The sequence below is a fragment of the Electrophorus electricus genome, chromosome 7 (genome assembly GCF_041902795.1).
Source record: "Electrophorus electricus isolate QZ-2024a chromosome 7, ASM4190279v1, whole genome shotgun sequence".
Lineage (NCBI taxonomy): Eukaryota > Metazoa > Chordata > Actinopteri > Gymnotiformes > Gymnotidae > Electrophorus > Electrophorus electricus.
In genome coordinates, this window is record NC_137503.1 from 11,173,876 (window position 1) to 11,234,823 (window position 60,948).

General features: G+C 40.2%; 5 protein-coding genes across 12 annotated transcripts; 4 read left to right on the forward strand and 1 right to left on the reverse strand.

Annotated features, from left to right (window-relative positions):
* The first annotated feature begins 1,529 nt into the window (after window positions 1–1,529).
* ppm1j (protein phosphatase, Mg2+/Mn2+ dependent, 1J) lies at window positions 1,530–15,188 on the forward strand. 2 transcript variants are annotated; one of them, XM_081718321.1, is made up of 11 exons: window positions 1,530–1,969; window positions 8,909–9,026; window positions 10,136–10,465; window positions 11,306–11,418; window positions 11,576–11,660; window positions 12,071–12,189; window positions 12,349–12,412; window positions 12,950–13,057; window positions 13,272–13,423; window positions 13,744–13,895; window positions 14,146–15,188. In XM_081718321.1, exons 1-10 carry the CDS (start codon window positions 1,710–1,712, stop codon window positions 13,889–13,891), a joined length of 1,497 nt encoding a protein of 498 aa, XP_081574447.1. In that variant the 5' UTR covers window positions 1,530–1,709; the 3' UTR covers window positions 13,892–13,895; window positions 14,146–15,188. The 2 variants fall into 2 exon arrangements, with proteins under 2 accessions (XP_081574447.1, XP_026874979.2); XM_027019178.3 differs by having other exon boundaries at window positions 1,532–1,969; window positions 13,744–15,188.
* A 670-nt stretch (window positions 15,189–15,858) lies between these two features.
* rhoca (ras homolog family member Ca) lies at window positions 15,859–27,186 on the forward strand. Of its 6 annotated transcripts, XM_081717824.1 has the most exons (7): window positions 15,907–16,003; window positions 17,693–17,751; window positions 17,847–20,366; window positions 20,942–21,099; window positions 22,785–22,905; window positions 23,815–23,945; window positions 24,871–27,186. In XM_081717824.1, the coding sequence occupies exons 4-7, from the start codon at window positions 20,944–20,946 to the stop codon at window positions 25,042–25,044; spliced, it is 582 nt and encodes a 193-aa protein (XP_081573950.1). In that variant the 5' UTR covers window positions 15,907–16,003; window positions 17,693–17,751; window positions 17,847–20,366; window positions 20,942–20,943; the 3' UTR covers window positions 25,045–27,186. The 6 variants fall into 6 exon arrangements, with proteins under 6 accessions (XP_081573953.1, XP_081573949.1, XP_026874985.1 ...); XM_081717827.1 differs by lacking the exon at window positions 17,693–17,751 and having other exon boundaries at window positions 15,859–16,003; XM_081717823.1 differs by lacking the exon at window positions 17,847–20,366 and having other exon boundaries at window positions 15,864–16,003.
* A 138-nt stretch (window positions 27,187–27,324) lies between these two features.
* mov10a (Mov10 RNA helicase a) lies at window positions 27,325–40,889 on the reverse strand. The gene is given in 28 exon segments (XM_081717828.1): window positions 27,325–27,770; window positions 28,091–28,209; window positions 30,024–30,112; window positions 30,910–30,996; window positions 31,490–31,615; window positions 31,724–31,780; window positions 31,912–32,062; window positions 32,064–32,098; window positions 32,261–32,378; window positions 35,099–35,207; window positions 35,374–35,472; window positions 35,546–35,631; window positions 35,735–35,830; window positions 35,961–36,148; window positions 36,268–36,415; window positions 36,565–36,735; window positions 36,831–36,982; window positions 37,110–37,272; window positions 37,486–37,626; window positions 38,496–38,683; window positions 38,685–38,752; window positions 39,060–39,144; window positions 39,146–39,210; window positions 39,213–39,295; window positions 39,449–39,642; window positions 39,810–39,915; window positions 40,218–40,291; window positions 40,293–40,889. Coding segments are annotated over 28 exon segments (3,201 nt in total). The 5' UTR covers window positions 40,338–40,889; the 3' UTR covers window positions 27,325–27,612.
* Window positions 40,890–41,195: 306 nt separating this feature from the next.
* capza1a (capping actin protein of muscle Z-line subunit alpha 1a) lies at window positions 41,196–49,358 on the forward strand. Its single transcript, XM_027019189.3, has 9 exons — window positions 41,196–41,255; window positions 44,392–44,455; window positions 44,755–44,806; window positions 45,336–45,393; window positions 45,567–45,773; window positions 46,059–46,138; window positions 46,257–46,407; window positions 47,263–47,325; window positions 47,443–49,358. Exons 1-9 carry the CDS (start codon window positions 41,217–41,219, stop codon window positions 47,581–47,583), a joined length of 855 nt encoding a protein of 284 aa, XP_026874990.2. The 5' UTR covers window positions 41,196–41,216; the 3' UTR covers window positions 47,584–49,358.
* A 153-nt stretch (window positions 49,359–49,511) lies between these two features.
* On the forward strand, window positions 49,512–59,722 carry st7l (suppression of tumorigenicity 7 like). 2 transcript variants are annotated; one of them, XR_014124570.1, is made up of 16 exons: window positions 49,512–49,944; window positions 50,460–50,542; window positions 50,749–50,908; window positions 51,211–51,265; window positions 51,415–51,530; window positions 51,628–51,706; window positions 53,012–53,100; window positions 53,183–53,283; window positions 53,549–53,663; window positions 53,927–53,999; window positions 54,125–54,227; window positions 56,937–57,087; window positions 57,184–57,276; window positions 57,423–57,562; window positions 58,323–58,573; window positions 59,433–59,722. XR_014124570.1 is itself a non-coding variant. In XM_027019187.3 (15 exons), the coding sequence occupies exons 1-15, from the start codon at window positions 49,776–49,778 to the stop codon at window positions 59,526–59,528; spliced, it is 1,623 nt and encodes a 540-aa protein (XP_026874988.1). In that variant the 5' UTR covers window positions 49,512–49,775; the 3' UTR covers window positions 59,529–59,722. The 2 variants fall into 2 exon arrangements, 1 of the variants encoding a protein (XP_026874988.1); XM_027019187.3 differs by lacking the exon at window positions 58,323–58,573.
* Window positions 59,723–60,948: the final 1,226 nt, after the last annotated feature.

Here is a 60,948-nt window from a genome sequence, read left to right on the forward strand (position 1 = left end):
TGGTTTGCATCTTGATGTAAACTTTGGCATACTCTCCTCATTGTTAGATTATTGGTTAGATCACCTCATTGTGGAACTAATGACATAACAGCACACACAGCTGATCTGCCTATTGTGTGATGCTTTTGGTCCCCTAAATTGATAGACTTAATAAGTTTTGTAATTCTTACACAGTTCCCCAGTATTTGAGTCAAAGAGACACTGCACACATTAATTTCATAGCTGTTACCTCATTTTAAATAACATATACTAAAGTACAGACAAAACAATAAAAATTGTTCTTGATGTTTAAAAGTGTCTTGTAAGTATGCTCCCTTTTCCACCATTTGCCCTGCTGTATGAGAGCTTTGGATTCAAAAACCTGAATACATGAGCCCTTATAGCAGAGATACCCAGGTCCAGTGCAAGTACTCTTCTAGTGCGGAAGAGTCAAAACATTGCTTTAGCTATTATTCATGCATAACATCAGATTAAAGCCCTTCATGAGCTATGTTAGAGAGAATATTCTGAATTTAACTACACTCTGAATTCTGCAGAGATGTGCTCATGTCTACCAGCATTGTCTTTCTGGCTTAGATTTTAAATTCTCATTTTTTTGGCATTTTGGACTCTCTTCCAACCTAGAGATGGCAGTATCGTCACTCCAAATGCCGTCTGCCTTATTGCATTAATAATATGTTGCAACAATAGGCTGCAGCCTTTTAAGAATGAGACTATAGAATGTGCTGGAATGGAAAGTTCCTATAGGAACAATGAGTAGTCAATGAAATTGTCATCAGCAGCCAGTATTCATTCATAAAAGTGTCAAATTTTATTATTTGTCAATTCAGGATTTTTACATCATTGTGATCACAGGAATGGATCATTACCTGGCTCTGTGGATATGTTCTCCTTCGTTTGAGCCAGTAGAGATAAAACCAACTTTACAAGACTCACCTTGTGGAGTTCAAATAGAAGTGCCAGTTTAAGACCTTTGGGGAGTGAAGAGGGGAAATGAGTCTTAAAAACATTATTCAGAGAAGCATCTCCTGGGGATTCACTTATGTCACTGTCAGCTTTGCAGCACCAGTGGAAGCTTGAATCAAAACATTCAAATCACATCCCCTGACTGCCTGTGTCCAAAACTGTAAATCCTCACAAATGTCCTCGTCGTGTCCATCATATTGTTTTATTTTTATTTAACCCTAAAGCAAGAATTATATCTAGGGCATTTAAAATGTATTCTCCAATAAACGTAGGACAATTTATTTATTTATTTATTACAAATATATCACATAAGGTTTCAGGTTGACTGATACCGTCATTATTATTGTTATTATTATTATTATTGTTCATCTTAATATTTTCAGCGGCACGTTTATTGTGGAATGCAGTTTATACCCTATCCAATACGCCCTCCCCTGATTTTGTAACCCCATAGGCTTCGAAGTCGACGTTGTACTGGATGTACCGACGTAGTCTACAGATTTCCCACGCCTACCTGTCACGATGAACTCCCGTGCCACTCTAAAGCCTCGCGGATGATATATCGGTCGAGAGAGCATTTTTTTTCGCAATGAGGAAAACATTGTCTATCAAAACGTCACATGGGGTCAGAAGCGATCGCTTCCTGCATCGCGTCTCACCTCCGCTGGTTTATTTTTGCTTTTGCTGCTTATGATTTCATGAATTAGTTCTACGCACCATTCATGCTATAACATTTTACCGCAATGATTAGCAAAGTTAAGAATGCCATGTCTTCGCTGGTGGGTGGAATTATTCCTCACGGTCACCATCATCACCACCAGCACGGATCGGCGAACGCACAGAACTGTGGAACAGATGCATTGCCTCCGCGTTTCCCGTATAGCCGCCCCGAGTTTTTAGAACTGACACCGGAGTCGCTGCAGTCCTCGACCGAACATGCCACCAGACCGGTGATCGTATTGAGGCGGGATATCAGGCTTCCGTGGAGAACGGGATACGCAGAGTGAGTCACAGTTTCTTAAAATACCATCCTAAAAGGAGTCAGCGAGTTTCATTCTGGTGTGGGAACATCTTTCATTATTATTAATTGTTTATGTTTACTTAGTCTGATATTTTATGTGAGATGGAAGCATTCTCCTCAGCGATGCTGTACGACATATTTAGCCAAGGGCAACCATCCCCTCAGTTGAGTGCGTTGGGACGTCATACTTTAAGCCTTGTGCACCATCTCTCAGTGTGCAATAGTGACGTAGGCTACGTCGACAGCAGGCTGGCATAAATGATTCATTGCGAAGTTCATTTAAACTGCGGCATAGGTAGATTTTCAAAGGGGTGAACAATGAACGTTCCACAGTGTCTGTAAACCTCGTCCTTTGTTCTCCTCTGATTGCACTGCTCTCACAATACTCATCTCACAAGACACATCCTCTCTCTGCCTTTCCACATACGAAATGAAAGCGCAATACAGGATTAAGTCACATGATTTCCAGTGTGTAAGGGTGTGAAACTGTATTTACTCATGGTACGTCAGCAAGATCAAAGAAAGCTAGCTTTTCAGTCATTCATGGTGAAGAATGAATGAATCTGCCACCTGTTACAAAGTCATTACCTGAACTGTATTGCTCTCTGTACAGGGATACAATCATGTAAATTACCAATGGGTACACATTACATAAGGATATACATTTGCATTTACATTCTTCAGATGGTAAATAAATGGTGGTATTTGCTTGCTGTAGTTTATTCTAGTTTGTTCGGTTGTATGCCAATGCCGCCATCTTGGAAGTGCACATTTTTATGTAATATTTATTTATTTTTTATTAATATTCTACCTTTATGCTGATGTTGTTTACTGCTCCAGTCTGTTATTTTCTCAAACCAGTGGCATCTGGTGGTCTTTGAAATAAGGGGTGCAGTTTAGGTTTAGAATTAGTCAATTATTACATTTGTTGTTAATTATATGTGAATTGTGCACTCCTTTCTTTTTCTAGGAAATGGTCTATTACCCTGTCATACCAACAGGCACTTGACCAGTTTCGTCTCAACGGCCAAGGTTGCTGAAAAGGTTTTGGCCCATTGTGTTGTGGCTGTATGACTTTATCCTCCTTCATGTCTGTAAAGGTCACTAAAAAGTCACCCAGGTTCCTACTCTTGACCTGAAGGAGCTCAGATGGAACTTAGAGCTCAGAACATGGAGCTCAGATTTTAGTCTTCCAGGATTAAAAAATTGGTCTTAATTTTTAACAATTTTTTAATAGCAAATTTTGGAATGCCTCCCCAGGAAAGACCGTCTCATTTAATCAATTGATTGAATAGTTCAAGGAAGCATATAATTTCAAAATTAGAAAAGCACTGAGAAATCTGCTTGCTAAGATTGTCTAACATGGCCATGTACAGATTTCCTATGTGTCCTGCAGCAAGCTGTGACACTGATGCTTTCACCTTGGTTCATTTTGATGTGAGGTTTGCTGCTTGTGCATACTCAGCTTTGAAAGCCTCCTCTGACCTCTTTTCTTTTGCAAAAGCAAGAAGCCTTGAATCTGTGTTTTTGAAAATACCTATTCATATGTATTCAACATAAAAAAAACTCAATAATCATCCAATGGCCTGATGAAATCCAGAGTGTTGCAAAAAACAAGCATCAGGCAAGCATTTTGCCCCCTGGGATAATGCCAAGGTAAATTCATGTGCATAGCAGTGCACACACATTGCATTTGGGGCAATATCTTTTCCTTTTGGCTAAGGTCCATTCAGAGAGGAAGGCATGACAACAGCCACATCATGCATTTGAAACCACACATTTGTCTTTGTAATTTTAGCCCTGTTCATTAAAAACATCAGACTGGGCATCTCGCCCTCCTGAAATATAAAGAAATCCAACAAATCACTCCTGAATTTTGGCCTGCAGTATCTACATTCTGAACAGACAGTTGTGCTTGACATGAAATTTGTCTCATCTTGCCAAGCAAAGAAGGGAGCAGTTTAAACTTTGTCTTTGATTTCATTTAGGACAGTGGCTTTAGTGTCAGGAATAGAATAATTCTGAATGGAATAGGGTATGCCAGAAAACACATAGCATGACTGGAAGAGAGTAGCTAAGACATCATCATGCGTGGCTAACATTCTCTTGTTAGCTGATTCCCTCCCCTCATCATGGCCTCTGAAAGCCAGATTTTGACAGCCAAGCAGTGAAGTGACATCAATCAGGCAGTTCATATAGGCCCTGGTTTTTTCACTGTTTCATTGTATATTTCCACCTGAATGCATAGGCCAGTGTGTGCTACTCTGGCAGTGTGTCCTATGGTGTGTCCTACTCTGACCCTGCCAAGTAAACGTAACCATGCACATGAACTTAATTGTTTCTTGCATTTCTCTTGTCTTTTGTATGCCCTGTCAAAGTTCACAAAATTCACTTTTGACCGAACAACACATCCCTGAGTTGATTTCATTGAGAAACATGGCAATCAGTTCATTCTCTTGGTCAAAGCAGTTCCTGTCAGCCAATTCACTTTGTTATACGAGGAGTGCTGAAATACTCGTTTGTTTCTTCCTGACTTTTAAAATAAATGAATATTGGCTGTTGTTTTGCTTGCTGTTTAATTTTGTGTATCTACTTATAAGGAAGACCAAAGGGCTTCTACAATGACTGGCTGGCTGGAACAGGTCCATGGAAGTTAACTCACTGAACTGCCTGGCGTTCTCTGAGGACTGGACTGAAAATTGACCATGGTTACGTGTCACAAGCAATGAAGCTTGTCTCTTAAATAACGCAGATTCCCTATTCACATGTAAAACCTTAGCACTTCCTTTGAGAATTTCAAAAATTGAATATATTTTGAATTAAATACAAGTGTCATGTCACTGAGGACAGAGTATGTCGAAGACTTACTACCCACTATGGAGTACACTAACCACCCTCTGATTTAGATCCATTTATTTATGAGAAACACTTTATAGCTGTTCATTTAGAGACTCAAGCCGTGTTCAGTTGTTCATCTGTTTCTATGCACAGATTGTTAGCAAGCCTATATCTTTTCATCAGTTCAGTATTTTCTTACCACAGAACTATTGTTGGCTGGATATTTTCGGTTGTTGGACCACTCTCAGCTTAGCAGCGATACTGACGTGTAACAACTCAAACAACACTGTTATGCCTGATACACTGATACGGTGCAACAACTACTTCCATGCTGCAACTTTGCCAGTGTCACCACTGTGGTTCAGCAACTCAGTATCATGTTACGAAGTGGTCGTCACCAGCCCTATGTGCAGAGGGCGCTGTAGAAACACCCTGTAACTGTACATGTGAAGTGAACCTATTCAAGTGATGACTTTATTTATGAGTATTATGATGTTTCTAATAGATAAGATGCTGAGTGTACTGTCTTGATGCAATAGAGACTATGGCAAGGGTAACAATACGTCAGCCTATGGGTAATGCAGAGAGAGAGAGAGAGAGAGAGAGAGAGAGAGAGAGAAGGAGAGCAAGCAGTAACCTCTGGAGAGATCAGGACTCAAAATCGAGTTGCTCTCCCATGTTAAGCAAACAAATAATGCCAGCAAGACACTGGCAGGCTACGTGACAAATAACTGTTAATATGTGTGAGCGTAGACATGCCCACACACACACACACATCATGAGGTTAATGAGGAATATCCAAGAAGAACGTGAGGTACAGGAAATGACACTAATTATATTCGTGAAGTACAGCTACAAGACCAACTCTTGTTGTCATAGCTGGGCTGCACAGCAGCATCAGTGCCTTGCCCTACTTAAAAAGTAACAGTGAAACTGCCATTCCACCTATCAGAAGTAATGAATTAAGCATGTTTTTCATGTTTCTTTGTTTTATAATGTTGACTCATCTCTTACAAAGCACATTAGGATAGATTACGCATGGGGGCTTAGCATGTGGTAGTGTATAAGCAAATGTCCACCATAAAAACCCATGTTTACCTTGTAGCTTTTCCACTACTTGTGTTTACTGATTACATGGGATCACCTGTCCAACATGAACTCAGAGTTTTCTCTAAGAGCTCAGAAACCTATCTGGCCTCTTTGGCCAAGTGCTTTTAACTATTTTTAAGTAACTGATGTTCCCAAGAACATAGGCGCCTTGGCATAGTACCTGGGTCACTGCTTGTGGATTCTGTGTGCATGCAAGCAGGATTACTGCACATAATGTAGAGCTGCAGCAGTTACAGTACTAATACGAGTGGCGCTACAAACAAATTTATGGTTTAAAAAAATATTGCCTTATTCATGACATCACATATCAACACACTTCTTATAGCCTAGCTGGATCCTGCAGTCAGTTCTCATGACTATGGAATGTAAAAAAAACTGTTGCTACTGTAGAGTTCTTTTCAAATATACACACTTGTGACATATTTTCCTTAGCCTTTTTATGCTAACACTGGATTTTTCTTTTCTAAGTCATACCCATACAAGCCATATTATAAAGGTAGTTTATTTCTAAATGCTGCTGCGATGGTTTATATTAGTGCTTTATATCAGAGGGGCCAGTGCACAGGTCCTGAAGATATTCTGGCACTAACCTGCAGGGCAGTAGACCTCCGGGACCTGAACTTGGCATCGGATCGAAGCTGCATCACATGTTTCCAGGAATGTCCTGGGAACTAAAGAAATAGATATTGGTCTTGGTTTGTTTGTTTGGGTAACATAGCTGGGTGAATCAGTAATCAACACACACTAATGAATCAGCATACGTTTTTCTATCATCAACCTTGTTTAGTTCTTTTTGTTGTTGTTGTTGTTTGTATGTTTGGTGTTGTTTTTTAACTTCACTGTCACCAGAGGGATGTTTGAGCTAGAACACTGATGAAATACGTCTTGAAGCATAGCTGAGGTGCCATTTTAGGAATTCATTTGTATTCTGGAGCTTACTCATCAGGTTTTTCCAGTTCTGGTGTCTTCCTCTATTGTACTGATGCTCTGTACCCTGTGAAAGGTGATTTTAATAATGAATAATGATAATGAGGCTATAATGATCCTGCAGTGTTTATTAATGTTGCAGCAATCATTTGCCTCTTCTTTATGGTGTTCCTCATCTTTGTATTACAGAAAGCAGCTAATGTCTGTACAATCTAACCCAGAGGTCTAAAATCAGTCAGTGCAGGTTCTAGATTTCTAGAATTTGAGCTCAACTGTGTCTAGACCAAAGTGATTAGGTCTACATTTGCTAAAGGTTTCTGATTTCATTTGGGCAGCAGCTCAGTTTTGTCCAGAAAATTAGACAATAAAGCAAGTATGCAGATAATGCTATACTGCCAGACGATGTATTAAGTCTAGAAGCTGGGGGAAAGTGGGTGAGAGTAACACAGAGATGACTTCTAAAGATTGATCCAGCAAGCTTAAGGAGTTGTGCATCATGGTTAAAGAAAGCAGTACATGCTATCTGCTTTTGTAAGGTCTTTGGATGCTCTAGGAGACCACAGATGTTTTCAGATCAGAAGCACCCAGGAATCTAAAGGGGTGTAGAATAAAGGTACCTGATGGTACCCTGCAGCTGCACATAATGTGCAGACAGACCATTGATCTGAAACACGATACTTTCATTAGCAGACTACTGTCTGGTTCAGAGGGCCTGTCAGCTCCGGACACTTCCCACCGCTCTGGAAGCTCCTTAGATCCCTGGCACAGTTCTGTCCAGGGGGTGCCAGGATGACCCAGGGTGCTGCCACTTAGAATCCAACTGATTGGCCATCAGCACTTAGATCAAGTTAGTCAACTATGCAACTTATGATAAGGTTATTTTTTCAGTCCAGAGACCATCAAAGTTTGCAAACGATGAGGACATCAATGATGACATAACGTGTATGGCTTGAGTGCTGGCTTTGGTGATATCAGTTGCTAGGTGAAGCTGAAGAGTTGTTTTAAGTTCTAATTAATGTGTATTTTACAGTGGTTAGATTGCATTTGTTTATAATTCTAGGGTACTACTCCAATAAGTAGCACAGAATATCAATGATATGACTCATCTTGAATCAGCTGATTAATGTGGTCAGCCCTCCCTTCATGCAAAAATTTACCAAATTAACAGCATTTGGCTGATACTTTTATCCAAAGCGACTTAGAATTCTCACTGAACATAATTTGAGCAATTGAGGATAAGGGCCTTGCTTGGGAGCCCAACAGTGGTAGCTTGAACTGATAATCATCTGATTACTAGTCAAGTACCTTAACCACTGGGCTACCATAACCTCACAATAGAAATGCAAACCTTCAAATGCCTACCCAAATTGTTTGCCTTCAGGGTCTTTCACATGGTTGAGAAAACTAATGATGTTGAAAGGGAGACTTCAGGGGCTATGAGGTGTAAAACAGTGCACTTGTGACTTGAGAAGAGGAAGTCATGGACAAGGGTAGTGCTTCCTCTTTTGCTGTGACTTGCATATGGCTGCCTGTAAACCTCTAAGACTAGAGGTTTGTTTTCTTTATTCAAACCTAGTCTTAAATAAGAAAGATCTGAGTTCATATCTACTTAGTAAATGTTTGGTGATACATGTGTGATATATGAAATAAGTATCAGCTAACTTGGAAACCAAATACATAATATAAACTCTCAATGACTGACGCCTTGGCTAAATGACCAAAAAACAGCAAATGCCAGGGTTGCAGCAAAGAGACAGGCAGGTCATTTGTTTTATATTTGATGGTAGGTTTTGTTTTCAGGTGATGTTCCCACAACTTCCTAGAGTATTGCAGTCTTACTGAGTAGGCCTGTAGAGGTTTGGCAAAATATGTATTTCACATCTTAGTAAACTCAGATCTAAATCCAGGGGCAGACCTGGTACACTTTTGGAAACCCTCTGGTTGTGGCTTTAGAAAGATTGTGCACTCTCTCTCTCTCTCTCTCTCTCTCTCTCTCTCTCTCTCTCTCTCTCTCTCTCTCTCTCGCTCTGTGTCCCTCTTTTTCAGGGTGATAAATGCAGGAAAGAGCATGCTAAATGAGGACCAGGCCTCATGTGATGTACTGTATGTGAAGAAGCCCAGCGGCAAACAGCAACGTGCCTCTGTGCAGTTAGAGGACAGTGGGGTGAGTTGTATGTCAAGTCAAGTCAAATTTATTTATATGGAGGATTTTTTTGTCACAAAGCAACTTTACAGACATCCAGGTTGAAGCCCCCCAGTGAGCAAGTGAAAGGCAATAATGGCACGGAAAAACTCCCTAAGAGCATATGGAAGAAGCCTTGACAGGAACCAAGACTCAAAGGGGAACCCACCCTCCTCTGGTTATACCATCAGCAGACTCACACACAAATCCATAATTGCACGCAAATACACACACACGCACACGCATGTGCAAGCATATATACATGCATACATACACACGCATACACACTCTCATGAGTACACACATATACATGCACACACACATATGCATGAGCATGCATACGCGCGCGCACGCACGCACACACACACACATACAGTTCATCATACAGTTCCAGGTAAACTGTTAAACCAAAAAGGATTGTTCAGCAAATGTCTGACATATAAGTTTTGTCTTACAACTTCTATTGAATCACTGATCAGAGATGTTGTCAGTCCTGTATGTGCTATGTTTTTTACAAACCTAGTATTACTTGTGCTTTCATATTTGGAAACACACAATGACAAGTCTGACTTATTTGACCATACATGACAGCACTTAGCATTGCACATACTAAAAGTTGATACTCAGATGATATTTTTCAGTGCCTCTCTTATCTTTTAATAGCACACACAGAGATACACACATAGATGTAGACAAGCAAGGTAGCCTTGACTTGATTTCTTGGATGCATTAACTGACTGGTCAAACATCCAAACCATTATCCTCCACTCTCTTATTCTCCTAAACCCATAGTATCACGGATCTATTTTTATCAAAGAGGTTGCATAATTATGAGGGGGTATGAGAGACAGAATGTAATAGAGAGAGTGTGAAAGAGAAAGTGTGTGTGATAGAGGGGAATACAGGCCAGGTGTTTCATTCCTTTTCAATCTATCACCAGGTCATGTCAGGAAAACTGATCTGCGATAATGTAATTAAGATGCAGCAAGATGCCTATATATATATATATATATATATATATATATATATATATATATATATATATATATATAAAAAATATCCCCTTTCTCCTGTTCTCTCTTTTTCACCAGGACAATAAAGGTCTTCCCATGCTCTTCTGGGGTGTATTTGATGGTCATGCTGGCTCTGGAGCCGCCCTCATGGCTTCCAGGCTCCTCCCGCGGCTCATCCGAGACCGGCTGTGTGAAGTGGCCCATGTTCTGGAAAACCCAAGCAGTCCACCACCCATCTGTCTAGCCAAGAATGGGAGCCCTTACCAGCCTGAACAAAAGAAGGGAGCCTGTCTGGATGCAGAAGACCCAGAGGGCTCTGGAGATCCCATAGCTCGGTTCCACATGGAGAAGGTGGTCAGTCTAGAGGGCCTGGTGATGGGCATCATAGAGAATGCCTACAAACAGATGGTAAGACCATGGGGCTCTGGGACTTGATATCTTTGAGATTGAACCGGTATTTACAAAGAATAAATGTTATGTTGGTGGGCTTTATTAGTTAAGTCTGATGTCTGGTACATAATCTGGTCTGTCTATGCTTGTCTGGTCAGACTATGCAGACAAGCATTGATTTCAGACAAGCTTTTTTTGTTGTTGTTCTTATGGTTTATAAGTGGTTTGCGTATTGTGAACTATCTGAGGTATTATGCCTACATTCTGACAACTGTACTTGATTTGCTCAATAACTCAAAAGTGGTTTCCCCCATGACTTTAAGAATTCTTTGTTCATCCACTACCATAGTCCATGTGGTTATTTGCTATTGCTATGCTCACAAGAACAATTTTACTTATTAATAATTTAACAAAGAATAGATTTCGACCCATCTGATGTTTTGGCTATGTGTCTGATTTATTTATACAACACTTCCTTGGTCTTTATATTGAAACCAAACAACAAAAAGAGACTTTAAACATAAACACCATATCTAACATCAGCTAGAAACCCTTTGTTAGCTCCCTTCTACACAAACATATTTGGCCAAGAAAAAAATCCAACTATCCAACTGTCCAGTTACTCTTGGTCTCTCTAATTTAAGAAGACAAAGACCTGTAATTCGTATATGGCTTGAGTGATATGAACGTTCACAGCTTCAAATTAAATATGACATTATGCCCTTTCCTTAATAGCCGTGGTTTCAATTCAGTTGTGCTACACTTAAGAACCAAAAGTACATAAAAGTCCAAACACTTATGGATTCTGAAATTATCCAATGTTAAATAACATTGTTGGTGTGCCCCCCTCCCCCACAGGATGACCTCATTGAGAAAGAGAAAGCATCTTACAGCATTTCTGGGGGATGTTGTGCCTTGACTGCAGTGCATTTGATGGGGAAACTCTATGTAGCTAACGCTGGAGACAGCAGGTAACAGGACTATGATATTACCAACCTTTACTGCTCGAAAAATCTGCACGTAACTGAATTCAATTTTGATTTCCTAAATTATTAAACTTTTTTTCATATAATGTGTCCTAATTGTTGATTAAAAATATGTTTAAGCATACGTTTTTTTTCTTTTCAGAGCCATAATCGTCCGCAATAATGAAGTCATTCCCATGTCCAATGAGTTCACGCCGGAGAGTGAGCGCCAGAGGCTGCAGTACCTGGTGAGTCTCCACCTCCAGCACACATCCACTCAGCTCAGACTCATCTCAAAACCACACTAGAGCCTAAAGCCTAGACAAAAATGGAGGGAATTTGTTTTACTTCAGTTCATATATTTTTAGCCACACACAAAAAAGCAAGACCACTAGCTTGTTATTGTTTAAATAGGTAAATAATGCTAAATACTTAATTTACTCACCACTGTAACCACTATATTGTACAGTGTAACAACCCTTCCAGCATAGAGTGTGTTTAGGAGAGTTTACTAGATATAATATGATTTCTGCACAGTGACAACTTTGTGCCAGAGAGCAGAGCAGAGATTCCTCTTCTTGTTGACATTCGACTCTAAATCACTATCATATTACCTTTTCATGTGACTTTTAGTAACCAACTTTCATTTTGTGTAAAGGGCTTCCTTAAACCAGAACTGCTTGGTAATGAGTTCACACACATTGAGTTCCCCCGGCGCATCCAACACAAGGAGCTGGGCAAGAAGATGCTCTTTAGAGACCACACTATGACTGGGTGGTAAGTATGGATTGGGATTACGTTGGATGTATTACATTGGATGTTAGATTGGCTGTATTTCTTACTTAACTATTTTGTAACTTTGTGGCTAACTTCTCTGGATTTTGTACTTCTTTTGAGTGTATGTCACTAATAACATTTTAATTACTGGAATTGTAGGGCATATAAGACAATTGTGGAAGATGACCTCAAGTTCCCCCTCATTTATGGAGAAGGGAAAAAGGTACTTAAGATCAAAGTTTCATACCATAATTTATAATAAGTTGAATTAATCAGATGTATTTTCAATGCATCAGTATTTTCTGGATAAGAATTAGGGGGAATGAACATATCAGATTCTGAAAATGTCACTAAGTGGCCTCTGCTATATTCTCAGATCACTTGTAGTCACAGAGCTCTATTATTTTTGTGTCTTTCTTTGCTCTCAGCAGCAGAGTTGGATCTCAATATTTACCTTCATCTTATTCCCATTTCTTCTTACTTTTGTAATGACAGAGAATGACCCTCTGTTAAAAATTCTTAACCAGATTGTGTATAAACAATTTCTTGTTATGTATGTATTACAGTGTAATGTAATGACATTATATTGCATTAAGTTGCTAACACAGCACAAATAAGTTAATTTAAAACAAGTAAATGTCTACAAGCAAACTGAGCAAATTCATTTTTCCTCTAGTGATTATGAATGCCTGAGAAGCAGTAATCCTTTACAGTGGGATTGTAGTAGGATCTGGGAGTAACTGTGTGTGGTCATTTGCAGGCCCGAGTCATGGCCACTATTGGAGTGACACGTGGTTTAGGTGATCATGACCTGAAAGTGTACAACTCCAACATTCACATCAAACCTTTCCTATCCTGCTGCCCAGAGGTAGGTTTCTAAGTAGGCTTGGAGCCTTGTTTGTTTTAGTTTCACCTGCTTATTCAATGCCTTAGTTATACATCCATCCTCTGACTACATAAATTAAAACTTTTTTTGTCATTCTTTTGTATGCAATAGCTTGCATGCTTAGTCAGGGCAAAGTTTGCTTTATGATTCTAATTAATAGCAAATTCCCTGTTGTGCTCTCTTGCTCTGTGTTCAGGTGAAAGTATATGACATTTCAGAGCACAAGCATGGTCCTGATGATGTCCTTGTTATGGGCACTGATGGATTGTGGGATGTGACCTCTGACAAAGAAGTAGCTGATGTTGTGACTAATTCTCTGTCCACCCATGAGCCGAATGATCCAACAAGGTACACTGAACATTGAACTCTTTTTTATAACCTGCCTACTTAAATGTACTGGAAAATACACTAACATGCAAACAGCATCTAGCTGATCTTTTTTTTCCACAGAAGCCTTGTTCACAGGATGAGGTTAAAATATACTCTGGGTGTGTTACATCAGACACACCAGTAGATGTCACTGCACAAACATTTCTTGATTATTGGTTACTCCAGTGTTATTTAAACTGCACAAAGCACCAATATTTGTTTTTAGAAATAAATGCTTAGCTGTATAATATGAAATACTTATGAAGGCTTATGAAATACTTATTTCCTCTTTGTTAAAGGTATACTTTGGCTGCTCAGGATCTCCTCATGAGGTCACGCGGTGTTCTGAAAGAGCGAGGTTGGCGGCTGCCCAATGACAGACTTGGATCAGGTGATGACATCACAGTATTTGTCATCCCATTGGCTGGGGCAGAATTAGAGACATGACAAGGTGGGTTAGTTCTTCCCTGTGGAACAAATCAGGATATGCCCCTAATTATTGCCTGCTGAGGAAGGGGTGCAAAACCAAAAACCCATTTTCATTTGAGCTAAAGGAAGCGGCCGAGGAAGGTGTATGCATTGCTCTCCCGCTTCCTCATTTTTAGAGTTGTAATTCTTCATCTTGACTCTTACCTCCTTGTGTCAAGCGTGGGATGACATCATCATAAAGTGCCACTCCTCTCTCTCAAAATTTCTCATAGACTTTATGTGAAAGACTGCTTACTTTCCAGCTGTCCTATTTCTGACTCCAGATAAGTAGAACTTCAAAACAAAGCAGCGGTAATATACACTCTGGAAGTTCTTCTGAGAGCAGACTGATGGCAAGAAGAGAGGTTGTGCTAGATGAATGTTCTCCAACATGAGTGTGGTGTTAAAGACTTGATCTGAATGTGACAAAGAAATGAACCATTGCTGATATACAGTGAAAACTTTGATGAAGAAGATTGTAAATGTAAGCACTTTATCTCTAGCATCAATCCATTAATCTGTAATTAAAACTTTCCTAATTACATAATTTCCCTAATCTCTCTTCAATGTCTCCAAAATGTACCTGTTTAAACACATGTATTTGTATCACGTTTGCATCAGGTGTAAAAATATTCACCATGAAATAAAGTAAGCACAGTTCTCAAGTTAGTCCTGATATTAGGGTTTGAATTGTAAGAAGACTTCCTTTGGAAAGATAGCAATAGCATGGCTAACACTGTGATTAAGGAAATCTTGAAGAAATATGGAGACTGTCACCAATGCCTTGAAAGCTGCGGGGAACAAAATGCAGCCATGTACCCTCTTTTGCACATTTGATTGAAACTGCATTCCCTACCTCTTCACAAAGCCATGCTGAATGTCTACGCAACTAAAACGCTTCTAAGTAGATAACAGAGCCCAAATATATCGGTTGTGTACAATGCTTTTCACCTAAAATTATGGGCCAGTTTCAGTGAGACAGGGATAGAGGCCCAATCCTGATCTGAAGATTAGTTTTAATGAAGAATGTCTATCCAGCTGGATGGTGATGTTTTAAAGCAGACATGTTTCAACTCACAAACTACCACCATGAACATTACTTTATTTCAGTATCCCTGCTTAAAAGATCTTGAACTGGATGCACCATTGTGAAAATTGTCATCACATGGTTTTTGTCTGTATTGTGTTTCCATATAATTCTGCTAAAACAATTGCAAAGCTGTAACACCTAGGCAACTAAGATTAATTCACATTAAATCTCATTTTTGAAACACAAGATTTTCTGACTCTTTGTATTCTTATATTCTATTTGCAATGGGGAAAAAAACAAAGTTAATTGATACATCATTGTTACTTATTAAACATTTATGCTATTGCACAACGTGTAGTTGTTTAACGTCCTCTGGGTCAAGAAAGTACCATGAGCTAAGTTAATGAATCTTCACAATAATTTTCTAACTGAACATTTCCCTTAAACGCACTGCAATATATTGTTCATACAATATAAAACAACGGGGAAACTCTTGCTTAGTACAAGTACCAGTAGTGCAAGTACCAGTACCTTAGTGCAAGTACCAGGAGCAGGATTTGGTGTTTTCCATGCTTCCAAAACAGCTGACTCAACAGCTACAGTTAAAATGGGTGTATTAGCGAGGTAAACAAAGAATGTGCAGTACAGCTCGGTATTCCAGGACCAGCACTGAGAAACGCTGGTCCGGCGCAATTAATGATTGTTCAGACCCTTTTAACTAAAGAAATATCTCGTTATATGTAGATAACTTAATTTCTTTTCAATGTACAGAGCTACGCAACCACCCTCATCTCCTGCTTATCCACACTGCCCCTATTGTAGGAATGATGTCATTATTATCGGCGGTGGGGGGGACGTACCTAAATAATCTTAACGGCAGAACCGCCTCCTCAGCCAATGGAGGTTTAGACTCACTATCGCTAAGTGTTTTTCTCTAATGTGGGCGGATCCAATGTTTGTCAGCTACGTTTCTTCGCAATATATCCGGGGTTCATTGCGCCGAAACTTCACCACAACGTAGAGATTAAGCAGTGGACGAGAACGCCACGAAACGAAATAAGGTATTGTTCCCATGTTTTGTTTAAACGGCCAGTTATGATATGTCAAAATAGGACTGTTTGTTAGAAACAAGTTTTAAGGCGATGGTGTGTGAAAGTAGGTGGTGGCTCGTGACCTGAAAGTCTGGTCTGTCAATCAAAAAGACTAGAAAGTGTGTAGTGTAGGTAGCTTTACCTTTAACTCTCGTTTTACTATAGTGATTATTTGTTAATGACAAAAGTAAAAAATATTTGCGTTTTCTGCTTTTCGTGGTTATGTAGACCACCTGTTAATTCCTAGCTACAGTTCCTGCAATCTCTTCGCGTAATCCGCAGGGTGAGGCAACGCTAGAAAAATAACTTAACATGGGTAATTCTGGTAGTTTAGGGTTCATCGCTTCAAATGGGTGATGTCGGAATTTTCATTTTGATTATTCTTAACGCAACGGATTGACCTTTAGTAAGGTAGCTAGTTAGCAAGCAGGGCGTTACTGCGGGTGGTGGTTCGAGTAAAAAAAACAAAACTTTCGCATCGGGTAGCTGGCCCTCCATCACAAATTATAGGTAACAAATATTTGTTTATGACAAAACGTGGTCCACTTTTGTCGCAGTCTTGGGGCGTTGTTAGGTTCGCCTGAAATAACTAGTTAGCTAGGTTAGGTACAAGAACAACCACAGTTCCGTAGCGTTGGGTTACTCTAAAGACAGCCATACGTTTTATTTAACTACAAAGTAAAGATTTGTCAGCAGGGAGACATTAACATGTTTTTGGGTCATTATGAAGCGTCGGCAGAGACGAGAACTGAAAATGTTGTTTTTAATCCATGAAGAGACACGGATAAAGTAAACAAACCATAGTTTAATGAGTCAGGATAAGAGCCCTTTCAAGACAGTAAACTAGGTCAACTTTCAAAGTAATAAGTCTAAAACATTGCGGGAGCTGTTTAAAAGCTAGATTTGCAGATAATGTCACTTGTTTACTTTTAGCTCGTTTCAGGCACTTTTTAACTATGTTAACATGTTAATAAATGTAGATTTGTCAACACTGTACTCCGAGCCAAAAGTCCTAGAACTTACGTTGCTTCATTACAGGGCAGTGTCTTCCTATAAGCAGTTGTGAAAATGTCTTTCATGGGAAACAGTATTTCGGCTCAACAGGTCCTTAAAGATATAGAAATATAAAATCCTACACATGATTGGTCATTACGTTTTGGACTTTTGCCATTTTCAAAATATTTCTGAAAATACCCATGCCCCCCCCCCCACACACACACACACAAAATGCAGTTTGGCAGAGGTTTGCCTAAACATATCAGCCAAATTTCATTCTGCACTTAATACCTTCAGTGGTTTTCCAACAGAATCTTGAGCTGCTTTGTGACTTGCTCTGCTTTAATTAAAGTCACAGCTTTTGTCAGACTGTCAGCGCCACTGTTCATCCACTTTCCCATCCCCAAACATGCAGAGTAGTGAAAATATCAAGCTTCTTTAGCAATTGAGCCTTGTGAATTCCTCATAATCAAATAGACAGTTGTAATCACAGCATACAAGCATTCTCCCTCACAAGGTCTGGTATTCTTTCTTGACCAATAATGGTCTTGGTATGGCAGACTTCATGGTATCATTACAGGCAAGGTAATCAAATACACAGCACCTAATGTGGAAACATTGTGATCAAACAAATGTATATATTGTTCTTGCACCCTCACCCAGCTGTGGGGAATGGTGACGTCAGATGCTCAGTCTGAAGGAACATCGGAACAGTGACGAGGGTGCGATGTCCGTACTCTGCACATAATTGTTGTTCAATTGCTTGAGATCTGAGTAGCTCTCCCCTTTCACTGTCACTTTCTGTTTATTTCTTTAGAGAGTAGGACTTTGGGCTATCAGTTGGAAGGTGGTGGGTTCATATCCTGGAGCACATGAGCAAGGCTCTTTACCGACTCAGCTCCAGGGGCACTGTACAATGGCTGACCATGTGAATATGCGGAAAGAAGCATTTCATTGTACTGTATGCGTGTATATGTATATATGACAAATAAAGGAATTCTATCTGGCCTAGAGCTTCATGTTCCAGACTGCCACCCTCTTCCTGTCATATCTCACATCTGTGGCAGATGCAAGAAAGCATGGTGTCAACAAATGTCTTCATCTGTCTAAGAATCACCAACTTTTTAATGACTTAAGTGGAAATTGGCTGGAAACTGACCATAAGACTTTCTCTCTGATACTCTTGTTAAATCATGCAAGTTGTCAAATTGTTACACTATCTAATAATGATGATGATCCTTGTTTCATACATGTTTTAGTAAACAAATATCTGGTTGCTTAATTTTTATGCTGTATATCCTGGCAGCCCTTATGCTTTGGGAAACCTGGGTCAGTGATTTCAGCTAAAAGCAAACCACTGTAGAAAATCTCACATTGTTACCAGAACAGTCCTTTGAGTTAATGCTGAGTTGAGATTGAGATTAGCAATGTATGGGGACTATAAATGTTGGTACAGTTGTTGTCAGAAGTATATAGTTAGGGTTCAGAAAGTAAAAATTGGTAATGTTCAGAAAGTAAAAATTATGTTTGGGATAGGTTTTGTTTTTAAAGATTGGGAGTAAAAAACTATTAAACTGGGTGAAAAACTTTCTATACTATGTGCGGATTGCATTTTACAAATACAGAAGTAGTAATTTACTGGTTACCTACTTGCTGGTGCTTTGGAAAATTATTATATTTGCTTCCTAAACCAGAATAACTGGCTCAGTCTCACTCTCTTGTGGGCTTCTCTTGTCAGTTCCAAACAGAAGTGAAACATTTGGAATGACTCAAACAAAAAGTTTGACATGTGTGTTTGAACAGTGTCTAATGAATTTCCAGTTACTGTACCCATTTTTGGCATCAGGGAAATGACAGGACTCCAGCCTTTTGAGCTTTAGCTTTGTTATTTGCCAAGTTGCATTGTCTTGTTATGAGTATGAAAAAAGTGTTCTGCGTAGGCCCTCTGCCAGCCTTGGTTTTCCTACATGATGGATTTGTCTGGGCCCTTAACGCAGACCATAAGACAGATCATCATCTGATACTGCAAGCAAAGACACAAATTCAAGACAGATCATTCACAATCATTCACATTCTGCTTTTTTTATATATCAAGTAAGTAAAAAGGAGCAAAGTTTTTAATTTTTTTCCCCCCCTGTCTTCTGCTGTGCAGTCATACAGTCTTACTGCTGCTCAGCCACTGACTTGTAGTGGCTTGTGTTGTTGTTTTGTGCACATGAGTTGAATGAGTTTTTCCTCATTCAAGAGTTCTCCAAAGAACCCTCTAAAGAACTCTCAAACCACTGCTGTTGGCTTTTAGGTCTAGACCTCCTTGAGTTTAGTGGTGTTTTTAAATTTTTTTATCTAAACCATTGATGTCACACACATCTAGGCCATTAACTGAATTCCTGTGGATTTAAACTGTATCCAGTTAAGTTCTGTCAATTTAAAATCTATACAAAATTCTCTACTGACGGCCCGTAGTGAAGCCGTGGTTCCCTCTCTCCATTTATTGGCTGTGGAAGGTCTCTATTACTTTGTCACTTTCTGGAAGCAAAAGCAAAAGTGGAAGGAGCTTTGTGTGAGGTGGCATTCATGGCTCAGGAGAACAGAGGATCACACTGAACAGAAGTTATTTTTAATGTTCTCAGCACAGTGTGTGTGTGTGTGTGTGTGCGCGCCCGTGCATGCTTGATTTCTACAGGAGCTGATGTCTTGCAGACAGCTGTACTGATCCTCATTATCATTTATGCTGCAAATCCCTCTTTTACACTCTCATACGAAGATTGTGGCAGGCAGGCTGTGAAAATGGTCCCAGGTGAAGGCAAATGGAACCTTGGTGGTGTCATGCTTTTATGCATGAGAAATGCTGGTGTATATTCATCCACTGTGTATGCTATCACTGCAGAATATTGTGTAGCACACTTTTGTAGTCCCATAAGCAAAGGGCGTTAGTGAATTTTTATTTGTTTCAAGAGACACCATTTTATTGTAAAAGATCTTTTCAGTTTGTGATGGCTTCTTTGTTGCAATGAGTATAAAGGCTCTTTGTCAAAGGGTTACTGTTAAATAGTGTGTGAAACTTAACCCCTCACATCCTCTGTGGTGGCTTGTGTGTTATACTACATAGTATCTAACTAACATTTTGGGATTGTGTAAAGCTTAACTTTTATTGTCTTATGCACCTTATTGGTGATTGATTTTATTTATTTATTTCAAAAAATGGGGGACCAGGTTCCAAAAAACATCATATCACAATGATCAGTTGTATGGTAGCACCTTGAAAGCACTTCCCAACAGGCAAAATGAGACACATCTAACAGTATAAAGCTTTAAGAAAAGTGGGCCCATATTCCAGGTGAGTAGCCTATGACTAAATGTCGCTACTAGGGGATACCTAGTTTACGCTGTTGTTTTTGGTTCAAATAACATTTTCTTGCTTTATTTTATTAATTTTTGAGGTATTATGCTTTTAGCTTTAGCATTGCTTTAATGTTTTTCAACAAATTCTGATGATTTATCCAATTATCAAGTGGTTCTTGTGGGGTCTGACACAATACAACGGCCTGTAGCAGTTCTTTTCAGTTTGACAGTACATTCTCTTGCAGACTGTATTCCTTGTATTTGGTGATCTTGTGTGTCCCCTCGCTAAAAATCTGTAAAAACCTGAAGTGTGCTTCAGATAGGAGGTATTCCAGCTGCTAACGCCTGTTTTGTGAGAACCATTTTTCCTTAAGCAATATGGAATTATAGCCCCCCACACTAAAACTATGGATTTTTAAAAAATAGTTGTTCTATGTGATGGCCTTCATTTTGAAAATTAAAAGCTTGATCATTCCAGTTCCAATGACCTGCTGTTAATCAAGAGTGTAAATAATGTGTCAGTAGAGACAGCATAACAAACCTGTAACACATCCCACTTATCAACTCCAGGCATGGCAGCCATAAGGAAAAAGTTGGTGATAGTGGGAGATGGAGCATGCGGAAAGACGTGCCTTCTTATAGTGTTTAGTAAAGACCAATTTCCCGAAGTCTACGTTCCCACCGTGTTCGAGAACTACATCGCAGACATTGAGGTGGACGCCAAACAGGTTAGTATGGATTCCTATCTTTCACCTTGAAGGTGAAATGTTTTTTGAGCTTTTGTTTCACCGACTGAAGTTTCACATTTTCAGTGTTTGGTTGTTTAAATCAGGTTCACTGATTTAATGTGGATGGCACATCGTATGCTTTGACTTATGCCCCCCCCCCTTTTTTTTTTTTTTTTGTCTTATGTAACAAATTTAGTAGAGGTTATGATCTAAGTGACAATGTGTATATCACCAGACAGCTGAATTTCCCAGACAATATCTAAAATTCCCAGCAATGGTCACTGTTGTGGAATGAGTGACATCCGGTGGTTAGTCAGAAGTGTTCTACTGTTAATGGGCACTAGCTGATAATACCAGTCTGACAGTGACCACTACTAGGGCCAGACAGCAAAAGGTCATAACAGGAAATGGCTGTACTTGCTTGTTTCCTGGCTTTGACCTGGGAGCATGGATGTTTCCCCTCCCACTGGCCCTTATGGGCCAATACTCAGGTCACTTCACTTCCTGCGTGTGCATGTGTATATATGAGAACTGGGGGGTGGGTGGGGGTATGTGCTATGTGTTGTGTGCTGTTTCTTTTGTACAATAAATGTAGGAACTAGGTAAAGAGAATGACTGACTGACTGACTGACTGACTATCAGTGATTTCACCTCTTCTCCATGTAAGGTTATGCTTCACAAAAAAATAAAAATAAATAAATCTAACCTGCTTGGGGGCAAGCTTACATAAAATCTAGAAGCTTCCTAAACAGACCCTGAGCTCATCTTAAATCCCTCTGGCCCAAGGGAAACATTGTATACTCTTCCTCCATTCTGTGGGCACAGCTAAGATCTAAAAATAGCTCCTTTTTTGTTTTTCTGCCCTTTTTTCTTTCCTAAAGCCCAAGCATATATGAACCAGAGAAGCTGCCTGTGTGTGAGTGTGTCTGTACACATCCATGATTTAATAATCCACTCACCATCCTAATTTTCTCGGCTCAACAAGGCCACGTCTGCGGTTTGGCCTTTTTCCATTTTGTGATTTAAGATTAGGATCTGGATGCTAGATGCTGCCCCCAGGCCAGCCACACTGCCCCATCCCAAAGCATGACTCAACTTTGCAGGGTAAAATCCCTTAGTGCTCCTGCTAAGCTTTGACCCACAAGAGAGCAGAAGAGATTGGGTTTGATTCTTTCTAATTGCCCATTTATCCAATTCAGGTGCAGAACAAGAGAGGAAGTATAGTTTATGAAAGCACTCCTAAATCACATGTGCCAGTCTCACATAACCGGCTCAATGTATAAAAAGACCATTTTTAAGGCATTTTCTCAAATAGGATAGAAAGGTCTGTTTCTGCACCTTCTGTTTAGTAGTCATACATGGTCAGCTGAAGATTGTGTAGAGATGGGTTAGTCTCACTCTGGTTCAGCATTCTGTGTGTTGTGTCTGGGTGGGTGTATGTCTGTGTAAATTTTACTCTGTATAGTACATTATTAAACACCACTGTATGTGTGCGTGTGCATTTGTGGGCTTATGTATGTCTGTCTAAAATAATATACTATATAGGAAAAAATAACACTATTGCAATTCAAATTAGCCATTCTTAAGTTGAAAATGTTTTAATATGAATATGTAATACATTTTTCAAGCCTTTATTCTGCTGTTTGGTGGGACTTCACTTTGATGTCCTCACTTTTCACTGGCAGGTGGAGCTGGCACTGTGGGACACAGCAGGCCAGGAAGACTATGACCGTTTGAGACCACTCTCCTACCCAGACACAGACGTCATCCTCATGTGTTTCTCTGTCGACAGCCCTGACAGTTTAGGTATGCTTATTTCCACATTCCATCTCATAATCAACTAGCAAAGCCATCAGTCTCCATTCTGTTGTTGAGTGTGTGTGTGGGGTTTTTGTTTTTTGTTTTTTTTTTCTCCTGAGTCACTATGTAAGGTTTTGTTTTCTTTTTCTTGTTTTTGGTTTTGCTTGACGAAACAGAATTTCCTCAATGGTAGGAAATGCTGAGGTCCCTGAATCATATGTAGGCTATTTTTGTGTGCTGATTTTAAAAAAAGTTCATAACAGAAGCAACATGGAGCACCTAAATAAGGATTTTGTCACTCTTATCTGAGGAACATCCTTGTCTTTTTCTCCCTTGCTGTGTGAATAGCAGGAAGTTTCAACTTTGACTTGCTTTATTGAGTCATCATAGCCCTGATAACTGTTCCAGGAAACCAATATGTAAAATTACGCATATGTGAAATATATAAAAGGTAACTACAAATTCTCACAACCTTCAAGATGCTTGCCCTTTGTTGACAGTTTTGAGGCTGTTTAAATGTGAATAATAGAATTTGACAAGTTAGAATTAAACTCTAAAGTGACTGACTGCACAATAGAGCTATGCTTTAATTTGGCTCTGTAACCTGTAGAAATAAGGAAAACTTCTAGAATTATTTAGTCCTTTTTTAACAATAGATTCATGATGATGCCTGGCTTCATACCAAGTGCCTGTAGAAATGGTCATAGAAATGGTAAAGTTCTCTTTCACTTGTAGGAAACAACTCTTTACAGCAGTGGTGTGACAATGAACATTATGAACTTATTCATGCTATAATATTAATTTAATGATGTCTAGTAATGAGCTAGTAATGAGACACTGAATTAGGGTCTTAATGAACGTGAGCCTAATTCTCTTTTGCTTAGTATTTATTTGTGTGTGTCTCCTTTTCTGCAGAGAATATTCCAGAGAAGTGGACGCCAGAGGTTAAGCATTTCTGTCCCAATGTTCCCATCATCTTGGTGGGGAATAAGAAGGACCTGCGGAATGATGAGCACACGCGGAGAGAGTTGGCCAAGATGAAGCAGGTATCTCCCTCTCCAAAGCCTGCAGCACTGCTAAAGGAGGCCCATTAAAAAGCACTTAGAGGATTGCATTACTGTCGCTCTGTGAGGCATGAACATCATCATCATCATCAGTCAAGCACATATTGCACTCTAACTACTGGCTGCATGCCAGACAGAGCGAGTGGCTGGTGCTATCTGTATCTGCACTGCTGTGTGATGTGTGTAGTGTTTACTGTGGGCATCTGCTCAGGTTTGACCTCTGGTGCTGGACACAGACTATGCCTATTCCATGAATGGGAAAAAAACAGCAAAGAATTTATATACTTCAGTGAACACTGGACTGAATAATAAAAATCAAGGCCATGTACATGACATCAGTAATTATGACTCATGATCTATGTTCTGTGTGGTATATGGATTCTGGAATTGCTTCCTTATGGAGGTAGTTGCACCAAACATACGGATTAAAAAATAATTGTTATAAAATAATTTTTCAACTCATGTCTTTATAAAAAATTATTTCCCATAATTTGTAATTGGGCCTTTCACTACTTTGCACTAATAACTTACAGCTCCTACACAGCTTCTCACTGGGTTCACAAATCTGTGAACAATAGGGCAATTTGATCAATTTGATAAATCTACTTTTCTTGAGAAAAGTATACTCACAGTCTAGATGTTCTACTACTGAAAAAAACTCTAGTGAAAAAATGTATAGGGTGTACAGCAGCTACTTCCAAAACTTTGCTACATTAAAAGCTAGTTATTCACCACATTCTCAATTGGCATAAAATACTTGAAATACATTTTTATAATGAACCTAGTTTGTCTCTAAGAAACCAGCCCTTTGGTATGATAAAGAATTGGCACCATTCACTGCAAACCAAACCATACTGAATTCATAAATGTTTAGGTCTCACCAGTGCCTGGTGTTGTCTCATTGCAGGAGCCTGTTAAACCAGAGGAGGGCCGGGACATGGCTAACCGTATTGGCGCTTTTGGCTACCTGGAGTGCTCAGCCAAGACCAAGGAGGGTGTGAGGGAAGTGTTTGAATTGGCCACTAGAGCAGCGTTGCAAGTCCGGAAGAGGAAGAAGAGGAATGGATGCTCAGTCTTGTGAGACATTTCTGAAGTATTTCAGAAGTTTCCACAAATTTATATATAGCATTCAATTGACAAGGAAAGACCACCCAAATTCTAACCAACTGGTATCTATGTACTGTACTGTATATCACATTATGCATCAAAAGGACTAAGATGGGAATGTTATGCGGGTTAAAACAAAATATGCCTTGATTTTTCTTTGCCTGTAGCAGAGTAGGTCTTCTGTGTTTAAGTCAGATTTTCACCTGAGTATGAGCTAAATGATGATAAATGTGTTTTATGCATTCACATTAACTATATGTCTTTAGTCATTGCCCTGATGATAGTCATTATGTCTTAGATGTGGCATGACTTATTTTTCATTTGAATTTCACTGACATTATTCAAGGAATTAACAAAGCACTGTTAATTCCTGTTAATGGAATTGGTGCCTTTGTGATAGTTTTCTGCAGATTTGAATGGATTTTGCACAGCACAAGTTTGGAGCTCCTCTTGAATACTGACATCTCTTCATGCTAATTAGATTTTGTTATTTATATTTCTGTGTCAGTTGGCTCCTTTGTGGATCTTTCCTATTTAATTGGTGACAGATGATATACAGGCATGAATACATGCGTTCAGAGCAAAACGTACAGCAGTTATTGTATACGTAGAAACTATATGGGTTTTAAATAATATGAGCTGTAGGTATCATGTTGTACTATATTGTAATTCCACTCGTAGGCAAAAAAGTTGCAAATGATGCGACATAGTCAAACAAGCAGAAGAGCCCCGTGGTTGCCACATATAGACAGTTGGCTGTACATTTTTTATGCTAAGTATCAAAACGCATCCAAACACAAACGCACGACAGATGTTTGGACATTTTGGGGTTTTTCATTAGTGTGTAGTGTCCCCCTGCACACTGTCACTGTTGACTTGCGTGCCTTCACTTTAGAGTTGACCGTAGTTAAATTAGGTAAACTAATGAACGTAGTGTTGGAAATGATGTCCACTATTGTGTGTTCAGCATGATCAGTGCTTTGTGCTGCATGCCAATAGCCCTGTTGGTGTTTGTGTAAAAATCTGTTCATGCAACATAATGTTACTGATTTGTGCATTGACTCATGATTTGCCTATGCACCTTTTAAAGAGATCACACATTTACAGTTTACACTACTGCCCCCTGCTGGTGGGAAGTGGTAGTTAATGAAAGACTTAAACTTGTAGCTCCAGGGTTCAAAAATGAACTTTTTGCTGCTTCGTCTTTTTGTTACTGGTAGTAAAAGCTTTATTATTGTTATTTTTAATAATATCTCCACTTCAGAAGGTTAAGGGATACAAGTAGTGCAGTCTAACCACATAGACAGCAATAAGGAGCTAATGCTATGGGGTAATTTGATAGCATTAGTGGTGACGCTCACGCTTTGAATTAAAAATTGGCAAGGATGTAATGTCTAATGCCAAGTCAAGAATAGGACATTACACACGAGAATCTTTTGACACTTAAAAGACCCCATAATCACAAATAACATAAATCTGAAGAATGGTTTTCCTTTGTTTTTCTTCAACATCCGTCTTGTCCCCCCCGGGGTCCTTTTTGTTTGCAGCAGAGCCAGTGGTTGGTACAATCCATTAGCATGCCTGAATGAGCAAATTCCTGGTTACTACAGCAACAATTCTCTCTCTCTCTCTCTCTCGCTCTCTCTCTCTCTCTCAACAAGCGTATTTGAAAGTTTTTCTTGGTTTTTTTGGAAGTATTGAATTTGAAATGATCTACAAATCCAGATTTCTATGAGTGCTCATTGTAATAATTATTTGAAAGCAGAAGTAATATTCCAGTGAACATTTAAATGAAGTGAAGCTGACCCATGGTGTTGTTGTTGTTGGGTTTTTTTTGTTTGTTTGTTTTGTTTGTTTTTTTTTGGGGGGGGGGGGGGGGGGGTTTAGACCAAATTGACTTTGTAGCATGTTTTCATGTTTCCAGAAATTGTATTACATAAAGTTGAATGATAAACTCTAAAACATGGAGAATAATTTTTTTAAATAAAAGTTATTTTACTGCCTTTATTTGCTCAATACCAATAAAATATTAAATTAGATAAAAGTAATGAATACAGTGGTGTTGGTTGGGTAAGGAACATAACAGCAAAATAAAATTCAGTCTTCACTATTTTTACCTCAAGTTATAAATTGTCATTTCTTTGATGGGCCATTACAGAGGCTTTATAACATAGGGCCCCATAATCCTTTTGAACGAAATGTAAACATTGACCAGCTTTCTTTAGCTCCACTGTAATACGATGTAGTGTTAATCAACAGGAAGTTGAATAATACACTTCTCCCTTTAGCTGTTACAAAGCCAGTTATACTGAAAAAACATTTCCTGAAATCTTGAGGTAATGATCCATTCTGTAAGGACACTAAGGGAACTATGGGAAAATAAGTACCACTGTTTCAATATTTAAAGATTTTTAAACTAAAAGCATGGACATTTTCTAACATCAACACAATGTGAAATGTATAGCCTTGTTAGTCATTTTAGTATTAAGAGCATGATTAACACCAGCTTGTTTCTTTGTGCTGAGTTTACTATGAAAAAGTGCTACAGTGAACAAATGCTGTCCCCTGCACTGGATTTGTACTGTTCCCAGTGTCTCACTGCCCACATGATTGAGGGCGTAATTGTATGTTGGTCTACAGGAGGGTCAGTCTTCACTCCTCCACCCTCCACATGCTGCTGAAGGGCACTCTCTTCTATTTCTGCACATAATTACAAATACTTTACTGAGATGTTATTTACACATCTGTAAGCCTGTAGAGCTACTTCTTAACAATGTACACTAAACATATAAAAATGTACACTAGTTTAAACGTTATGGTTTTGCATTATGGTAACTCATCACTTCAATCATCTTCTAGTATCTTTGCCAAGAGACAAATGCCATACAAACATTCCCTTGTCAGAGGTGTTAATACTGTGTTCTTATTAATCATCACTGCAATCATCTATTATCTTTATACTGCATGGAACATTGAGCAAAAGAACAGTAGGTGAATAGTGTGTGAAATCCATGTCATACCATCAGCAGCAGTGTGGATTTTTAGGGATGCCAGCCGGGTCACCACATCCTCCTCCCTTTCAGCATCCTTGTAATCAAAGCCAGTGTAGCCCTGCTCTTGTTCACAGTAACCAATGAACCTGACACACACAGTTATGTTTGCAGATCTCTTCCAGCATCTCTACCATGCCAATATATAGTTATGTGCAAAATAATAGCAGGCTAACATCACTAATGTATTTAATTACTGATTTTGGCAGAATAGATAATACAACACGGGGAAAAAATTCATGACTAGGTGTAGCCGAGTAATGGGCAACCAACAGAATCAAGTCATGAAAGCATGCTGCTAATTGGGTGTAATGTTCAAATTAAAAGCAGTGTGGAGTTCAATTAGTGAGGTCACCCATTCTATGAAGAAACAGGTGTCAATTATGGCCCTTATTTAAAGAAGGAGGGCAGCAAATGTACTTGCTGTACCTGCTGATTTTAGCCCTTTCTCAGTGAGTAAAAAGGGTCGTTCCAGACATTTTACCGAAGGAGAAAGAACTTTGATCAAGAAGTTGATTGGAGAGGGGAAAACATAAAGAAGTGCATAAAATAATTGGCTGCTCAGCTAAAATTATTTCAAATGCTTTAAAATGGCAAACAAAACCTGAAACACGTGGTAGGATAGGAAATACCACCATCTGTGTAGATCATAGAATAACAAGAATGGCAAAGAAGCATCCAATGATCAGCTCCAGGGAAATCAAAGATGATCTTCAGTTACCTGTTAGTACTGCAACAATCAGAAGATGCCTACGTGAAGCCAAACTATTTGCAAGAAACCCTCGTAAAAAAAGACGTGTTGAAAATGTTACAGTTTGCCAAAGAACACACTGACTGGCCTAAAGAGAAGTGGCGCAACATTCTATGGACACATGAGAGCAAGGTTGTTCTTATTGGGTCTAAAGGCCACAGACAGTTTGTGAGATGACCCATAAACACTGAGTTCAAGCCACAGTACACTGTGAAGACTATAAAACATGGAGGTGCAAGCATAATGGTTTGGGGATGTTTCTCATACTTTGGAGTCAGATCAATTTATTGTATACCAGGCACCATGGACCAGTTTGAATATATCAAAATACTGAAAGAGGTCATGTTGTCTTATGCTGAAGAAGAAATGCCTTTGAAATGGGTGTTTTCAGCAGGAGCATGACCCCAAACACACCAGCAAGCAGGCAACATCCTGGTTCTAGACCAACAAGATTGATGTTATGAAATGGCCAGCCCAAACCCCAGACCTCAATATGATTGAGAATTTATTGAGTGACATCAAAAATGCTGTTTTTGATGCAAAACCCAAGAATGCAGAAGAACTGTGGAATGTAGTCCAGTCATCTTGGGCTAGAATATCTGTTTGCAGGAGTCAGATGTTAGTTGACTCCATGCCACACAGATGTAAAGCAGTTATCAGAAATAAAGGTTATACAACTAAATATTAGTTCAGTGATTAACATAAAAAGTAAATCTGTAAACAACTTTGTTTATACTGTAAATATCTGAGTTTGTAAATGAAAATGAAGACACTGCTATTTTTTTTTCAACAGCCCTTTTTTTTCATTTTCAGTTTAAAAATTTATATTTCGTTCATGTTTTCATTTGGAATTGAATGTGCAGTGCTCCCAGTGCCTTTGTGTATATGGAAATAAATGCTATTATGAGGATTAAGCTTTTTCTTAGTTTGCTTATTTTGCACATAACTGTACCAGACAAATCATACAATTGGGTTATTTTTGTATTATATTATGGAATGTTTTTTGCACAAAAGCAATCCTATATTTAAATCATTTCATGATACACTGGTTTTCTTACATATATAAAGTTATATGAATCTTTTTTTTTTTTTTTTTTTTTTTTAATATGCGCTGCCAACATTTATTCTCAGAGTTTAACTGACATATCCTACCTAGGCCATGTGGGATTCTTGTTCAGGATGACAGGGTTTCCCACCACAATGAGCAGGGCTTTTGCACGGGTCATGGCTACATTAAGCCTCTGTGAGAAAAGTCAGCATTTAGTTCATTAAAAGGCTCAGTCCTAGCCCTCGTCTTACACTACAAACACTAGCCCACTTCAGTAAATGATTCAAATCAAACAGAAAAAAGAGTAAAATTGGTATTCTGGATGGCAAGTTCACCTTTTTTACTGGTCTATAACCAGCTTTCCAACATCAGACCAACCCAGCAAAACCAGTCAGCAGAAATCAAAACAAGTAGAAGTAACAAAAGTATGTTTTTTTAAATTTGTTATTCTGACAAAGTGACCTCTGTGTCTAATCTGTTTTAAATTATTAACATGAACTGAACCCTATCAAACCCTCCACAATGAGGGCTTTATTAAAATTTTAATAAAATCAAATTCTACGGTGAAATGTTTTTACCTGTTGATCTAAACCAAATTATCATGAATATATTATAGTTAATGGTTTTATTTACATATTATTTAAATAAATGGGACACCAATAGCAAAAACAAATAAATGATCAATGATCATGACAAAAACAGCAATCATAACTCTTTGGTTGGAATACAGAGGCATTAAAAGGTCTTGTTCAGTGATATGAGGACCAAGAGAATGTTTTATTTAATTTCCTATATTTATGAATGGAACTGAAGTGTATTGAACTGAAGAGTGTTAAGACTTAACTGTTAAATTTGCTCATGGTGTAGTACAGAGGTATTTTTCTATTTTAAAAATAGTTTTCTTTGTGATAGTCATAACTAAAGGTACAGGTGTGTTATACAGGTATCAGACTCCTAACATTGTTTCTCATCAGAGTCCCCAGGACCCACCAGATCTTCCACATTTTTCTGTAACTTCAGTGACGGTACAGGCATCAGGTAATCAGTGTTCTTAAAGGAACCATTCAATGCATGTAGCTATCCTTAGAAAAAAAACAAAACAGAAAAACCTGTTAAGTAGAAACAGATAATAGAAACCTAAGTACAGGTATTGCAAGGCTTCTTGAACAACATTCCATTATATTTTGTGTTTAACTACAGGAAAACCTGTCAAAAATAACTCCACCCTACATTACATATATGGTAACGTATGGTTGAATGGAGAATTTCTTTATTGGTCAGAGTATTCCTTTATTGGCCTGGTTCAGCCATGCTAGGAGGCAGTGTAAAGCAAAGATATGTATTGAGGTTCCATGGACTGGACTGAGAAACAGTTTCCTAACAGACTTATGCAAGGGGATGCTGAGATACTACACATCAGACATACTTCCAACACAGGAAGTATGGTGAGGTATGTCCCGATAGGATAAAAGCAGTTTACTACTAGTCTTGATTACATTGTGTGAATATGTCTTTTACTAAAAACAATTTTGGATTAGTACTTGGCAGCACAGTGCAAAATGAGGCATACCTTTTCATTTGTGAGGAAGCCAATGTTAAAGTCTTGCTGCAACTTAATATAGCTCATGCTGTTTCTGACTGTAGATACCATGATCACTGTTTTCTCCTGCCCTTGGAACTCCTCCACTGAGCCTACCTGAGACACAAGGAACACCCAACATCTTATGAGTTTCTTATATAAATGTTGCATTTAACATTTAAAGGAAATAAATGCTATTTTTGAAGCAGAAGAGCTCTGACTAACCTTGATGCCTTTCCACAGGTCTAATTCTCTTTTTAGAGCCTTCTGTATTTTTTCCACCTTACGTGAAGTAAATACAATTCTTATTTATGAACTTGCAATCACAAATAGAGATTAAGCTCCATTTCATGTGAAGACCTATCCACTCATGTACATACGTATATGCTCATGGGATCCATAAGTAGTCTTACTTGTTTCCTGTAGGGGGCAATGATCCCAATGTCATCGGCACCGAGTTTTGGAAGGCTCTTCTTTCCCTGAGTTTCCATTATCTTATTGAGATAGCTGACAAGTACCTCAATCTCGCTTACATTGAAGAAGGATGGACTGTTCACCTCTCTCTTTTCCCATCACTCCGTGGAATATGACTGGGAAGCCCTGGTCACGAACACAACCTTACCAGTTCAAGGTACTATCAAGCACCCCACACAGCAGCCAACATATGCCTCCCCACTCACAGAAGCAGAAAAAACACAACAACCCACTTTTGGTTTTCTCCTGTAAAAAGCAGTAAAGTTACTCATTGTTAGACTGAGTTACCCGCTTAGGAAGGTACTCCCACTGGCAAAGGGCCTCTCGTTTCATCTGCTCTGCAAACACGTGTAGCTCACTGTCACAGAAGAACTCGTTAGGGACCTTAAGGATGGCAGGGTGAGACCTACCAAGAGGTGAGTGAGTGAGAGAGATGAGAGAGAGCACACACTGGGCCTCATTCATCAGAGAAAGAAATAAAACATTTACGCCAATCGTTAATGTAGCAGACGTGTAAATGTTTTTGTTGACCAATGTGAACTAAAAGTCAATGTGGTATTTACATTGAAGTAAAGATAGTGTAAAGGTTTTCATGGACCATGCTAAACTAAAAAAGTCATTACCGTGTTTACAAATATTTCAGGAGCGGGCATTTCCTTCACATTCACATACAGATGCTGGTAAATGTCACTCAGAAATGTACATGTGTGTTACTGATAATGCTGATTTACAAGTACATTTATTTCAATGCATGTATAAGATGAAAATGCCAGAATTAAATCTAAATGCTAAAAGAAAAAGAATTTCTCCAAGGCAGAAATTTGTTATTTTGTTTCAGGTTCATGACAAGGATAAATTTTTATTCAGTACTATATCTAGTCACAACACCTGAAAAGGCCAAAAATTGTTTCTGAGGAAAAAAGAGATTAACTTAATACTGTGTCATCAATATAGAAAAAAATAATGGAGGTCAAAGGAAAATGGTCTGATATTAAAATGGAGTCAAAAAAAGAATTGCTGCTAATTGCTAGTGATTGCTACTAGAGGTCAAAATACAGCGTTTGAAAGTTGATCAGTGTGTTCGTGCCATCAGTGGGGAAACTTCGATCTTGGTAAAACCCGATGTTATTAGTAACAGGAACAAAAAGCACCAAAACATTTGCCACCCTCCTTCTCAAGCTCAGAAGGTAATGTTTTTAACACCAAGCTGCTCCTACTAAATGTTACACTAACGTATGGACTCCGTTTGGTAGATGTTTTAAATGTTAAAAAAAAAAAAAACAACATACACTAACGTATGGACTTCATGCACATCACTGGGGGAGGATTTCCTTTTTTAAATTTTAGATTCAGAGCAAATATTGGTACATCAGGAGCCTGCCAACAGTTCCACACCAACACACCCTTCAGCCTCTCTGGGCGCCCACTGTTTCACAAACATTCTTACAGATGCCATGTTGGGAGAAGCAGGGCCAGCGCATAACACTTATGGAGGACATTGCAACAAAGCTAAAGGACATAAGATTGAGTTTACAGCAAATGTGTCACGATTGGTCCCGCCTAGCTTCCATGTTCCATGGTTTCCCTGTCGTATGTATTATTTTTGTTCCATTCCTTAGTTTTGTTTTCTCCGTCCCTCGTTTGGTTTTCCACGCCCATCATTACTTTCACCTGTACCTCGTTTCTAGCCTTGTTAAGTTCATGTATTTAAACCCTGTCTGGCGGCCTGTGTTTTTACAGTTCGTTGTTTGGATGCATGTCTGGAGGTTTGTGAAAGGCCGTCTGTATTTCGAAGCCTTTGTTTATTAGCCTGTTTTGTGATTCTAGCCCTTTATTTTTCCTTATCTCTGTGTGTTTTTTCCTAGCTTCTTTGTTATAGCCTGCTTCCCCCGTTTGGAGTGCTTTTGGTTTGTTAGTCCTAGCCCTTGTTTGCCCCTAATAAATCTCGCTCTTCTCCGCACACGCATCCACCTCCTTACCGCTCACCGTTACAAAATGTCACAGTCTTTGCAAGTGTGGAAAAAAGAACTAGTCATGGCATATGTTTGCCAGGTAGTATGGCCTCGGGTATGTTTTGTTTGTTTGTTTGTTTTTTGTTTGGTTTTTTTTTTTTTTACTATGTTTTATGGCTAGATTATGCAAAACATGACGGGCCAGTATTATATGGCAGACCTTTGTAGGATGATAAAGTAATTTTCCTCCAGCTGTATTGAGGCATAGCCAACGACTTTAGCATGGCAACAGTGTGCTCGATTACTCTGCATGCCCGTCAGTGTGCTTCATTTCAGCACCTCTCTTGAGCCGTTTGAGGACCTTCTAAGGGGTTCATTAACCAAAGCTTTAATGGCTATCCCTCATCCACTAAACAAGAAAATATGTATTATCACTCATCTAAATTACTTGCATACATTGCCATTGTTAATAGTCTACTTTTATTTTACTGCATTTGATTAGAGTGTATTCTAATTTACATACCAATTAACATCTATCTGTAACTGCCCCATTTGCCAACTTCCATCCCAGAGCCATGCTGGAGAATAAAAGAATCATGAGTTCCCTCAGGCCCTTGGCCACATCAAGGACGGAGTACTGAGTGAACCCAATTGTATTTGGAAGACCAGCTAGATTGTTCCAAAGGTCATGTGTCATAAGGAAACCTAATGTATTCAGGTAGAAGATACCATGGTAAAGTTAGTTTTTACTGTTTGTATTCACCTTTTTGGTGCTAATAACTTTTGAACTGACTGTTGTAGCTGTCAAAGGATTACATATTCATAACAGCATGACCATAGAGAACCATGCACACGCAGTGTTTGCACTCTTGGTGAAATTTACATATGCATCTTTCCTTGTTAACAAAAAAAGAGGACATATCTGGTGAATAGAGGATGTATGGTCACCCTGCCTTTTATCTCTGTGCTTAGGACATATTGTATGCTACATTTACATTACATTTAGATGCTACAAATGTTTCTGACCTGATTCCCAAAAACATTTCATGAAAAACTATATTTCTTGTGTAAACATGTTTGATTCGCAATGAAATTTATTCGTATCTAGGATGATGAATGAGACCAACAAGCTCGAGTTATCTTTGACCTGGAGGAGCAAACAAGGAAAGAATACCTGTAGTTACGCAGCAGCTTGGTGACAAAGCAGCTGTCAAAACCCCAGCTATCTTGGATTTTCTGATAGAGTGGGTTTTGCTTCATCAGCCTCTCCAGCAGCCACAGTCCTGTTTCACAGCAGTGGATATGAACAATATCATTAAAAATAATGCATGACTGACTATGAAGCCTGGGCTCCAGGCCCCAAAACTCTAAGGTATTCTGTTGAGACTTGCTTGTTCTGTGAAGTACTGGACTCATGCTATCTACCCATTACTCAGGAGGAGTGGTTACCCAGGCCATGTTGCAGTGTCAGTGGAGATCTGAGGACAGGTCCAAGCTGCTCAGGGTCTCCAGCCAAAACCAGTTGGCCTTTCTCAGGATGGAGAAGACCTGAGAAAGAAACACCTGAGGAGTCAGAAAAGCTATCGTCTGGCATTTCTAAACCTATGTGCATGTTCCCTACGCGCGATTGCGACGACGCGTTCGGGTTCCATGGCTTGTCCTGCCTCATCTATAAAGATATGCGTGAAATGGCCTCCAGTCATGAGCCTGAGGACCACAAACACAAACTTGCTATCAATGAGGACAGAATGTTCTAGAGTGAATGATGTGTAACAGTAAAGCGAGCCAAGTCTAGCAGAAAGCCCTGCACCTTCCTGCAGTGATCAGTGTGACCACAATGACTGTGTAGTCCATCAGTATTTCCTTAGAGGGTAGGATGAAGCCATCCTGACTTTCATCCCAGTTGCTGCATATCTGGAAAGAGTCAGACATAAAATGTACATTTTGGACAGAGATCCTTCATCAGCAGTGCAAGCAAAATGCTTCTCACTGTAGCTTTGCAGGAGTATTTGAATATAAACTGAACAAAGATGCACTTGTTATGCAAAGGATATGCAGCTTACCAGTAGTTTTTGGTCACAGTGCAATGGTCTCTACTGCTGGCATAGAGGTGACGGAGGCAGCGAGCATCCACATATCCCAGCAACCTTTCACACAGCAGATCACAGGCACTGTTAGAGGGAGCACAGGCCAGGACATGGGCTCCAGCAACAGACTTATTCACCTAAAAAAGTGCACACACACGGTTTCCAGTGAAATAGGATATTTAGAACTGAGCTAAAATATCAGCTGTGCAAGCAAAGACACACACATATATATGAGAGAAAGGGAGAGAGTAGTTGCCTGTTTTATCGCCTCTACTAGCGTGACGGTTTTGCCCGTGCCAGGTGGGCCGAAGATCAGGTATGGGGCTGGCTTAGACGTGCCACACAGGATGTGCCGCACAGCAGCGTTCTGCTCAGGGTTGCTCTCCACATCTTGGTTGAACATCCTGCGTAGTACCACAAATAAAAGCACCCCAAGTCACAATATTAAGTAACAACATAAGTAAGAACATATTAAGTAACAAATATATGTATTGGCTGTCAGAGAAGAATGGATTGTTGTATTTCAGTTTACTGAGTGTGTGTGTGTGAACACCTAAGCGGGGGTGGTGCTGTGTGCTTGACTCCATTGTCGCTTGGGAACAGCACATTGGCCAGCCTGTGCTGGGTAACCAGCTCCACAGCTCGATGCTGGTGTCGGAGAGGAAATCGATTTATGCTGAACTCCACATCGAACATCATATTGGAGATGAAGCTCTGTACAAGCCTGCCCAATGCAATGGAGGAGAAAATCAGTTTCAGTACTTTGAGATGGAGCTGAATAAAGAATCATTAGGTAATCACTCCTGGGGTCTCTCTTACTTCTTAGTGAAGCCTAACTTGACACTTTCCAGCTCTACGCGATGGACATAACCTTTGTACATGGTAACAGGCTGGGCCTTGTCTTCTGACATACACACGTTCAGGTGGTCGCCTTGCAGCACAGATGGCCTGTTCTCTGCCACTCCCAGCACCTGTGACAAAAAGCAGCGGCTGAGAAGCACATTTCACAGCTCATCCCATGTTTCAAGCTAACGTCCCACTTATATTACTTACTACAGCTTTTTTTGGGCAGGAAATAAATTAAGAGAACTCACATGCCTGTAGCACAAGCAGCTTTTTGTTGGCCTTGTCTCGTGTCATGGTCTGTCCATACAGATCATACTTCTTTATATCTACTTCCATCTGAATCTCCTATAGGTGCAAGAGGAGGTAGAATCGCTCAGCATACTGCTTTACACACTCCAGAGTCCCCAACACATCTCTGCGAACATGCATGTACATCATTGTTAGTGCACCCACTCAGGCTTCTTGTATGCATGAACAAAAATGAGTTCTGTGGTCATATGACCCATTTAGGATGTACATGTACTAAGACGTGCCGAAGTAGTTCAAGACACTATGGACTTAGAAACTCTGAACAAGCCTAATCAGAAGAGATGTCAAACAGGCACTGGTCCTGAACGCAGGAGCTCACCTCACTCTGAGGAGCTGCAGTTTGGCTGCAGGTGAAAACTTTTCTGTGTCAGCAAGCTGGTATTTGGCCAAGTCCTTCAGGCAAGCAGGGTAGCTGTACTCCTTTAGCTTCACCACCTGCTTCAGAACATGTGCCACACAGCTACAGAGAACAAACAAAGAAATAACAATGCAAACTCTGTTCTAGATAGTCTACAAATACATCCTTTTTTAAAACAAGTGAACATAAGTGCTTACTGATGGAGTTTGCAACATTTCATTTACATTGCCAGCAACAATTTTTTGTGTTTATATATAGGCTCCTGTATAGACACTGATACTGTTTAACGCAAAAGGGACAGTGTATACCACTGGTAAGAAATGGTAAGAACTTATAACTGTGTACATCTGTACACAGAGCAGAAATTGCTACAGGTCCCTAAAAGGTCATGGGCATTGTTCATGCCAGACTGCTGTGACCAGTTTAAAGAATTCTTCTGAAATATAACTCTATATATTATTATATTAATAAAATAAATTGTTGCAAAGCAGCTTTACTGAATCAAGTGTAGAATGTAGATGTGAATGCAATTCCAAACTCTCCCTAAATCCCCAATGAGAAAGCCAAAGTTGACAGTGACAAAGAAAAACTCCCTGATACAGAAATGAGGAAAAAACTTTGACTGGAACCAGACTCACAGGGGAATTCATACCCTCCTGGATGATCATGAATAAAATGACTAAATATACGTATGAATGCACATATAGGCTGCAGCTCATACTAATGATGTTAACAGCAATAATAATAAAAGGTAGAAGCACATCTTTGTGAGCGTGTAGTGTAATGACATAAGCATGAGCAAATCCTGAGACTAAAAATTACACATTGCCTCTCAAAATGTACTCGAGCTCCAGTCACAAGAGAAAAATGTAAAACGTTATTTAGGTTCAACACCAAGGTAGAAGCTTATTATCGTTTTCGTATTTGATGAAATGGCATGAGCATGTAGCCCTGTGTTCCAGCACACTTACCTCCCAGGTAGCACTCCCTCCTACAGCACTCTGTCCTCAGGCCTGTACTGCCCGTCCTGCCTAGGTCTGTAGGGGCTCTCTGGGCCCAGCTCCATAGCCAGCTGGGTCCAGACCACTGCCTCTAGTTCCCTCACAATACAAAAGGGCTTGGATGGGCTTGGGGACTCTGACTCAGGACAGAACTCAAAAGTACATGGTGGCTGGGAAGTGGCCGTAATGGTGAACACTGTAATGCACCTCCACCTCGTAGCTCTCATCTGTAGGAAGTCAACAGATTTTCATCAAGATAAAAAAGGGACTCATTTATGTTTTAATGCATGAAACAAATGGTTTCCACCCTTGCATGTGAGTAAATAAAACATGTATACATTGTTAATAGAGGTGTAATGTAGGGGGGAAAGAAAAGAGAAAAGCTACATGAGTAAACAATGCCTTTCTACAGACAGGTATATGTAACATGTACGAATACAAAAAATATCATGTTAATCAAATACCTGATCTTCTTACTTTCATCTTAATATGTCATTGGTCAGGGATGAGACTGTTCACAGTGCTTCTCCTCACCTGGACAGAGGAGCAAAGGGCAAACCCTGGTCACTCTCCTTTCATCCACTAGACTGAAGCAACACATCCTATGCAGTGCTATGTAAGAAAGTGAAGTGAACGCAGCTCTGCCCACTGTTGATGCTGAGGAACTTCACCACATACGCTCTGTCTCAATGTTGAAAGCAAGCTTACCATTGTTGCTCTTAGGGACTGATGTGATCTCTATGCCTCCCTTGTCAGAGATAAGATCAGCTCTGCAAAGAACAAGAAACGACAAGACAAGTTTCGGATGAACAATACAAATGAAAACACTGATAGTTCCTTTGGTTAAGAAAGGCCAGCACCTTTCTTACACATGAGCTTAGTAGGGTCACATCACTATGACAGGGACTGGTTCAGAAGCTCACCTGTTTACCCTAAGCATCTGGAGGATTTCTTTAGCCAGTCTTCTCTTTGGAGTGAGGACTGGATTGAGAGTGGGAGGAGTGAAGCAAGAAGATGCTGAGTCAGGATCTGGAGCTCTGGGGACTCCATTATCAGTTTCGCAGCTTGACTTTGGCTGTGACACAGATCTCCACTGATCACAGTAGTACACATGCACCTTTGAAGATTTGCAGAGTAGAGTGAGTGAGTGAGTGAGTGAGTGAGTGAGTGTGTGTGTGTGAGTGTGTGTGAGGGAGAGAGAGAGAGATTGAGTGGAGGAGACATACCTGAGGGAGAGTGGAGGAGAGAGACATACCTGAGCGAGAGTGGAGGAGAGAGACATACCTGAGGTTTGGCATGCAAGATAACTTTTCCATGCCTTATACTGGCTTTGTTGAAATGTTCTAAGGCGTAAATCAACTTCGAAAAATGTGGCTCTCTGGTTCCTTCCCTATGAAATAGAGCAAACTAATTAAAAAGGTCGATTGTGCACAGCTATAAGTCACACTTTCATTAGTTATCATGACACACACACACACACACACACACAACATAATTGCAAACCCAGAATACTTATTACAAGCTATTAGCCATACATCTGCTGCACGCATAACTACTGAGACACGCAGCAATATCATTTATTTTATTTCTTTAATTACAAGATACACTACAAATATAGTTAACTTAAATGTGTTTATAAGACCACTGCATAGCATATATGAACGTTTCAAAATGTTTTAGCTAGCTGTGAACCTTTTAAACTCCAAATAGTAAATATCCTGAAGCTCTTTTTTGTCTGTTTTCGATTTTCTTTCCCGCAAAAACTCCCAAGAAATCAAGTCCAACTTCATAGGCTGCTCTCAGTGAAGGCATTGTCCGTCAGATAAACGCGTGACTGTTATTTGGTCGAAGTAGCTAGCTGATTCAGTTTAGGACACTGACCACCTCACATAAGGTGGAATAAATGACGAACCCTGATGAGGTGTGGACAAGTTATATTGGAGGAAAGAAAACGAAAACTAAGACAAACGCGACATAAAAGAGGAGATATGTACTAAATTTGTCAGTTGTGGATTATTTTGTGTATTGCAATGCCTATGTAAAATGGCTAAAAGCCCAAAAGGCCTGTATTTTTATTTATTCATTTTACTACACTAGTATTTAGAGATACTCCCTTAATGTAGTTGACGTTACATAAGCGCTTAGCCAACGCAGTCTTGCTCCCTTGAAATTGCTCAATGATATACAATAAGTTGGATAGATTCGTCGTATTCCTGATTAAGAAAGGGAAGGGTAATCGTTTATGTACATGTTATGCTTCCTTATTTCCGAAAAGGAAATAGGCGCGATACATCGAAAAAAATTGAAAAGGAAGCATGTATCCATTGGAACCTGTAGGTGACGCTATTTTCCTTAGGAAACATGAATTTAAAATACTGGTAAAGGCTTTTCAAATCCTTCACAATTACAGTCACAAGGTTTTCCCCCCTAAGAGTAAATAATTTACTTCGAAAAAGAGAGAATACAGAAACAACTACCTAAACCCTATAACTAGTTTTTGTGGTTTGACAGCCTGTAATACTGGTACATAAAACGTTAATGAAACATGCTTGCATAATGACGTTGCATAATTTGTATATATGGTCCAAATGTAATAAATGTAAAATTTAAATGAAAATATAAAAAATATACAATTCTTGTTCGTAATATTCCCGTGATGCAATTTGACAGGGTTGGTCCATTTGAGCCAAGATGGCGGACTTTGAGGAACAGCTCAGCGATGAAGAGAGGGTATGAGGCGATTTATTGAAACTTTTAAAACTTATTTTTGCATGGTCCTGTTTCATGGACAATTTATTTTTGATTGCCCTTTAAGTCTTTCCTTATTATAGCTATGGTATTCAGGATTTCTTTTACCCCCAGTCAGCCGCACAGGGCTTGCTAAGCAAGCTTGTTAGCTAGCTGAAGCTAGCAGCCGTATCGTAATGTGAGATGAGGGCCATATAGTGGGTTGAGGTAGCTGGCTATCAAGCTCGGCCGCTGTGTAGAAGCTGAGGAGCTGAGTTTGATGATTGTTGGAATGTATGTGTACAGTATAAGTGATTTTCAGACTATTTCAAGATCGTTGTTCAATAACAGTGTTGGATTTAAACGTTTGGAACTGATTGAGCAATGGTTAGATAACGAGTTAGTTATCTCAAAAGAATATCTTAGAATGGATAGGGTGTATTGAGAGATTTTTGGCTGGCTAGTTTGGAGCAGTCAAGTTTTAGTGCATCATTAACGTTAGCTAACGTTATCTACTTTACGGTTGTAGTAAAGACGTGTCAATTCAGGGTGTATATTTTGCAAGCTCTATTATCCTAATGCGTTAAGTTTTTGTTTGTGTGTTTCCTCAATCTTGTGTTTCCAATTTATGATAGTTATTGTATTTGAGGACGTAGATTTTATGCACACAGGAAAGTGTTGATTTTCATGGAAAAAACTTATTGGTGCTTAAAAGAATGTTACCTAAACGCAGAATCAAGAGCAGTAGCAGCGTTTGCTCCTATAAAGCATGGTTTGTGCCAAAACAAAAGTCATTTAATTCCCGGGGAATTAAAATGTGTAGCAGGAAGTACTTAACGTTAATTGTCTATCATTTATAATTCGTTGTCAGAAGGCGGATCGTTTTAACTCGGGTTGTGTGTATTCTCAGCTGAGTCTCACTGACCCAGCCCTGATTCTGCATGCTGGTACATGCGAACGGGTCTTCCAGCGTTCCTCCATTCGCCTGCTGTCTATACTAGTCTCTTCCGGTGTGTACCCTCACTGCTTCTCTGCAAGCCTGCAAAAATCATGTGGTTAGAATCATGTAGAGACCAGCAAAAAGAAGGCAAGAGGTATTTCAGACATGCTTGGTGAAGCCCCAGTGCTAAACACATTGCAGACCACTTTGCTCCTTCTGAGATCAGTTAGAATTACTCTGATTGAAAAGCCCCTAAATGTAGTATAGTCCTCTATTTAGGACTGATTTTAAATGCAACTCAAGCATTGTTGTCCCTTTTGAAAAGGGAAGGTGGTAATGTAGGAAATTCAGCAAGATGACACATCCATGTTTAATTGTCTTGTACTCCTTAAAAGCATCTAGTTTTATAGCATCACGGAAGTAAGTTCTCAAGGTCTATAAGGAGAACTGACTTTCTTCCTCTTCTTAAAAAAAAGACTAATCTCACTAGGCTCACTCGGGCACATAGGAGACATTAGTGGTGTGGAGCCTATAATGCTCCCATTATTAGAAATGGTGAAAGAAAAATAAACAATGTTAGACTGCATAATAACAAATAATAGGCTGTCACACTGAAACTTATAAAAAGCTATAACGTGCAAATACTAGGCTGTCATAGTATCTACAAATGGGCATTAAAACATGTTAGTGTGTCAAAATGACCTGTTTTGAGCAAAACTTGTTTTGTAGTGTTCTGGATGATTTTGATAGACTACGCACATTGAATGACTTGAGATGTCAGAGCTGGGCAGAAGTTTAACTCCCACAAACATCCACTGGAATAGACCTAACCACCAATTTGTGTCTAAGAATGACTTGTGAGGTGCTTAACACCAGTCCTTGGACATGCACTTTGCAAATCAAAGCAGATTCTTTTGATAAACTATTTCTTAAAAGGAAGCTTCACTGTACTCTAATTGAACTTAAGCATATGAATCATACAAGAATGCAAATTGGTCTAGTAAAGTCCCTGAGCTACTGTAACCTGTGAAGCACAAAGTGCTTGGTAGTTGGTTCATGTTTGTCATTAATACGTTGCAAGTGCAAGCTTCATTTTGAGTTTGTAAGAGAGTTGGCCTTGAACAATGGCTAAAGCTTAAACTAGAAAGCCCAATCGTAGTGTCACCTACAGCATCAAAACCCTGCTCCATATCCTGGCTCAGTGTCTGTGGTATGGGGTTGCATACCATGCTTAATGCCAGCACTATTCTCAGATCTGAGCTCATGAGACATCATATCAATGGTGAACGTTGCCAGTCCTGCTGCAGCCTCCTGTTCGTCATACAGAAACCCTCCTAAGAGCAAACAAGTACCGCAATCTTCCGGTTGAGGAAAGACCTCTTCAGACACACAGTGATGCCAGTCCAGACCCCAGTTTGGAGTGAAAGGCTGGGATGAGCAGAGGTTCTGGTTGAGTATAGGAAGGTAGCCAACTAGGTAATGCTACACAAGGAGAGAGAAATATGCATGTCACTCAGCAAATTGCACTGGACTCTAAACAAAGCAGCAAGGCCTAAACCTTCCTGCACTGGTCTATTAGTCAATATGAGTGTGTTTGCTTAGCTGCAAGGCAGGGGTTTGCTGATGAATGTGTGATCCACTCAGCCCCTTTGTGTGCCCTTTTGTTTTGACTCGGTGCACCCTGAATGCATGGAAGCAAATACAGCTACCTAGGGAAAGAGGCCTTTCCTTGCATACCTTGATCTTTTGTGCTGAACTGAGGATGGGCTTCTGGCATGACTTGTAATGGATAAATCAGTAAAAATGGTCCTAGATGAGCGGAAGGAAGAAGAGATGGCTGCTGCCCTAGACCTTTGGAATGGAGCCATAGTGAGGTCTCTCCCTTTGGTGGCATAGGGGAAGGGAGAGGTCCAGGTCCCTCAGCTCACATAAGCAATGCTAAGAAAAGCCCTCACCCTTGTAAGGAGTGGTCCGTAGAGTAACCATGTCTCAGGGTACTCAAACTTGCACCACTGTGGTCTTTTTAGAATAGAAACCCATGAAGCTGCACTGTTTCTAGGCCTATGGCCCAATGTGTGTAATTAATTTATAGAATAAAATACATAGTCACTTTCTTAACTCTTCTTTTGCCTTTGTTTTTCTCTCTCTCTCTCTCTCTCTCTCTCTCTCTCTCTCTCTCTCTCTCTCTCTCTCTGACAGGTCCGCATCGCAGCCAATTTTGTTCTTCATGCACCACCAGGAGAGTTTAATGAAGTATTCAATGGTGAGAATTCAAAAACTGAACTGTGCAGGCACTCACTGAGCCTTGTTTGCTTTCTGCAGAAATGGATTCTGCTCTGGGGAAAGTACTCGCATGGTCACCTATGCAGAAGTGCTCAAACCCATCTGGCTGAGCTCCTTGAGGTTGTAATGATTATCCAAGGAGTTGAGTTAGGTGTGTTGGAGCAAGAAATGCAGTCCCTGGACTGCATCTGAAATCTTCTGCATTAGGGAGCTGCCAGGATGTGTCAGGATGAAAGTGTCAGGATGAAAGCTTAAACTGAGGGTGTTGTGTGGTTCCAGATGTGCGGCTCCTGCTCAACAATGACAGTTTGCTCAGGGAAGGGGCAGCACAGTGAGTATTTGGTTTGTGTCACAAATTTACATCATAGTGGCACTGTATGTCGCATCTTAAATTGTCCCTTGTTAGCCTGTTCACCTCAGCCACACTGAACATGGTTAGACTTGATCAGGATTTGACCAGGCAGTTTCTTGTCAATATTAGAAAACCATGGCTTCCCACTGAGCAGTTCCCACACGCAGCTGTTCTTAGAGAAGATTGTCTCTCTTTCTGGCCATTTATAATAAAGTACAGTACAGTTTAAGTCTTTGATTTGAAAGTTTTCTTAAAGGCCATTTCTGTTTTACCCAACATCTATTTGGAGTGTCATTTTTTCATGTGTGAACTAAACTCTTTTGACTTATCATGGGTTAAGAATTTTGAAAGGTCTTTTTAAAGCAACCTTATAATAGAGGAACAATTTAAACAGACACGAACTTGAAATATATGAAAAACCTAAAAAAAAAATTAATTTCTTATCCCCTAATTAAACTGGCCATTATCCTAATTGTGCTGGAATACTCTTCTTCTCTCTGTTAAACAGTGCCTTCGCCCAGTATAATATGGATCAGTTCACACCCATCAAACTTAAGGAAGATCAGGTAATTCACAAATTCATGATTAATTGATTAGCATAATTGAATTGTGCATGCAATTCTTTATTTATTCATTAATTTCCCCCCCAAAATGTTGGATTATATGTGATTTTTTTTATTCCCCCCATGGTACTTAATGGAGTAAGAAAGCCATAGAAAACCTCTCTTTAAAAATGCAGGTGTTGATCACAGAGCATGGAGACCTGGGAAATGGGCGTTTCTTTGACCCAAGAAACAAGTTGTCATTTAAGTTTGACCATCTGAGGAAGGAGGCGAGTGAGCCAGTGTCGCACGAGGGCGAGGTTGCCCTGGAGCCGTGGAGGGAGGCGTGTGACGTGGCGCTGAGGGCCTACATCAAAGAGCACTATCCCACTGGCATGTGCACCGTGAGTGAACTCTGGTCTCCTTCGCTTTGGGGCCAGGGTGAGGGAGGCTCTGATCCAGTCCCAAATCCCTCCCCAATGCATCACCTTGCACCCTCAGCCTCAGCATTTGAATTGGACAGACAGCATTTCCCATAAGGGCTCAGTTACAGTGCAGTTTGCTCTTCCCAATTTTTTTCCCATTGCTTCAGTGAGGTTAATTTCCACCCCTTTCCCATGACCTGTTTAAAGCGAGTAAGTGTTTGTTTGTGGCCACTGTTGGAGTCGGTCGTGTCTCTCTTCCTGTAGGTTTATGGGAAAACCATTGACGACCAACAAACAATTATTGCCTGCATCGAGGGACATCAGTTTCAACCCAAAAACTTCTGGTAAGCTTCCTTTGGGCTGCCTTGTGTCCCCACTTCTTATCTGCTAAACTGTCAAATGAAAAAATAGCAGTCTGTCCAGAGTGTTGAGCTCAGCTTATCCCCCACCTGCGGTGTGCAGGAATGGCCGCTGCCGCTCCGAGTGGAAGTTCAACGTGTCTCAAGGCACAGCGCAGGTTGTGGGCGTTCTCAAGGTCCAAGTGCACTATTATGAAGACGGCAATGTGCAATTGGTCAGCCACAAGGACGTTCAGGAGTCTATTGTCGTTTCGGTGAGCCATTGTTACCACATTTCGAAATGGACGCCTGAAACATAAGGCCTTAGTGAAGGGAATGGAGGCATACACAACCATAACAACTTTCAATGCTTCAGAGAAACATCCCCCTCTCAGGAACATCTTGCATAATGGCTATGAAGGACTTGGTTTTTACTACACTGCACCATTGTTTTTTGTGCATCTTTGACTAAATTGAATTGTCATTTGGGACACCAAAAGTAGTAGTAGTATGTATAGTCTAGAGCTAAACCTGCAGGAGTTGCTCAGAACTATAGTCTGATATTTAAACATGCAATGCTAGGTAAAACTTGCACTCTGTGCATTAACTAATTGAACTGTCTCATATACTGTGTGTTTTGTTTCATTTCACACATTTGCTATCTTAATGGTTAGCTGTTGAACTACTACTTGGCACCCACACATGCAATATAGAGGAAGTTCATCTGGGTGTGTGAAATAGAGCAAGCAGTTATTTGTTTTAGTTAACACATTTTATGAAGCACACTTCATTAAAGTTTTGGCATTACCCTACTAAAGCGTTCATAAGGTGACATGTCTTTTATAAGCCCAGTATGTATCTGTAGCTGGGGCAATGAACGTGCTGCATTTATGGATATGGGTCAACTTCCGGGACCTTTGAACGGCCCGGAAACCTTCAGCAATGCGTTTGTTCCTTTTCATGTTTTAGCTAAACAAACTTTCAAAGTGAAACTTTGAACTCTCTTGCTTTACCAGATGTTAAGTGTTAGAACTAAGGATTTTGAAAGTCTTTTTAAAGCTACCTTCTTGGTTTTTTCCTTTCCTTTTATTCATACATTTTTGTTTTACCTTGTCTCACCCTTTTATTAGAATGCAAAGCAGACTGCTGAGGAGTTTGTAAAAATGATTGAAAATGCAGAGAATGAATACCAGGTATGAGACTGTCAATGAATTGTTGATGATTTAACTTCTGACAAGACATCTATAAACCACACTTCACATTTTCTGTCGTGCCCAAAGCAATTTCAGTCCTTCTTTTCTGACCCTCAGACAGCCATCAGTGAGAACTACCAGGCCATGTCCGACACCACTTTCAAAGCTTTACGTCGGCAGCTTCCTGTCACACGCACCAAGATCGACTGGAACAAGATCCTCAGCTACAAGATCGGCAAGGAGATGCAGAATGCTTAGACCTGACCTGGCATGCTACACCTCTGCTCGCGTTACAAGCCAAGCGACAAACTGAGAGTGGCCCAGGCCTGTGCTTGACATTGGAGCCAGGCTGAGAGTGCAGGCTCCTACCAAAAGAGTGCTAAGATATGTTCCTTCTTTTTTTGTGTTTCTAAGTTTAATTTTACAAAAGCCAAGGTTTAACCTCAGCTAAAGAGACTGCCTCCTTTTCTGTATGTTCTGAAGGCTGTGAGCTTGTTTAAATAAATTTAGCAATGGTCCTTGCTGTTGAACAAATACCTCCTGCGACACCAGTGCACATGCTCAGATATACTCCCTTCTGCACAGGCTCGGATAGGTATACTCCCTTCTGCACAGGCTCGGATAGGTATACTCCCTTCTGCACAGGCTCGGATAGGTATACTCCCTTATGCACAGGCTCGGGTAGGTAAACTCCCTTATGTACAGGCTCGGGTAGGTAAACTCCCTTCTGTACAGGCTCGGGTAGGTATACTCCCTTCTGTACAGGCTCGGATAGGTATACTCCCTTACTTATTTTGTCAAATCACCCTGCTCACCTGCCAAATTGACACCCAATTACACACACCACATTCAAAGGGGGGTGTCTGGACACAGATTAATCTTTGTCCTGGAAAAAATGTCACATCTCCATTAATTTCACATGTTTGTTAAATATGCTTTGAAACAGACTTTAGTTTTAGCTTTCTTACAAAATACTATATATTTTCTTCAGATACAGGCTGTCATGGCCAAGTGGAAGAGCAGTCACAGAATGAAGCAATACAATGAATCAAAATGGCTTGTGGTGATTACTGTTGTGATGCTACCCACACTTCAGGCAAAATTCCATCTGCATGAGTTAGAACTCAGATCTTCATTCTTTTCATCATGAGCCAGAAGATTTGTGTGGTGTAGGTGACAGCAAGATTGTCCCAAGTACTCCATAATGTCTGTTTTTGATCTGAAAGAATCTGGCAGGATATATTCTCTCTCTCATGTCAACCTGTAGCCAGTTTTTACTTGTGTATTTTTAGCAAAATGAATAACCTCCACCGTCATGTTTGTGTATCTAATTTTGTGTCAAATGCACATGTCTCCTTGGGTATATTATTGCTAAATAATTAACACATTTTTGTTTGTATTAATCTTAAGCCTTTATAGTCCAACCACATTATTCAAACTTTTACGTTAACGTCTTACTTTTAGATGTTGCGCCTATTATAATGTAAACCCTTATACAGAAAACCACCCATGGAAGTCTAGGCTATATGGCCACATAGTGCTTGATATGTAAGGTGACTGTTGTTGAGGAAATGAATAGTTCCAAGTGACTAAACACTCTGGAGATGATTTTTGAGGGGTATTATTTTTTGATTTGTCAACTGTATGTAAATCTTCAAAGGGGTTTGTTGTTTGTCTTCATCTGCTACCTGTTTGATGCCACTGTGTGTGGTTAGCACAATAATTGCTCTCCTGATATCAGTGTGTGTCAGGTGACATCGTATATACTTTGTTGATCATTTTGCCAAAGCAAGCCGCACTGTATGGTCAACAGTTTCAGGTTACGGATGTCGGTTTTTAATGTCCCTACTTCACTGATTGGAAATGGTCATAATATCGCCATCTGGTGTCTACAACTGGGATACTAATAAGCAATTTCACAGAAGGTTTACCCTTATTTCTGCCTCCTTCCCAAGCATTTATTGCTGGCTGTTTTTTAACAAAGTGTAAGAACAAATATGATCCCAGAGGAATAAAGGATTTGCACCAACTTACTGCTGTTGTTATGGGCCTAATCAATTACTTTATTTTAAACAAAGTTTGAGGAAGCTAAAACAGGTCTGGGTTGTTTCAAAAATGTTTATATAGTGGTTTATATGCGATTAAAGTAGTTTTGTGAGTAGCGATTTTTGGTTAGCACATGATTTTCCCTTCACTTTTCACTGCTCAGCGTTGTAATTTGCTGAAGTTATACGCGGTTCGTATGCAAATTTCACTACATGATTTTTGAGAGGGAATGGAACCCTACATGAAAATTTAACAGCGAGCAAGATTCACAGAAAACAGTTTACATTCTGCACTTATCTAGCGTTAGTTAAGTAAGACTATTATGCCATCATGTGGAGAACTGCCAATATCACAGTCTTCTCCAGTATCCCATGATTCTAATGTTTACAGCCATCCGGTGAAAAATGGCGGACGATAACAGCAGTAATTCTCAATCTCATGGGTTTGCGGAGAGATTGAAATCTTGGTTGTCCTGGTCGTGGACATATGTTTGTGCAGTTTGGTTCGCCATGGTCTTAACCATGATTTACGTGCTACGAAGTCCGTTGAAGCTTCAAGAGTCTGTCACCGCTGGTAATGTATTCAAAACTGATGGTAGTCTCTTGGCTAGGGTTAATATCACTAGCTAGCTATTGCTAGCTGGAGCTGCTAAGAAAGTTCTGTGCTATTTTATATGTTAACAAGCTAGTACCCTCTCGACACACAGCTAGCTAGCTAGCTAGTTGTTGCCACTTTAGTTTAAATTTAAAGAGTAGTTCTAACTAGTTAACTGTATTTGCCATTTTTGCCTTTAGCGTATACCGAAGGTGAGAGTTAGGGGGTCCCTTGAATGTAACTTATAATCATAATTGTGTGTTCTTGGGGGAGGTTGTTATCTATGAACGGCAGCTTTGGTATGGTTATAGCGTATTGCCTCAATGAAGCTGTTAGTGATTTTTTTTAGAATGCACATGTCTGTATAGTGTTACCATGTGTAGTGTATTATTCTGTAGGTGTAGACTTTTTAGGTAAATGGTTTCATGGTTCGAGCTCTTATCATTTGAAACTAACATGTAACTAAAAGTTTATTTCTTTTGCTTCCTCTACAGCGTCTGTGTTTCTGAACACACTTACACCTAAATTTTATGTTGCCCTAACTGGAACCTCCTCTCTTATCTCTGGTCTTATACTGGTAAGGTTTGTTTTGGTTGTCAGATGTTAGCCATTGTATCACTGGTTAGACATGTTTTCTACACAGTAAAACTGTGGGTGAAATTTAAATTAAAACATTTTGAAAAAAGTAGTTATTTCTGAAAGGAGCTTGTAATTGTGTGAAATGTGACTTATTCTCGCTTACGTTCTCTGTCACACATGGCAATTTGTCGTCTCCACCTTCAGATATTTGAGTGGTGGTATTTTCGGAAGTATGGTACGTCCTTCATTGAGCAAGTTTCTGTTAGTCACCTGCGCCCTCTCCTTGGCGGGGTGGAGAACAGCAGCTCTGCAGGTCTCTTCACCTCAGCCAGTGGGGAAGTTGAGCAAAGGCCCAGTGTCTCAGGTAAACAAGCATACATGTGTACATATATTAACTTTCAATATGTTGTGTTACTAATATTTTTAAATATATGCGGAACTGTACTTGATGATGGGTGAAATTAAGCAGGAGCTAGTTCATTACAGCAGTAGTTTAGTTTTCTCTTGATTTTCTCATACATATATGGTAAGTGGTATTAACACATACAGATATGGTAAATGATATTAAAGGCATATAAATACTTTATTTTACTGAGTTGTTTTATTGTGTGCTATTTGATACGTTGCCGTGCTGTCCACTAAATGGTGGTGTGCACCACTTCTCAGAGTGTAAAGTATGGAGGAACCCACTGAATCTTTTCCGAGGTGCAGAATACAGCAGGTATTATTGCTCTCCCTCAGACTCATTAGTTCCCCTAAGCAGTAGTAAACATCTTTCCATGTGTGCACAGCTGACAACTGTGATGGAGACCTGCAATGTAGTGCATGTCTCTACCAATTGCTTTTCTCCTCATTCTCCCACTTCTGCAGGTATACATGGGTGACGGGTAGAGAGCCTCTGACTTACTATGACATGAATCTATCAGCACAAGATCACCAGACCTTCTTTACCTGTGACACACAACAGCTCAAACCAGAGGACACTGGTCAGTGTATCCATCAGCTTATACACCTGTGAAACATATTTAATCAAAATTAGCAAAATTAGCAGTGTGTGTGTGTGTGTGTGCGTGCGTCTAACAGTCATGCAGAAGGCCTGGCGAGAGAGAAATCCTCAGGCTCGTATCAGAGCGGCTTACCAAGCTCTCGAGCTTAACCATGAGTGAGTCACATTTTGCATGTTTCATTTATATCCTTTTTATTATAACATTGTTTTCTTTTTTAGTTTTATCTTGTTGGTTCTTTTGTTGGTTGCTGGCTCCATTCTTTTTGTGTATGACTGGTACTTTAAAATATACCATCATCTGTAATTAGAAGCTTTACTCAGGGTTCAGTACATGTTTGCCTAGTTAGAATATTTATATGCATTCTTACATCCCTTCAGTGCCCTAATGCTGGAATCAGGGTATGCAATATCTTTGTCTTTCACAGTGCTCCTTATCAGATTAGACATTCATTTATTTATTTTTAAAGGCAGCCAAGAGGACACAGCATTAAGCTATCCCATCTTGATTCAGATGTAAACTCGTAGAGGCTCCCTGGCACATGAAGGTGCAGGTGTGTGTGTGGTATTCATTTTAGACAGGTGCACTTTGACAGGTGCACTATGTCATAGTGGCATAAATTGGGTGGGAGACTGGCAGCAGTAAATATTTGACATGAGTCAATATTTGTTCATGTCCTTGTGCCAGTTTGTAGGTTTTCAGGGAAAAGTGTTAAAAAATTGACAAGCATGGCGACAAGCTCTGTGTGATGCTGGCAGTTTTGTTTTCGAAAAATGAAAGAAAGTATGTACAATTGTGAACCCATTCCGGGGTGTCAGGAAGAGCGTAGTATGGGCTGTCCGTCCTTCAAACAGAACTTAAGGTAATGAATGTGTTAACATGTTAAGAACACTACATATAGCTTTCTACCAAGTTTGCTGTATGTAAACAGAAGATCTCATGGAGCAAAAATAATTAGGTTTTTGTAAATGAAGATACAAAGACATGTTTTGTTTTGTTTTTTACCTATGTCAGGTAGTTTCATAATTACTGTAACTGAAATCAACATCATCAACATCAACAGCAGCATCCCTCTTTCTCTTATGTGGTGTTTACGCGTGTGTGCCAGAGAGGGCGCCATCATCCTATTGGTCAATATCAAGAACACGTCATAGTAGTTGTCAGACTAGGTGAGAAAATACCAAAAATTCTGACATGCTGGACTTTTCATTTTGGTATTATGGGGTGTCCCAGATACTATGTCACTGGTCTTCGATTATGTCCACACTACAAAGCCCGTTGCTCATTCCCACCAAATGTAAATGGGCCAGATGCTGGAAATTTGTTGTGTCTGACAAAATCTTGTCATAATTCGTGTTGTCTGACCCCATAACTCTAATTTAAAAAATGACTCCACACAACTGGAACCTTATGTGCTGTTGGTAGAAAGGTAGCCCAAAACCTTGCGCACTTCCATTTTTCAGATGTGCCGCAGCGTATGTGCTGCTGGCCGAAGAGGAAGCCACTACCATCGTGGAAGCCGAGCGACTGTTCAAACAAGCGCTGAAGTTTGGTATGCACCACATACGTCCACACCCACAGTCAGATATGAGGGGTTTTGCTTATGCTAATGCAAATTATTCTTGATTCCTCAGCGGGGAAAGACACAAATCTTTTGGTGTACATCAAGCGCAGGCTGGCCATGTGTGCCCGGAAACTGGGACGCATCAAAGAGGCTGTGAAAATGATGAGAGACGTAAGACCAGTACACATATTGACATGCAAGATAAGTAGTAAAAGAGTTCTGCTAATTATTCTGTCATCTTTATCTGAATAGTTGACATTTCTTAAAGATCTGTATGGCAATTTAGAAGAATAGAATAATTTTGAGATCAGAATTAGTCAAGGCTATTTTATTGTACTTGATAGTGGCATACATTAATTTTTTGTTTCTTAATGCGTGTTTTTATTGTCCATCTGCTTTATTCTGCTTTATACTCACCCCTTTATCTCTCTTGTAGTTAATGAAGGAATTTCCCTTACTTGGAATGTTAAATATCCATGAGAATCTTCTAGAAGCCCTACTTGAACTACAGGCCTATGCTGACGTACAAGCAGTCTTAGCAAAATATGATGGTGAGCTGCAGAAACTTGTTTGCCTCACTTCCTGCTTCAGATGTCATTCCACAGAATATGCAGTATGCAGATTATGGTTGGTCAAAGAGCATTAAGTGGTTGGTTAGAGTCATTACAGGAGTCATTTCATCAACACGTTATTCGAGGAAGTTTAAACTGAATTTGAAACTGAACTTGTGACATTAACAGTGAGAAACAAGAGATGGGCTTTTACATTATACATCACAGTCTGGTGCCCTTAATGTTTTTGTCTTTGCTTACAGATATCAGCTTGCCAAAATCTGCCACCATATGCTACACATCTGCCTTACTGAAAGCACGAGCAGTATCAGACAAGTAAGTTTTGTGTGTGTGTGTGTGTGTGTGTGTGTGTGTGTGTGATTAAGTATAACCAGTTTTGTTGTTTTATAGGATTAGAATTACAAGGAGAAAAGTGTGTGTGTGTGTGTGTGTGTCTCCAGATTTTCGCCTGAGGCAGCCTCTAGGCGAGGGCTTAGCACAGCAGAGATGAACGCAGTGGAGGCCATTCACAGAGCTGTGGAGTTCAACCCACATGTGCCAAAGGTTAGGCAGTTATCACCTCTTAAGTCTTTATGCATTAAGATTTCTGGCTTGTCTGAGATTTTTTTTATGCTTAGTTTTTAAGGTGGTATTGTTATTGTTTTGTGTTCAAAAACTGCATCAACAACCGAAAACAATGCGAGTAAGTTAGAAAAGAAGGGTCTGTGCTGGACTGTTTTAGACTACAACTTTGATCCAGAACATGGTCCATTTTGACCAGAAAGTTTGCTTTATTGATTGGATTTCAGGATCATAGACCTACAACCAGGTCCATCTGACCCCAGAGTCTGTTTTTTGTGACTCACTTCCTGAAGTTGATGTGTTGGAAGCAGGAAAAATGGTCAAGCATAAGGATCTGTGCGACAAGGGCCAAATTGTGATGGATAGATGACTGGGTCAGAGCTCCTCCAAACTACAGATCTGTGGGTTGTTCCCATGATGCAGTGGTTAGTACCTACCAAAAGTGGTCCACTTGATGCTCGAGAGGAGTGAAGGCTCATCTGTCATGTCCGATCCCACAGAAGAGCTCCTGTAGTGAAGCTCTCTGCAAAAGTTAATGCAAGCTATAATAGAAAAATGTCAGAACACAGTGCATCACAGCTCGCTGCAAATGGGACTGCATGGCCGCAGTCTGGTCAGAGTGCCCATGTTGAGCCTTAGCCACTGACAAAAGCGCACAGGCGCATAAACATCCAAACTTGATGATAGAGCAATGGGAAAAAAGGTGGCCTGGTCTGATGAATCGTGTTTTCTTTTACATTGTGTGGATGGCCAGGGATGGCTCCAAGATACATATGGGAAGAAGGCAAGTGTGCAGAGGCTGTGTGATGCTCTGGCCAGTGTTCTGCTAGCAAACCTTTTCCTGGCAATCGCATGGATGTTACTTTGACACACACCACCTATCTAAACACTGTTGCAGACCAAATACACTTGGTGGCAGACAAGGCAGGGGGTTTTAATGTTGTGGGTGATTGGTGAATATATTAAGCAAAAACCAATACACCTTTTTGGTGTATGTTAAACATATTATTAGTTAATGTTACTTCCAGATTTTTGGTTTACAGTATATACTATTTCAACAGATCTGTCTGGCTTGACACCTAGTTTTGGTGGCATGAGAGGAACCTACACAATATTAGGCAGGTGGTTTTAATGTTATGGCTGATCCATGTATTTTGTTATATCATATTTTTTGTAGTTTGTCATGGTCCTGAGTTTAAAAAATAAAAAATAAAGAAAATGATTAGACTTAATATCTGAGCTTAATATCTGGACTATGATTGTCACCCAGTGCATACTCAAGCCTCATTGCCAAGTGACAATTGGGAGATGGCTGCTTAAAAATCTGCTCATGTTGTGGACAAAAGCTTTACGCAAACGTGCTACCATTTGGAGCAATGAGAACACAACACGGGCTTGGTAAGCGGACTGAAATTGGACCTTGGGTTGCATATCAAGCAAATGTTCTGTATGTGAATTCTTTAAAACGGGCCCCTAGATGAATTCACTAATTCAGCAGTAGCCAGTAGGTGCTGCTGTTGCACTGGGATGAGCGAAACCATCTACACTCACCAAGCTCCACAGACAGAATCCACTTGGAAGAGTTTTACATTTCAAAATATGCAGGTAGAGCTATTGGCCTGACAACAGGAAACATGCCTGAGTGCAATGTTGACAGTAGTAATCTATCCCTTCTGTTTTCCTCTGAGTCCTTTTAAGACAGCCACTTTGAAGCCCTCATGTTCCAGCTGTCTCTGTACTTGGCTCCAACTTGCCCATGCCCAAGATACCCGCACCTGCACATCCAATCTCAAACACACTGGATCAATCTCGATCAAAGTGCACCTGTGTAAAATGAATACCACACACCTGTACCTTCATGTGCCAGGGAGCCTTTACGAGTTTACATCTGAGTCAAGATGGGACACGCTTAATGCTGGGTCCTCTCGTCTGCCTTTAAAAATAAATAAATGAATAAATTACAAGTCAACGTTCACATTCAGAAATGGGTTTTATTAACTATTTGACACTGCCCTATTCTAGGAGTGATGGGACCCATTATAGGGCAGTGCATTCCTGTTTATTGTGGGTTAAGGCTGATAGACGGTAGCTGTGGTGTTGCCATTACACAGGGATATGTGTTAAGCAAACAGCCACACCTGAAACCTGTGCTGCCCAATGTAAGTCCTCTGCTTGGTGCCCCCCAGTGGCCAAGTGAAAGAGTGACAACTAGTGTGAGACCCAGACAGAAGCTTAGCGGGGGAATACTGGTTTAGGAGAGACCCCACATAAAAGGCAGCAGAGGCGACATCATATCACCACATCAAAGGACAAAGAGTGTGGGTGTATGCAAGGGGATGCCACCAAGGACAGCTGCCAGTAAAAACGCCAGGAGTAATCACTGAACTTTGTGTGTGCGTGTACATGTGCATGCATGCTCAATGACGGGTGCTTGGGCACATCCATAGGTACACCAGAGTCATAAAAACAGGGTATTTAGACATTGGAGAGGGAACTGCGCATCTTGGCAGTGGGGGGAGGTTTATCCCAGCAGCCAGAATAAGCTTCTCGTTCACTCTATGGACAGGCGAGTTGGAGAAGGCAGGCTACCCTGTAGCTAAAGCATACACTGCATGGTCGAGTTGTCCCAGAGCACTCGATTCATGAAGAAATAACACTTTCATTCCTGTGTATTGTATTTTGTGTGTGTAGTATCTATTAGAGATGAAGAGTCTAATCCTGCCTCCAGAGCACATTCTGAAGAGGGGTGACAGTGAGGCAGTGGCATATGCCTTCTTCCACCTGCAGCACTGGAAACGAGCAGAGGGAGCTCTCAACCTGCTGCACTGCACCTGGGAGGGCAGTATGTACATACACAAAATAAGAAAATAAAGCAATTACCCCCTCCCCCCTCCCACACCTCTTTTCATTGATATTAATTCTCTATTCCTTTGTCCAGCATTCCGGATTATTCCATACCCACTGGAAAAAGGTCATCTGTTCTACCCATACCCAGGCTGCACAGAGACAGCAGACAGAGAACTGCTACCATGTGAGTATGCCCTGTTTATTTCATGTTAGCCACATCATCTCATTTATTTAAACTGTGTTTGGCTGTAAAATGTGAACTGTCATGTTTGTCTCTGTCTCTCTCTCTCTCTCTCTCTCTCTCTCTCTCTCACTCACTCACTGCTTCAGCATTCCATGAGGTGTCTGTGTACCCGAAGAAGGAGTTGCCCTTCTTCATTCTGTTCACAGCGGGCCTGTGTTCCTTCACTGCTATGTTGGCCATGCTCACACACCAGTTCCCTGACCTCATGGGCATATTCGTCAAAGCAGTAAGTCATGGGTGTGCACTCTCCTGCTCGTTAAGCCTGCTGTTAGGTCAGTTGCTTCCACTCAGTCAGCCAGATTTACTAATCAAATACAATTTTTTTGATTCACCATTCACACACACGATAGCAGCGCGGACAGGTGAGATGGTCCACATCTTCAGTGGAGAGCTCAAATTTTGTGTTCATGAAAAAGAACTTCCCTGCTCTTGTATACCATTTTTGATGTGGTGAAGCGTTGACGCTGTGGACCATGCCCCTGGGTCTACTCATGAACAAGTGCTCAGACATATTGGCTGTCCAAATCCAATGAGCCTAGTACTGTTACCTCACAGCCTCAGGGAGGAGCGAGCACATGCTCTGCGAACACTCTCCTGCTTTTATTAGGCCTTTATCGAGAGCCTGACCTAGACTCTGTAAATATACCCATGCGCTGGAGCCTCTTTTTACAGGCTTTTGTTTTGGGAACGACTCCACATAGACAGCACGTTTACGGCCAAGGCCCGGGTCTGCTTAGTGTAACGGAGAGCACGTGCATGAGTAAATGAGAGAGGCAAGGAGGAGGAGCAGTGAGGAAAAGCAGAGCTCTCTGGCCAGGCCTTTTAAGTCCTGCCCACATTAGGTGTGCCATGCCACACTTCAGCTCTTAGGTCAGCAGCTTCAAGCATGGTGTGATTCAGCCATGTGCTGACCAAGTGCTACATGAGGTTGTTTTATATGTTAGCTTGTCTGCATGCACTTATAGTTACTTGTGTATTTTTGGAAGGGCCAAATGAGTTCAGCCATTGACCCAGACTGGACAAAGAAGTTCAGCTGTTGCCAAAGACTGACCGAAGGTTTTCAGCCATTGACCCAGACTGACCATGAAGTTTGGCTGTTGCCAAAGACTGAGCAAAGGTTTTCAGCAATTGACCCAGATTGACCAAAGGAGTTCACCGTTGACACAGATTGTTCAGACCATGCTTTGTCCCTGCCCTCCTTGACCTGCTTGCACTCCACCTTGCATAAGATTCCCAGGTACATGCACCCTGACACTTCCAAACATGCAATTCTCCATGAGAAGGAATGCCCGAATTTATTCTGGTAATAAACTAAGCAATATGAGGACACTGAGCCTTGTCGGCCACTATCTTTTTATCGTCCTCGTTTGTCATGTTACAGCACATATTTACATTAGTCTTATCTAGTCCCTGGATCTGCATTAAAATTGATGATACCTCTCCAGCTCCATGTCTGAGCATCGCTGCTTTCCCTCCCAAGCCACCGCCACATTTCAAACTTCCGTTCCCATATTCCATATTCATAAACATCTGTTCATCCGTGAAACATATCGCTTTGTAAACACATTAAGGGCTTGTTTATGGTGGAGGGAGCTGTGGGCCTTCAAACACCTTTCAGATGCATGCCAGCTTGCAGTTATGGAGCTGCATGTTGGACCAAGCTCGCAGGAACGCTCGCTCAGTGTTTGTGTCTGGCCCGTGCCCCTCTTGAGCTTTGACTCAAGCTTTAGCAGTCTAAGGCGTAAACTTTATCATTTTTATGAAATGTTTAGGGCAGTTAAAACAAAACCTTGACAAATGGTAGCATCTTTTTTTTAAAGTTATACTGACTGTCAGAGCAGCAAGAATTGGCAACCTTTTTTCAGTTTCTTTTTTTTCCTCAGGTATTTGCATTCTTTTTTTTTCTACACCAAGATTACAGTTCTTTGTTCATCAGGGCCAAAGACATTGCATAAACAGTGACAAGTCATTAGCATGCCCCTGTGTCAGGCCCTGCCACCTTTTAAACACTAGGGTAACATAAGATGCTATGAAGCACATTTCTTAGGAAGCTCTCTCTTATTGACACTGACTTTTTATTTTTCTCTTTCTCACAGTTCTTCAACACCCTCTTTGCACCACTAGGATTTTTTGCAGACAAGATGGAGAGTTTTATGCCTTCCTGCCTTTGGTACCAGCTGACCAGAATCTAACACGAGAACCCACCCTCCACGCTCAAGCACACACACACACACACACACACACACACACACACACACACACACACACACACAGAGACAGAGTTACTCATGGACATCAGGATGCAGATCTACTGTATGTGTAGCATTAAATGTTCTAAGAGGGTCATTGGCTACTGTATTAACAGTAATAAAATGTTTTGACTGTTGTCTTTTATTGAGTCTAACTTACTTTATCATCTCTTTTGTAGATTAGCTGCTGTGGTCTCAGATGTGTAGACTTAATCTGTAAATGTTTTTTGAGTGCCCTGACCTAAACCACTTGATAAGAGCTCTTCATGACTGATTATAATGCCATTTATATTTCCCTGTGATAGCTGCAGGGACAGGTTGCCACAGTGATATAGATCCAAGATGTCATGCCATAGCAACAACTGGCAGAATTGGCCATCCTCATATATGTATTTCAGAGTGGCAATATAGCAGGAGAGAGTTTTTAGACTACAGTTGTAGGTCTAGAAGTAAGGATAGTTCCTCAACTGGTTTAAGACTTGAAAACATCTTGGATTAGAGGGACTAAAAAAGAATGATGAGAGCCATGTACATAGACTGACCCCTATACAGGCAAATAGCATCCAACTTCATTATTGGTGTGCAGAATGTCTCTGATTGCACCTCTTATCTTTTGTTGGCTACAATCACTGATGACAATGTTTGGTGCTGCTGTTTTCAGCAAAGAACATAAAAGCAAAAAATCTTCAGTGAACACAGGACCACAGACTGGATCACTGATTAGTGTTTGTTTTTTGTTTTTTTTGGCTTTACGCTAATGGAAGAATATGATTTTAGTTCAAGCAACAAGTCTATGAAGCCGTCTTGTTCAGTGTCAACGCTACATGCAGTGTTAGCAGTATAATAACAGTTACACAGCTCCATATAGACTTTCCATTATACTCTCCACTGGTGTGTCACAAGGCTCTGCTTGGTCCTTTCCTAGTCTCCCTCTATTACTCTCTGCTCTCTTAAGTGAGGTCAGATCCTTGCATGATTTCTCATACCAGTTCTATGCTGATGATGCTCAACTCATTTCTTCCTTTCCACTCTATGATGCTCATTTTTTGCGCATATCTCAGCATGCCTAGCAAATGTATTCATGGATGATGGTTCATCACTTAAAGCTAAAATTCAGCAAGACTCAGGTGCTATATTTTGCTGGAGGTGTACCAACAAGTGAAGACCTTGCGGTCTCACCAAAGAACGAGATCACTGACAAGCAAGTCTTGATGTCTAGATAAGCAATTATCATCCTCTCCATATGCTGCAAGCTTAATTTGGATGTGCAGGTTCTTCAGCAACAACAGGATAATAAAATTTCTCTTTATGGAAGCCACTCAGGTGCTTGTTCAGTCCCTTGTCATCTTGGACTATTGTAACC

What these genes read in the sequence shown, in the direction of transcription:
- capza1a (XM_027019189.3), top strand. Translation starts at nt 41,217, where the DNA reads ATGGCGGACTTTGAGGAACAGCTCAGCGATGAAGAGAGG. An exon ending in AGCTCAGCGATGAAGAGAGG is followed by an intron (nt 41,256 to 44,391) that starts GTATGAGGCGAT and finishes TCTCTCTGACAG; the next exon opens with GTCCGCATCGCAGCCAATTT. An exon ending in ATCCCACTGGCATGTGCACC is followed by an intron (nt 45,774 to 46,058) that starts GTGAGTGAACTC and finishes CTCTTCCTGTAG; the next exon opens with GTTTATGGGAAAACCATTGA.
- rhoca (XM_081717823.1), top strand. Translation starts at nt 17,715, where the DNA reads ATGCTCAGTCTGAAGGAACATCGGAACAGTGACGAGG. An exon ending in CGACAGCCCTGACAGTTTAG is followed by an intron (nt 22,906 to 23,814) that starts GTATGCTTATTT and finishes CCTTTTCTGCAG; the next exon opens with AGAATATTCCAGAGAAGTGG. An exon ending in AGTTGGCCAAGATGAAGCAG is followed by an intron (nt 23,946 to 24,870) that starts GTATCTCCCTCT and finishes GTCTCATTGCAG; the next exon opens with GAGCCTGTTAAACCAGAGGA.
- ppm1j (XM_081718321.1), top strand. Translation starts at nt 1,710, where the DNA reads ATGATTAGCAAAGTTAAGAATGCCATGTCTTCGCTGGTGGGTGGAATT. An exon ending in TGCAGTTAGAGGACAGTGGG is followed by an intron (nt 9,027 to 10,135) that starts GTGAGTTGTATG and finishes CTTTTTCACCAG; the next exon opens with GACAATAAAGGTCTTCCCAT. An exon ending in GCTAACGCTGGAGACAGCAG is followed by an intron (nt 11,419 to 11,575) that starts GTAACAGGACTA and finishes TTTTCTTTTCAG; the next exon opens with AGCCATAATCGTCCGCAATA.
- st7l (XM_027019187.3), top strand. Translation starts at nt 49,776, where the DNA reads ATGGCGGACGATAACAGCAGTAATTCTCAATCTCATGGGTTTGCGGAG. An exon ending in TTATCTCTGGTCTTATACTG is followed by an intron (nt 50,543 to 50,748) that starts GTAAGGTTTGTT and finishes CTCCACCTTCAG; the next exon opens with ATATTTGAGTGGTGGTATTT. An exon ending in GCTCAAACCAGAGGACACTG is followed by an intron (nt 51,531 to 51,627) that starts GTCAGTGTATCC and finishes TGCGTCTAACAG; the next exon opens with TCATGCAGAAGGCCTGGCGA.